This window comes from Loxodonta africana, chromosome 18 (assembly GCF_030014295.1).
Source record: "Loxodonta africana isolate mLoxAfr1 chromosome 18, mLoxAfr1.hap2, whole genome shotgun sequence".
Classification (NCBI taxonomy): Eukaryota; Metazoa; Chordata; class Mammalia; order Proboscidea; family Elephantidae; genus Loxodonta; species Loxodonta africana.
Genome location: NC_087359.1, coordinates 18,341,029 through 18,413,117, shown reverse-complemented (window position 1 = coordinate 18,413,117; position 72,089 = coordinate 18,341,029). Strand labels below are relative to the sequence as shown.

At 42.1% G+C, this 72,089-nt stretch overlaps 1 long non-coding RNA gene across 1 annotated transcript; it reads left to right on the top strand.

Annotated features, from left to right (window-relative positions):
- The first annotated feature begins 23,402 nt into the window (after nt 1-23,402).
- LOC135228078 (uncharacterized) lies at nt 23,403-68,436 on the top strand. Its single transcript, XR_010318307.1, has 2 exons — nt 23,403-24,406; nt 63,265-68,436. It is a non-coding gene; the product is annotated as an uncharacterized LOC135228078 (long non-coding RNA).
- The last annotated feature ends 3,653 nt before the right edge of the window (nt 68,437-72,089 follow it).

Sequence of the window (72,089 nt, the reverse complement as noted above, 5' to 3'; positions counted from 1 at the left end):
TGTGTGCTGTCAAGTTGATTCTGGCCATAGCAACCGTATAGAATAGAGTAGAACCGCCCCATGGTGTTTCCTAGGCTGTAGTCTTTACGGAAACAGGTCACCAGTTCTTTTATCCCCTGCGGAGCTGCTGGTGGATTTGAACCACCAGCCTTTTGGTTAGCAACCAAGCACTTAACCATTATACCACCAGTGCCCCTAAGTACATAAATGTATTTTTTTCTTAAAAATTTTTTATCATTTATTTTATTTTTGTTGTTGTTCAGACTATACACAGCAAAACACACCAATGCAACAGTTTCTACGTGCACAATTCAGTGACATTGATTACATCCGAGTTGTGTCGCCATCCTCACCCCCCTTTTCTGAGTTGTTCCTCCCCCATGAACATAAACTCACTGCCCCCTAAGGTTCCTATCTAATCTTTCAAGTTACTGTTGTGGATTTGATCCCATACACATAGTTCTTAAAAGAACATAATGCCCAAGGCAGGCATTCTTTTCTAGTTAAACTATTGTTTGGTTTTAAGAAGACTTCAGGGGATGTTTTTGGTTTAAGGTTTAAAGATTATCTCAGGGCAATCATTTCAGGGGTTCTTTCAGCCTCCATGGCTCCAGAAAGTCCAGAGTCCACAAGGATTTGAAATTATGTTCGCATTTTCCCCTTTCTGATCAAGATTCTTCTATAGAATCTTGGATTAAATTGTTCAGTAATGGTAGCCGGACACCATCCAGTTCTTCTGGTCTCATGGCAGAAGAGGCAGTTGTTCATGGAGGCGATAGGCCACACATCCATTTCCTCCTCCTTTTCCTGACTCTTTTCCTCTGTTGCTCCAGGCAAGTAGAGACCAATTGTTGTACCTGGGATGACTGCTTTCAAGCTTTTAAGACACTAGGCACTATTCAACAAACAAGGAGATAGGACAGAAGCAATAAGCATGTTATTAGGCCAATTAACTGGGACATCCCGTGAAACCATGACTCTAATCCTTCAAATCAAGGAAACAAATCCCTGATATGTTTGGTTGTCCTATGCATTTTTTACCACAATAAAATTAAAAATATATATATATAATCTATAGAAATAAATAGTATAACGATTATAAAGGTATTCAAATGTGAGGTATCATTTACTGTCTTTAAAAACCAAAACCTGTTGCCATCAAATCGGTTGCTACTCATGGTGACCCCATGTACTGCTACAAAGCGGAACTGCTCCATAGGAATTTCTTGGCTATAATCTTTTTCTTTCTTTCTTTTAAATAATTTTTATTGTGCTTTACATGAAAGTTTACAAATCAAGTCAGTCTCTCACACAAAAACCCATATATGTCTTGCTACACACTTTTTTTTTTTAATTACTCTCCCCTTAATGAGACAGCCTGCCCTCTCCCTCTACTCTCTCTTTTCATGTCCTTTTCACCAGCTTCTAAACCCCTCCACCCTCTCATCTCCCCTCCAGGCAGGAGATGCCAACATAGTCCCAAGTGTCCACCTGATCCAAGAAGCTCACTCCTCACCAGCATCCCTCTCCAACCCATTGTCCAGTCCAATCTATGTCTGAAGAGTTGGCTTCAGGAATGGTTCCTGTCCTGGGTCAACAGAAGGTCTGGGGGCCATGACCACCGGGGTCCTTCCAGTCTTAGACCATTAAGTCTGGTCTTTTTATAAGAATTTGGGGTCTGCATCCCACTGCTCTCCTGCTCCCTCAGGGGCTCTCTGTTGTGTTCCCTGTTAGGGCAGTCATCGATTGTAGCCGGGCACCATCTAGTTTTTCTGGTCTCAGGATGTTCTAGTCACTGGTTCATGTGGCCCTTTCTGTCTTTTCGGCTCGTAATCACCTTGTGTCCTTGGTGTTCTTCATTCTCCTTTGATCCAGGTGAGTTGAGACCAATTGATGCATCTTAGATGGCTGCTTGCTAGCGTTTAAGACCCCAGACGCCACTCTTCAAAGTGGGATGCAGAATGTTTCCTTAATACATTTGATTATGCCAATTGACTTAGATGTCCCCTGAAATCATGGTCCCCAGACCCCTGCCCCTGCTACGCTTGCTTTCGAAGCATTCAGTTTATTCAGGAAACTTCTTTGCTTTTGGTTTAGTCCAATTGTGTTGACCTCCCCTGTACTGTGTGCTGTCTTTCCCTTCACCTAAAGTAGTTCTTATCTACTATCTAATTAGTGAATACCCCTTTCCCACCCTCCCCCCCTCGTAACCACAAAAGAATGTTTTCTTGTCAGTTTAAACTATTTCTCCAGTTCTTATAATAGTGGTCTTACATAATATTTGTCCTTTTGCAACTGACTAATTTCACTCAGCATAATGCCTTCCAGGTTCCTCCATGTTATGAAATGTTTCACAGATTCGTAACTGTTCTTTATCAATGCGTAGTATTCCATTGTGTGAATATACCATAATTTATTTATCCATTCCTCCATTGATGGGCACCTTGGTTGCCCCCATGTTTTTGCTATTGCAAACAGTGCTGCAACACACATGGGTGTGCATATATCTGTTCGTATAAAGGTTCTTATTTCTCTAGGATACATTCCAAGGAGTGGGATTGCTGGATGGTATGGTAGTTCTATTTCTAGCTTTTTAAGGAAGCGCCAAATCGATTGCCAAAGTGGTTGTACCATTTTACATTCCCACCAGCAGTGTAGAAGTGTTCCAATCTCTCCATAGCCTCTCCAACATTTATTATTTTGTGTTTTTTGGATTAATGCCAGCCTTGTTGGAGTGAGATGAAATCTCATTATAGTTTTGATTTGCATTTCTCTAATGGCTAATGATCGTGAGCATTTCCTCATGTATCTGTTAGCTACCTGAATGTCTTCTTTAGTGAAGTGTCTATTCATATCTTTTGCCATTTTTTAAATTGGGTTGTCTTTTTGTAGTTGAGTTTTTGCAGTATTATGTAGATTTTAGAGATCAGGCGCTGATCAGAAATGTCATAGCTAAAAACTTTTTCCCAGTCTGTAGGTAGTCTTTTTACTCTTTTGGTGAAGTCTTTGGATGAGCATAAGTGTTTGATTTTTAGGAGCTCCCAGTTATCTAGTTTTTCTTCTACATTCTCTATAATATTTTCTATACTGTTTATGCCATGTATTAGGGCTCCTAACGTTGTCCCTATTTTACCTTCCATGATCTTTATCATTTTAGATTTTATATTTAGGTCTTTGATCCATTTTGAGTTCGTTTATGTGCATGGAGTGAGGTATGGGTCTTGTTTTATGTTTTTGCAGATGGATATCCAGTTATGCCAGCACCATTTGTTAAAAAGACTGTCTTTTCCCCGTTTAGCTGTTTTGGGGCCTTTGTCAAATATCAGCTGCTCATATGTGGATGGATTTATGTCTGGATTCTCAATTCTGTTCCATTGGTCCATGTATCTGTTGTTGTACCAGTACTAGGCTGTTTTGACTACTGTGGCGGTATAATAGGTTCTAAAATCAGGTAACGTAATGCCTCCTACCTTGTTCTTCTTTTTCAGTAATGCCTTATTTATCCAGGGCCTCTTTCCCTTCCGTATGAAATTGGTGATTTGTTTCTCCACCTCATTAAAAAGTGTTGTTGGAATTTGGATCAGAATTGCATTAAATCTATAGATTGCTTTTGGTAGGATAGATATTTTTATAATGTTAAGTCTTCCTATCCATGAGCAAGGTATGTTTTTCCATTTGTGTAGGTCTCTTTTCGTTTCTTGCTTGGCTGTAATCTTTATGGAAGCAGTTTGCCAGGCCTTTCTTCTGCAGAGCTGCTGAGTGTATTAGAACCAATCACAAACCACTTTTGCCATTCGCCACCCTTAGGCCAGTCTTTTTTCCTAAGGGGATACATCTCTACTCTTACTGAAAGGCAATAGGAAAATAGGATTCAATACAGAGGAGAATGCTTTACAAATCATCCATGGGATACAATTCTCCTTAGAATCATAGGGAAACACCTGAACTATCGCAGGGAAAAAAAAAGTTCACGGCAATTCGTCCCTGACATATCTATCCTACTCACCCCAACTTGTCCACAAACCCTAAAGAATAAACGAAATGATGTAAAATTACCATATGACATGAGAAAATTATGGAAGTGGCACTTTCCCTGGTACTCCCCGACAACATCACTAAAAGTGCCACAGAGAAAAGCTGACCCCAAGATCCTCAGGGATGAACCCCCTTTCTCATGGGCATTCAGAGACCCACAGTCTTGCAGCCATGAAACCGTTGCTCTGTTTTGGATCATTCCCAGCAGGGACGTGTGTGAGGAGGCCAGTGGGCAGGGCATGGGTGGTGACGGTGAGGCTTTCTCGGCCAACTTGCAGCAGCATCATTGAGTCCTGCTAACCGCAGGGTCCCCAGAAAAGATGGGGGGTAGTTGTGGGGCCTCTCAGCAGAACATCCCTTTCTCAGGCTGTAGATGGCCGTTTAGTGAACCCCCATCCATGCTTTGTGTTCCTCCCCTGAGCATGAAAGCTGAGGGGAGACAGTGGGGGGACCTCACCACATGTGGGTGCTGCCCAAGTGCAGCCAGGAAGCCGGGTACCCAGGGCTGAGAAATAGGAAGTAGGTCTGCATGATTGTGGGGGACAATAGGAAGAAAAGCTCGACAGTTGGGGGAGCACGTGCATTGAGCATCTACTGTTCGTCGGGTGCTTTTGAATTCACACAACTGGGAGTTTAGAAAGTGCAAGGTCCATGAGGCCAACAGGCTGAATAGGAATGAGAAGCATGGTGGAGGGGTAGCAGGGAAGGACTGATGGAGGGGAGGACAGAGTAGGCCTGGCTCCTCTTTCCAGGACCCTAGGTGAGACCAGCATGCAGGGCCTGACCCTGCTGGATCTGGCCTGGCCTGACTCTGTGCTTGTTTTCTGGGGACTCCCCATACCACCCTCCTGCCCATCTCCAGGGAAGGTAGCCCAGCCCAGCTGGACCCACCAGGGGACAAGAGAGCAGCCTGGGTCCCAGTGTGACTCACGGTTCCCAGGCCCCAGCCCACACCAGCTGGTTATGAAGGTCATAACATGCTCATCTCCTTGGTCCTGGGTGTGGCTGTAGTCAAGAGGGAGAGGAAGAGGAAGCTGCAGGCAGGCCAGGGGATGGGTAGCAAGACCAGCCAGAGGCCTGGGAGCCCCCACTGTACCCCCAGAGCACACACGAAACCTTCTGCCCACAAAGCTGCACCTCCTCCAGGAAGGCTCTGACCTCTCATCACAGGTGCCTGGGTCTGGAGGGAGGAGGACTCCCCAGTGTGCGGGGGCCTGTGGAGCTCAGCAGGGGAGTACCCAGCTGGGGCCTGCTCCTGGCTACACCTAGAGAGAGAAGGCCAACAGAGAAAGCCTTCCCCTGGAGCTGATACCCTGAATTTGGACTTCAAGCCTACTTTACTGTGAAGAAATAAATTTCTCTTTGTTAAAGCCATCCACTTGTGGTACTTTTGTTATAGCAGCACTAGATGACTAAGACAGGTGGTATCTCATTGCAGTTTTGATTTGCATCTCTCTAATTATTAATGATAGTGAGCATTTCTTCTTAAGTCTGTTAGCAGCCTAAATTTCTTAGTGAAGTGTTTGTTCATATCCTTTGCCCATTTTTTAATTGGATCGTCTTTTTATTGTTGAGATGTTGGAGTTCTTTTCTTTTAATAGAAATTTTAGTGATTAGGCCCCTGTCAGAAATGTCATATATATGTATGTATATATTTTATGTATATAGATATATGCTTCACTGGTTTACTGCTTTAGAGGACCCAGCTTAAGAGAACCCAGCTTAAGACATTTACCAACCATGATATCCTTCTCCAGAAACTGGTCCCTCCTGGCAACATGTCCAAAATACGTGAGACAGAGCCTTGCCGTCCTTACTTCTAAGAAGCATTCTGGTTGTACTTCTTCCAGTAGAGATTTGTTCATTCTTCTTGCAGTCCATGGTATATTCAAATTCTTTGCCAACACCATAATTCAAATGTGTCAATTCTTCTTCAGTCTTCCTTGATCATTGTCCAGCTTTCACATGCGTATGAGGTAATTGAAAATATCTTGGCTTGGGTTAGGCTCACCTTAGTCCTCAAAGTGACATCTTTGCTTTTTAACACTTTAAGGATGCTTTTTTTGCAGCAGATTTGCCTGATGCAACACAGCATTTGATTTTTTGACTGCTGTTTCCAAGGGCATTGATTGTGGATTCAAGTAAAATGAAATCCTCGACAACTTCTATCTTTCCTCTGTTGAACTAAACAAACCCATTTCCGTTGAGTCGACTCCAATTCATAGCAACCCTATGGGACAGGGTAGAACTGCCCTATAGTGTTTCCAAGGAGCTTGGTGGATTTGAACTGCTGGCCTTTTGGTTAGCAGCAGAACTCTTGATCACTATAGCCTCAGGTTTCTGTTTATCTAAATAGACAATAGATAAGTGGTAATTTTGGTTAAGGGTGAAACAGTACACAACACTGGGGAAGCCAGCACAACTGCTCCAAGGCAAGGTCATGGAAGCTCCATAGACATTTCCACAGTCCCTGAGGGACCAAATTACTGGTCTGAGGGCTGTGGGGACCATGGTCTTGGGGAACATCTAGCTCAATTGGCATAACATAGTTTATAAACAAAATGTTTTATATTCTACTTTGGTGAGTAGTACCTGCGTTCTTAAAAGCTTCTGAGCAGCCATCGAAGATACTCCACTGGTCTTGCCCCATCTGGAGCAAGGGAGAATGAAGAAAACCAGAGACCAAAGGTAAAGACTAGTCCAGATGACTGATGGACCACAAATACTACAGCCTCCACCAGACTGAGTCCAGTACAACTAGATGGTGCCCAGCTACCAAAACCAACTGCTCCAACAGGGATCACAATAGAGGGTCCCGAACAGAGCTGGAGAAAAATGTAGAACAAAGACCTAACTCACACACACAAAAAAAGGACCAGATTTACTGATCTGACAGAGACTGGAGAATCCCTGAGAGTATGGACCCCAGACACCCTTGTAGCTCAGTAATGATGAAGTCACTCCTGAGGTTCACTCTTCAGCCAAAGATTAAGCAGGCCCATAAAACCAAACGGGACTAAAGGGGCATACCAGCCCAGGAGGAAGGACTAGAACGCAAAAGGGAATAAGAAAGCTGGTAATAGAGAACCCAAGGTCGAGAAGGGGAGAATGCTGATATGTCATGGGGTTCGTAACCAATGTCACAAAACAATATGTGTACTAATGGTTTAATGAGAAGCTAGTTTGTTCTGTAAACCTTTATCTAAAGTACAATAAAAAAAACCCTTTTCTGCTTATCACAGTGTTACTTATTGGTCCACTTGCTAGGATTTTTGTTTGAGGTATAACCCATACTAAAGGCTCTGGTCTTTGATCTTCATCAGTAGGTCTTTAAGTCCTCTTCATTTTCAGTGAGCAAGGCTGTGTCACCTGCGTATCACAAGGTGTTAATGAGTCTTCCTCCAGTCTTGATGCTGCGTTCTTCTTCATATACTCTAGCTTCTCGGATTATTTGATCAGCATAATATCTTGTTACAGTTAATAATTCTTTATATTAAACTTTGTTGTTGTAGTTGTAGTTCAGGCGATTCCAACTCATGGCGACCCCACATGTGCACCGTAAAACTGTTCCATAGGATTTTTTTTAAAAAGTGCTTTAAGTGAAAGTTTACAAATCAAGTCAGTCTCTCACACAAAAACTTATATATACCTTGCTACATACTCCCAACTGCTCTCCCCAAATGAGACAGCCCACTCCCTCTCTCCACTCTCTATTTTCATATCCATTTCACCAGCTTCTAACCCCCTCCACCCTCTCATCTCCCCTCCAGGCAGGAGATGCCAACATAGTCTCAAGTGTCCACCTGATCCAAGAAGCTCACTCCTCACCAGCATCCCTCTCCAGCCCTTGTCCAGTCCAATCCTTGTTTGAAGAATTGGCTTTGGGAATAGTCCCTGTCCTGGGTCAACAGAAGGTCTGGGGGCCATGACCACCGGGGTCCTTCTAGCCTCAGTCAGACCATTAAGTCTGGTCTTTTTTATGAGAATTTGGGGTCTGCATCCCACTGCTCTCCTGCTCCCTCAGGGGTTCTCTGTTGTGTTCCCTGTCAGGGCAGTCATCGGTTGTAGCTGGGCACCATCTAGTTCTGGTCTCAGGATGATGTAGTCTCTGGCTTACGTGGCCCTTTCTGTCTCTTGGGCTCGTAATTACCTTGTGTTTTTGGTGTTCTTCATTCTCCTTTGGTCCGGTGGCTTGAGACCAATTGATGTATCTTAGATGGCCACTTGCTAGAGTTTAAGACCCCAGGCGCCACTCTCCAGAGTGGGATGCAGAATGTCTTCTTAATAGATTTTATTATGCCAATTGACTTAGCTGTCCCCTGAAACCGTGGTCCCCAAACCCTCGCCCTGCTACACTGGTCTTCGAAGCATTCAGTTCATTCAGGAAACTCCTTTGCTTTTGGTTTAGTCCAGTTGTGCTGACCTCCCCTGTGTTGTGTGTTGTCTTTCCCTTCACCTGAAGTAGTTCTTATCCACTAACTAATTAGTGAATACCTCTCTCCCACCCTCCCTCCCTCCCCCCTCTAGTAACCATCAAAGAATATTTTCTTCTCTGTTTGAACCATCTCTCCAGTTCTTATAATAGTGGTCTTATACAATATTTGTCCTTTTGCAACTGACTAATTTCACTCAGCGTAATGCCTTCCAGGTTCCTCCATGTTATGAAATGTTTCACAGATTCATTACTGTTCTATAGCTATGTGTAGTATTCCATTATGGGAATATAGCATAATTTATTTATCTATTCATCCATTGATGGGCACCTTGATTGCTTCCATCTTTTTGCTACTGTAAACAGTGTTGCAATGAACATAGGCATGCATATATCTGTTTGTGTAAAGGCTCTTATTTCTCTAGGATACATTCCAAGGAGTGGGATTGCTGGATGGTATGGTAGTTCTATTTCTAGCTTTGATTTCCAAAGTGGTTGTACCATTTGACATTCCCACCAGCAGTGTAGAAGTGTTCCAATCTCTCCATAGCCTCTCCAACATTTATTATTTTGTGTTTTTTGGATTAATGCCAGCCTTGTTGGAGTGAAATGGAATCTCATTGTAGTTTTGATTTGCATTTCTCTAATGGCTAATGATTGTGAGCATTTCCTCATGTATCTGTTAGCTACCTGAATGTCTTCTTTAGTGAAATGTCTATTCATATCTTTTGCACATTTTTTAATTGGGTTATTTGTCTTTTTGTAGTTGAGTTTTTGCAGTATCATGTAGATTTTAGAGATCAGGTGCTGATCGGAAATGTCACAGGTAAAAACTTCTCAGTCTGTAGGCAATCTTTTAACTCTTTGGATGAAGTCTTTGGATGAGCTTAGGTGTTTGATTTTTAGAAGCTCCCAGTTATCTAGTATATCGTTTGCATTGTTAGTAATGCTTAGTATATTGTTTATGTCATATATTAGGGCTCCTAACGTTGGCCCTAATTTTTCTTCCATGATCTTTATCATTTTAGATTTTATATTTAGGTCTTTGAGCCATTTTGAGCTCGTTTTTGTGCATGATGTGAGGTATGGGTCTTGTTTCATTTTTTTGCAGATGGATATCCAGTTATGCCAGCACCATGTGTTAAAAAGACTGTCTTTTCCCCAATTTAACTGTTTTGGGGCCTTTGTCAAATATCAGCTGCTCATATGTGGATGGATTTATGTCTGGATTCTCAATTCTGTTCCATTGGTCCATGTATCTGTTGTTGTGCCAGTACCAGGCTGTTTTGACTACTGTGGCGGTATAATAGGTTCTAAGACCAGGTAGAGTAAGGCCTCCCACTTTGTTCTTCCTTTTCAGTAATGCTTTACTTATCCAGGGCCTCTTTCCCTTCCATATGAAGTTGGTGATTTGTTTCTCCAACTCATTAAAGAATGTTGTTGGAATTTGGATCGGAATTGCATTAAATCTGTAGATTGCTTTTGGTAGGATAGATATTTTTATAATGTTAAGTCTTCCTATCCATGAGCAAGGTATGTTTTTCCATTTATGTAGGCCTCTTTTGGTTTCTTGCAGAAGTGTTTTGTAGTTTTCTTTGTATAAGTCTTTTACATCTCTGGTAAGATTTATTCCTAAGTATTTTATCTCTTTGGGGGCTACTGTAAATGGTATTAATTTAGTGGTTTCTTCTTCGATGTTCTTGTTGGTGTAGAGGAATCCAACTGATTTTTTATGTTCATCTTGTATCCTGAAGCTCTGCTGAACTTCCTATTAGTTTCAATAGCTTCTTGGATTGCATTGGTAAGTCTGCTGCAAAGGACCTCTTTAAAGTGTTGAAGAGCAGAGATGTTACCCTGAAGACTAAGGTGCGCCTGACCCAAGCCATGGTATTTTCAATCACATCATATGCATGTGAAAGCTGGGCAATGAATAAGGGAGACTGAAGAAGAACTGACACCTTTGAATTGTGGTGTTGGTGAAGAATATTGAATATACCACGGACTGCCAAAAGAACAAACAAGTCTTTCTTAGAAAAAGTACGACTAGAATGCTCCTTAGAAGCAAGGATGGCGACACTGTGTCTTACACACTTTGGACACGTTGTCATGAGGGATCAGTCTCTGGGGAAGGACATTATGCTTGGCAAAGTACAGGGTCAGTGGAAAAGAGAAAGACCCTTAACAAGGTGGATTGACATAGTGGCTGCAACAATGAGCTCAAGCATAACAACAATTGTAAGGATGGCACAGGACTGGGCAGTGTTTCGTTCTGTTGCACATAGGATAGCTATAAGTCAGAACTGACTCCACGGGACCTAACAAAAACAACGAGTTTTCTTGAAGATTCTTTAGGGTTTTCTGTGTATAAGATCACGTCATCTGCAAATAGAGGTACTTCTACTTCTTCCTTGCCAATCTGGGTGCCCTTTTATCTAGCCGAATTACTCTGGCTATGACCTCCAGCACAATGTTGAATAAGAGTGGTGATAAAGGGCATCCCTGTCTGGTCCCCGATCACAAGCGGAATGCTTTCAAGTTCTCTCCATTTAGGATGATGTTGGCTATGGGCTTTTTGTAAATGCCCTTTATTATGTGGAGGAATTTTCCTTCTATTCCTATTTTGCTGAGAGTTTTTCAGCCATCCTCCCGGCCTTGGGGAAGGAAAAAATTTGCATTTGGTGGAAAAGATAATTTGCTAGCTCCACTAACCAGGGGAGCTCAGGACAGAAACAGCTCCTGTCCAGGCATAAACCGCCCATGGACTTTGAGCACCTTTCCCTTCTGCATGGACCTGTGTGGACCTATTTCAGGAGAATAGGCCCTTGTTGGCAGACTCCAACCATTTCAGCTGTGCAGTGGATAGGTGGGTGTTTGATGGTTGACATTGCTTTGCCTATTAAACTAGGTCCCCACCTACCTATATCAGGGACCTAAGGACTGGTGGCTCCACTCAGGTCACCGAGCCACCTGCGACAGGGGTCCAAATATAACTGGTACCTCCCAGTCCTTACAATCAAAAGCTTTGGTTGCCCATGGTCTGTCTGCAGAACCCACCCAGCTGCACGATCTAGGGAACAGGGAAGCACTTTCTTCAGAAACACTCGGGGGCCAGTCCTTAGCCCCCTCCCTTGTTCAGAGAGTGACCCCCTGCTGTAATCAGATACCCGTATATATGCCAATCACCCCTGCCCCTCTAAGACTGTAGGACAGAGCCTGTACCACACACTTGATGAACAGCTACCTGGACACCTGAGCTGAAATCATACAAGAAAACTGAATGTACTCCTAGACTGATATATCTGATAACAGCTCTAGGCAGCTGGGGACAGGATGTCAGAGCTCCAAGGGTGAAAATAATCAAGCTAGCTCACTCAAGCAACCCATAGGGGTATACCAAAACAAAACAAAGTAAGAAGCAATGACACAGTAAGCAAGCATAAACTAATACAATAACTTATAGATGGCTAGGAGACAACAGTCAATATCAAATCACATAAAGAAACAGACCATGATCATCTCAATGGGCTCTCAAAACAAAGAATCCAGGGATCTTCTAGATGAAAGTGCATTCCTGGAGTTACCAGATGCAGAATACAAAAGTTTAATATACAGAACCCTTCAGGACATCAGGAAGGAAATGAGACAATACAGAGGACAAGAAAAGGAACGTATAGATAAAGCAATTGAAGAAATTACAAAGATTATTCAGGAACATAATGAAAAGTTTAATAAGCTGGAAAAATCCATAGACAGGCAGCAATCAGAAATTCAGAAGATAAACAATAAAATTACAGAAGTAGACAACTCGATAGAAAGTCAGAGGAGCAGAATTGAGGAGGTAAAAGTCAGAATTTCTGAACTCGAAGATAAATCACCTGGCACTAGTATATCTAAAGAAAAATCAGATAAAAGAATTTAAAAAAATGAAGAAACCTTAAGAATCATGTGGGACTCTATCAAGAGAAATAACCTACGAGTGATTGTAGTACCAGAACAGGGAGGGATAACAGAAAATACAGAGAGAATTGTTGAAGATTTGTTGGCAGAAAACTTCCTTCATATCATGAAAGATGAGAAGATATCTATCCAAGATGCTCATCGAACTCCACATAAGGTAGATGTGAAAAGAAAGCCACCAAGACATATTATAATCAAAGTTGCCACAACCAATGATAAGGAGAGAATTATAAGAGCAGTGAGGGATAAACAAAAAGTCACCTACAAAGGAGAGCCAATAAGGATAAGCCCGGACTACTCAGCAGACACCATGCAGGCAAGAAGGCAATGGGATGACATATTTGAAAAATTGAGGGAAAAAAATTGCCGGCTGAGAATCATATATGCAGCAAAACTGTCTTAAATATGAAGGTGAAATTAAAACATTTCCAGATAAACACATTTTAGGGAATTCATAAAAACCAAACCAAAACTACAGTAAATACTAAAGGGAGTCTTTTGGTTAGAAAATCAATAATATCAGGTATCATCCCAAGAGTAGATCACTAGGCAGAGCAACCAGAAGTCAACCCAGACAGGGAAATCCAAAAAAACAAAGCAAGATTAAAAAAAAAAAAAGGCCCAAAACAGGGTAACAATGATGTTATCATAAAAAAGAAGATAACATTAAAATAATAAAGAGGGACTAAGAATTGTAATCATACACCATCCATATGGAGAGGAAAATATGGCGATACAAAGAAATAAAAATTAATTTTAAATTTAGAAAAATAGGGGTATATAATAAGGCAACCACAAAGGAGACAAACTATCCTACTCATCAAAATAAAATACAAGGTTAAAATACAGACTCAGCAGAAACAAAATCAAGAACAATAAATATGAGGAAAGGACAATATATAAAGAAAATCTTCACAGCACATAAAATCAAGTGGGAAAAAGAAACTTGTAACAACAAAAAAAGACATCAAAATGATAGCACTAAATTCATACCTATCCATAATTACGATGAACGTAAATGGACTAAATGCACCAATAAAAAGACAGTGAGTGGCAGAATGGATTAAAAAACAAGATCCGTCTATATGCTCCCTACAAGAGACACACTTTAGACTCAGAGACACAAACAAACTAAAACTCAAAGGATGGAAAAAAATATACCGGGCAAACAACAATCAAAAAAGAGCAGGAGTGGCAATATTAATGTCTGACAAAATAGACTGTGAAGTTAAATCCATCATAAAGGATAAGGAAGGACACTATATAATGATTAAAGGGACAATATACCAAGAAGATACAACCACAAAAAATATTTACGTGCCCAATGACAGGGCTACAAGACACATAAAACAAACTCTACCAGCATTGAAAAGTGAGATAGACAGCTCCATAATAATAGTAGGAGACTTCAACACACCACTTTCGGTGAAGGACAGGACATCCAGAAAGAAGCTCAATAGGGGCACAGAAGATCTAAATGCCACAATCAACCAACTTGACCTCATAGACATATACAGAACACTCCACCCAACATCCTCTAGAATAGACCGACATATTAGATCATAAAGCAAGCCTCAGCAGAATCCAAAACATTGAAATATTACAAAGCATCTTCTCTGGCCATAAGGCCATAAAAGTGGAAATCAATAACAGAAAAACAGAGAAAAGAAATCAAATACTTGGAAACTGAACAATACCCTGCTCAAAAAAGACTGGATTATAGAAGACATTAAGGATGGAATAAAGAAATTCATAGACTCCAATGAGAATGGAAACATTTCCTATCAGAACTTTTGGGACAGCAAAAGCTGTGCTCAGAGGCCAATTTACATGAATACATGCTTTTTTTAATGCACACATCCAAAAAGAAGAAAGGGCAAAATCAAAGAATTATCCCTACAACTTGAACAAATAGAAAGAGAGCAACAAAAGAAACCCACAGGCACCAGAAGAAAACAAATAATAAAAATTAGAGCTGAACTAAATGAAATAGAAAACAGAAAAACAATTGAAAGAATTAACAAGACCAAAAGATGGTTTTTGAAAAAATCAACGAAATTGATAAACCACTGGCCAAACTGACAAAAGAAAAACAGGAGAGGAAGCAAATAACCCGAATAAGAAATGAGATGGGCGATATTACAACAGACCCAACTGGAATTAAAAGAATCATATCAGAATACTATGAAAAATTGTATTCTAGCAAATTTGAAAACTAGAAGAAATGGATGAATTCCTAGAAACACATTACCTACCTAAACTAACACAAACAGAGGTAGAACAACTAAATAGACCCATAACAAAAGAAGAGATTGAAAAGGTAATTTAAAAACTCCCAACAAAAAAAAAGCCTTGGTCTGGAGGGCTTCACTGCAGAGTTCTACCAAACTTTCGGAGAAGAGTTAACACCACTACTACTAAAGGTATTTCAGAGCATAGAAAAGGATGGAATACTACCAAACTCATTCTATGAAGCCACCATATACCAAAACCAGGTAAAGACACCACAAGAAAAGAAAATTATAGACCTATATATATATATATATATATATATATATTTTATATCCCTCATGAACTTAGATGCAAAAATCCTCAACAGAATTCTAGCCAATAGAATTCAACAACATATAAAAAAAAAAAAATTCACCATGACCAAGTGGGATTCGTACCAGGTATGCAGGGATGGTTCAACATTAGAAAAACAATTAATGTAATCCACCACATAAATAAGGCAAAAGATAAGAGTCTCATGATTTTATCAATTGATGCAGAAAAGGCATTTGACAAAGTTCAACACCGATTCATGATAAAAACTCTCAGCAAAATAGGAATAGAAGGAAAATTCCTCCACATAATAAAGGGCATTTATACAAAGCCAACAGCCAACATCACCCTGAATGGAGAGAGCCTGAAAACATTCCCACTGAGATGGGGAACCAGACAAGGATGCCCTTTATCACCGCTCTTATTCACCATTGTGTTGGAGGTCCTAGCCAGAGCAATTAGGCTAGATAAAGAAATAAAGGACATCCAGATTGGTAAGGAAGAAGTCAAAGTATCTCTATTTGCAGATGACATGATCTTATACACAGAAAGCCCTAAGGAATCCTCCAGAAAACTACTGAAACAAATAGAAGAGTTCAGCAGAGTATCCAGATACAAGATAAACATACAAAAATCAGTGGGATTCCTCTACACCAACAAAAAGAACATCGAAGAGGAAATCACCAAATCAATGCCATTTACAGTAGCCCCCAAGAAGATAAAATACTTAGGGATAAATCTTACCAGACATGTAAAAGACTTATACAAAGAAAACTACAGTACACTTCTGCAAGAAACCGAAAGAGACCTACATAAGTGGAAAAACATATTTTGCTCGTGGATAGGAAGACTTAACATTCTAAAAATGTCTCTTCTACCAAAAGCGATCTATACATTTAATGCAATTCCAATCCAAATCCCAACGATATTCTTTAATGAGATAGAAAAACAAATCACCAACTTCATATGGAAGGGAAAGAGGCCCTGGATAAATGAGGCATTACTGAAATAGAAGAAAGTGGGAGGCCTCATTTTACCTGATTTTAGAACCTGTTATACCGTCACAGTAGTCAAAACAGCTTGGCACTGGTACAACAACGGATACATAGAGCAATGGAACAGAATTGAGAATCCAGACATAAATCCATCCGCATATGAACAGTTGATATTTGACAAAGGCCCCAAAACAGTTAAATGGGGAAAAGACAGTCTTTTTAACAAATGGTGCTGGTATAGATGGATATCCATCTGCAAAAAAAAAAAAAAAACAATACCCAAACCTCACTCCATGGACAAAAACGAGCTCAAAATGGATCAAAGACCTGAATATAAAATCTAAAACGATAAAGATTATGGAAGAAAAAATACGGACAATGTTAGGAGCCTTAATACGTGGCATAAACAGTATACAAAACATTATTAAGAATGTAGAAGAAAAACTAGATAACTGGGAGCTCCTAAAAATCAAACACCTATGCTCATCCAAGGACTTCATCAAAAGAGTAAAAAGACTACCTACAGACTGGGAAAAAGTTTTTAGCTATGACATTTCCGATCAGTGCCTGATCTCTAAAATCTACATGATACTGCAAAAACTCAACTACAAAAAGACTAGTAGCCCTATTAAAAAATGGACAAAAGATATGAATAGACACTTCACTAAAGAAGACATTCAGGTAGCTAACAGATACATGAGGAAATGCTCATGATCATTAGCCATTAGAGAAATGCAGATCAAAACTATAATGAGATTTCATCTCACTCCAACAAGGCTGGCATTAATCCAAAAAACACAAAATAATAAATGTTGGAGAGGCTGTGGAGAGATTGGAACACTTCTGCACTGCTGGTGGAAACGTAAAATGGTACAACCACTTTGGCAATTGATTTGGCGCTTCCTTAAAAAGCTAGAAATAGAACTATCATACGATCCAGCAATTCCACTCCTCAGGATACAGCCTAGAGAAATAAGAGCTTTTGCACGAACAGATATATGCACACCCATGTTTATTGCAACATTGTTTACAATAGCAAAAACATGGAAGCAACCGAAGTGCCCATAAAAAGATAAATGGATAAATAAATTATGGTATATTCGCACGATGGAATACTATGCATCGATAAAGAACAGTTAGGAATCTGTGAAACATTTCATAACATGGAGGAACCTGGAAGGCATTATGCTGAGTGAAATTAGTCAGTTGCAAAAGGACAAATATTGTATAAGTTCACTATCATAAGAACTTGAGAAATAGTTTAAACTGAAAAGAAAACATTCTATTGTGGTTACAAGAGGAGGGAGGATGGGAGGGTGGGAGAGGGGTATTCGCTAATTAGTTGGTGGATAAGAACTACTTTAGGTGAGGGGAAAGACAGCGCACAATACAGGGGAGGTCAGCACAATTGGACTAAACCATAAGCAAAGAAGAGGGTTTGTCTCATGTATTTTGGACATGTTGCCAGGAGGGACAGTTTCTGGAGAAGGATATCATGGTTGGTAAATGTCTTAAGCTGGGTTCTCTAAAGCTAGGTTCTCTAGAGGAGTAAAACCAGTAAAGTGTTTATATATATATATATATACACACATAGATTCATTTCAAGAAAATGGCTTAGACAGTTGTGAAGGGTGGCAAGTCCCAAATCCATGGGTGAGGTATCCGGCAGTAGGCTTCTCCTGACTCACATGGTTGCAGGGACTGACGAACCCAAAATCAGCAGGTCAGGTGGTAGGCCGCTGATTCATGGGGCTGCAGGAACTGGCCAATGCCAAAATCTGCAGGTCAGACAGCAGGGTTCTGGCTCACATCCCAAGAACCAAAGGTGAGAGGATGATGAGTCAGATTTAGGATGGAGAGAGAGTGAGCTTTGCCAGAACATGCATATATGATGGATGCAGGCCACACCCCCAAGGAAACTCCCCTAGTAACTGATTGGCTGCTCACAACAGATCACCTCATGGACAGTGATTACATAATATCTGCCAAACCACTGATCATGGCCTAGCCAAGTTAACATTCAACCTTAAAAATCACAGGCCATCCCTTGTCAACTTTGCACCTGTGCACATTTCTTGAAACCATATGTAATTTCTAAATAAAGACAATTATAAAGTCATACTTGCGCCTAACATGATACAACACATGTACAACCAAAAACACAGTAGCTCTATTTATATCTTATATTTTGTAATAAGTGATGCAATAAGTGAGGGAAGAAAACAAAAATATTTCCTATATGTATATAAAGATGTTTACCTGTGTTTTTTTTTTAACTGAACTGTAGATGAAGGTTTATAGAACAAACTAGTTTCTCAACAAACAGTACAGACATTATTGTGTGACATTGGTTAACAACACCACAACATGTCAACACTCTCCCTTTTCAACCCTGTGTTCCCTGTTACTAGCTTTCGTGTTCCCTCCTGCCTTCCAGTCCCTGCCCCAGCGCTGGTGCACCCCTTTAGTCTTGTTTTGTTCCATGAGCCTGTTCAATCTTTGGCTGAAGGGTGAACCTCAGGAGTGACCTTATTACTGAGCTGAAGGGCTGTCTGGGGACCACATACTCAGAGTTTCTCCAGTCTCTGTCAGGCCAGCAAGTTTGGTCTTTCTTTTTGAGTTAGAATTTTGTTCCACATTTTTCTTCAGCTCTGCCCAGGGTATACCTGTGTTTTTTTTTGACTATGCAAATGCACTTAATTGTAAGGACCGTAACAAATTATGGATAACATTGTGAGGAATGGGAACTCTGAAACACTTAATTGTGCTATGGAGGAACTTGTACATAGATCAAGAGGAAGTCTTTCGAACAGAACAAGGGGATACTATGTGGTTTAAAGTCAGGAAAGGTGTGCGTCAGAGTTGTAGCCTTTCACAATACCTGTTCAATCTGTATGCTGAGCAAATAATCTGGAAAGCCAGACTATATGAAGAACAGAGCAACGGGATTGGAGGAAGACTCATTAACAAGCTGCGTTCTGCAGATGACAAAGCCTTGCTTGCTGAAATTGAAGAGGACTTGAATCACTTGCTGATGAAGATCAAAGACCACAGCCTTCAGTACAGATTACACCTCAACATAAAGAAAACAAAGATCCTCACAACTGGACCAGTAAGTAACACCATGATAAATGGAGAAAACATTGAAGTTGTCAAAGATTTCATTCTACTTGGATCCACAATCAACATTCATCGAAGCAGCAGTCAAGAAATCAAAAGATGCATCGCATCGGGCAAATCTACTGTAAAAGACCTGTTCGAAGTGCTGAAAAGCAAAGATGTTACCTTGAAGGCTAAGGTGTGCCTGACCAAAGCCATGGTATTTTCAATAGCCTCTTATGCATGCAAAAGCTATATGATGAATAAGGAAGGCCAAAAAAGAATTTACACCTTTGAATTGTGGTGTTGGCGAAGAATATTGAACATACCATGGACTGCCAAAAGAACAAACAGATCTGTCTTGGAAGAAGTACAACCAGAATGCTCCTTAGAAATAAGGATGGTGAGACTACATCTGACATACTTTCAACATGTTATCAGGAGGGCCAGTCCCTAGGGAATGACATGCTTGGTAAAGTAGAGGATCAGCGAAAAAGAGGAAGACCCTCAATGAGGTGGACTGACAGACACAGTGGCTGCAACAACAGCTGAAGCACAACAAGGATTGTGAGGATGGCACAGGACCAGGCAGTATTTCATTCTGTTGTACATAGAGTCACTATGAGTCAGAACCAATACGTGGCACCCAACAAGAACAACATGATATTAACTACTAACAGGTAAAGGACATGGGAAGAGCAGATATAGGGAGGACTCACTACCTCAGGGCTGATACAGGTCACCCAAGGAAAGCATAAACCTGATAGAGCATATCCTCCCTCTCCAACCCCATTTCTAAGATGCAGACATCATTGGAAAGGATGTGGTTCTAGGGGACTGAATAGCAGAGAAGTTCACTGAGGTATGGGGTGTGGTAGAACATACTAAGAAGCCACCCACAGGGGCACCAGCAAGACTTGCTGGGCTTCACTCAGAAGCCCCACAGGAGTGCTGCTGGACTCACCGGGAAATTGTCCATGGAGGTGATATCACTGCTACTCACTGGACTTGCACACCATTCAGTGTCCTACACCCTGGCAGGCCGAGGCAAGCCACAGAGGCAAGCCAGGTAAAGAACATCAGAACCAGGAGAGGAGCTTCTTTGTCCTCCACTGTCCCTGTAGTGCCCTCTACAGACTAAGCTTAACATCGCGCCAGCTGACAAAGGAGACATGTTTACAGGACCCAGCTCCAGTATCACAAAGCAGGGCCAAGAAGAGTGAATTAGGAGGTGAGGAGCTTAGAAGGTACCCCACGAACCCCAAAATATGGACAGGTAGGAATTGGCAGTTATAAAATCAGCACAATATCAGCATCTGTGAAGGAGGAAGCAGCAAAGCACCTGACAGATATAACCAACAGATACTTGCCCCGAAGCTCAGCAAGCCAATTCGAGAACAGCGGCTTCAACTCCAAGGAGTTTGCACCCTCCAATCATGAGGATCTGATCCCTATGACCTCCCAAAACTTGCCAGCTGTAGTTTCTTTTTATAACACCATACTAAGGAAAAAGCGCTGAGAATTGAATCTAAATCGAGTTGAACAGGGACAACAGAGACAAAGGAAAAAGAAGTCCACACAAAAGGGGTGAGCAGAGCCAGAAGATCTTGTAAAGTAAACTGCCTTATTGCTGAACACTTCAAGCAAACAACAACACAAAAACAACAAGAATGAAAAAGCTCTAGAAAAATATAAAAAGTATTCTAAATCACACCTGTCTTCTAAAAGTTCAGGAAAACTACACATAAAACCAACCAACAGAAAAAGATCACGGTCAGATCTCATTCGAAGTTATTATAAGAAGAAGAAGGAAAAGGAGAATAACATACCTACAGATAATAAAATCGTGTCAGAAAGTCATATCTACACTCAAAAAAAAAAAAAAAAGACTAAAATCTCCAACTTAATATTTCAAACCAATCTAAAAGTTAGTTTTAAAAGATATAAAATTTGAAAGAACATCATAAATCAGAATTAGAAAAACTCATCAATTAGCTGATAGAGTTCAGGAAAGAATATGAACAAAAGAAATGTCAGAAATAAAAACTAAGCAAGAAAGAACAGAGAGCTGATAAATTTAACAGATAATACATTCAGAGAAATATGAGATAAAAGGACAAACTTTATAAATAAAAAAAAAGAAAGAAAGATAAAAAGGAGTCAAGGAAAAGTAATAAACAAAAGATAAGCAAAGAAAACCCAAAAACTACATACAGTAGGTCTGACTTACCGACAACTTGCTTGCCCATTCATGTTATGTAAATTTGTCCTCACTTTGAAAAGATTGAACCAACCCCAACTCACAACAAATTCTTCATTACAGCCACCTTCACTTGCAGCAAGTGCACCTTATAAAAAGATCATTGAAAAGGCTTTGATTTTTTTGTTTCACTAAAAAACCTAAAAACCTGTTGCTATCAAGTCGATTCCAACTCATAGCAATCCTGAAAAAAAAAAATAACCATTGCTATCAAGTCGATTGCTACTCATAGGGAACCTACAGGGCACAGTTAAAACAAAACAAAACAAAACAAAAAACCTGGCCATCAAGTTGCTTTTAACTCATAGCAACCCTATAGGACAGAGTAGAACTGCCCCACAGGTGTCCAAGGAGCAGCTGGTGAATTCGAACTGCCAACGTTTTGGTTAGGCAAAATTTTACTTGAGTGTGATATTAATGATATGGTTTGATAATTTCTGCATTCTGTTGAATCAACTTTCTTTGGAATGGGCACAAACATGGATCTCTTCCAGTCAGTTGGCCAGGTAGCTGTCTTCCAAATTTCTTGGCATAGACAGGGGAGCACTTCCAGACTTATATCCCTTTGTTGAAACATGTCAACTGGTATTCCCTCAATTCCTGGAGCCTTGTTTTTTGTCAATGTCTGCAGTGAAGCTTAGACTTCTTCTTTCAGTACCATCGGTTCTTGATCATATGCTACCTCCTGAAATGGGTGAACGTCAATCAATTCCTTTTGGTACACTGACTCTGTGTATTCTTTTCATCTTCTTTTGATGCTTCCGACGTCGTTTAATATTTTCCCTGTAGAATCTGTCAGTATTACAACTCGAGGCTTGAATTTTTCTCTCAGTTCTTTTAGCTTTAGAAATGCTGTCTGTGTTTTTCCTTTTTGGTTTTCTAACTCTAGGTCGTTTCATGTTTCATTATAATACTTTACATTGTCTTCTCCAGTCACCCTTTGAAATCTACTATTTTCAGAAGATTTTACTTCTTTTACTTCATCATGTTTTCCATTGATGCTTTACATTGAAGAGCAAGTTGCAGAGTTTCTTCTGACATCCATTGTGGCCTTTTCTTTCTTTCCTGTCTTATTAATGAACTTTTCCTTTCTTCATGCATAATGTCCTTGATGTCATCCCATAACTCCCCTGATTTGGTCATTAGTGTTTAATGTGTCAAATCTATTTTTGAGATGGTCTCTAAATTCAGGTGGCGTATACTCAAAGTTATATTTTGGCTCTCCTGGACTTGTTTTAATTTAATTTATCTTCAACTTGAAATTGCATAGAAGCAATAGATGGTCTGTTCCACAGTTGGCCCCTGGCCTTTTTCTGACTGGTGATACTGAGCTCTTCCATCATCTCTTTCACAGGTGTAGTCAATTTGATTCCTGTGTATTCCACCTGGCGAAGTCCATGTGTATACTCGACATTTATGTTTTTGAAAAAAGGTATTTGCAATGAAGAAGCCATTGGTCTTGCAAAATTCTGTCATGTAATCTCTGGTATCATTTATATCACCAAAGCCTTATTCATGTGCTTATTGACCATTTATTTGTATATCTTCTTTGGAGAAATGTCTATTCAGGTCCTTTGCTTTTTTTTTTCTTTGCCCATTTTTAACTGGATTGTTTGTCTTTTCTTGTTGGTTGTTCCATAGATTAGATTTTATTATCATCATTTTATAGAGAGACCACAGGTCTTGCTCAAGGTCATGCAAGTCATAAGTGGACAAGCCACAGGAGGACCTAGCCTCCTGCTTCCCAGTCTAGTGCATTCTCCTTTTAAGTTTGACATTCATGACTGTAGGAATGCTTTTTGGATCATGGCTGGATTGAACACATTACAGTTATTAGACCAAGTAAACAACCTCATAAAATTCTCATACATTTTCATGTTCACCTAAAAAATGTGAAGATACAAAGGAAAAACCATACTAGCTTTACTTAATCAACCCCTTATCATAGAAATTCTTCCAGTGTCTACAACACTCTACCTTTGGAATCTTCCAGGAGGAAAACCAGCAACTCTTCTTCCTTTCCTAGAGCTCTCCCAGGGAAGGTGCTGATGTGGCCAGAAGGAAGGAGGAAAGTGGAAATTCCAAAAGGAGCATCAATGAGCCAGAAAGGAAGGACATTCTTGGACCTCATGGTTGAAACATTGTTCCCTATGGGTAGATGCTGTGAGTTTAAGAACTGCAAGCTCTCAGGGAATGCAATACAAGTTAAGATTCAAGTTTCCTAACCACATGTGGCCACTCTGTGCAAACCGAAGGCACTTACCACAAGGAATGTGTGTGTGTGTGTTTTTAGAGTTTGTATCCGAAAGAAGGTAGGTCCATGCAAGTTTGTAGGGTCCCTGCTTTGTGCCCGGCACTGAAATGGGTCCGGTGGGGGTTATATAGGAAGGAAGGCCACAACCTGACAAGTTGAGGACACATGTTCAAGACTAGAAACCATTCAGGAACTCTGGGGTCATAGTGCCAAGTGGTGGTTCAGGCCTAGAGCTGGGAGGCTCATGGGATTAGGGAAGCTTCCTGGGACACAGCCTCATTGTGGGTACCACCAAGGCCAGAGAAGGAGGCTTGGCCTTACTCCTCCCCACAGGGCTGCTCATCATGACCACAAGGAAGTGAGGGAGGAGCTACTGCTCAGCCAGAAGGGAGCCACCCCACCAGGCCATGTAGTCCTGGGGCGTGTGGGTGAAGGTGGACAGAGCAGGCCTGTGAGTATGGTGAGTAATGGGGGTGGGGGAGGTAACTTGACTGGAAATAGCTAGAGACCCTTGATTCAACTTGGATCAAATAGGAGAATACTCATTCCAAGTGGCATCTCTGTAGACTATGGGCTGCTCTGCCTCCTCCGTGTCCTCCATTTTCTAACCAGCTCTAGGAGAAAAAGGCTGAAGAAGGAAGGAGCACTGCAGCACAAAGAAAAGTAGAAGTGTGACTCTTGGAGATTTGGCCCCCTCCTCTTGGTGAGGACTGAAGCCTGTTGTCCAGCTGAGACCCAGGATATTTCAGATGACACCTGGCTTCAAGAAATGACCCAGAGGGACTGGGCCATGTGGCTGCCTTCAGCTCTGCTGCTTCTCTGGGTCCAAGGTGAGGGGGTATCCTGGACTGAAACTCTGTCTCCAGTGGGTGGGAGGCAGGGAAGGTGTGTGAAAGGAAAGGAGGCAAGGGAAGTGTCACGTGAGGCACCCAAACTCTGGACTCTGACAGAACCCTGTCCTCATCTGAAGGACTGCGACCCTGGGAGGGAAGGGGTGAAGGCCTGTGCCTCTTTCTGTACCCCTCTGATCTCGAATGGGCCTCATAGGGTGTGGGAGACAGGGACAGGTGTGGAGGAGGGTATTTGTGGGAGGTTCTCAGAGAAATCATTATGGAAAGAAGGAAGGTGGGAAGCAGGTTGCCCTCTGAGTGGGTGCAAGAGGATAGTTAAGGGCACCTGAGGGCATGCATTTTGCGGGGAGGAACCCTCCTCCCCATGGTTCTCCCTTTGCTGGGTGTGGAGGGACCATGGCGACTGGGGACAAGTGGGCTGTTGTGTCAGGTACACGGAGGTGTAGCTAGGGCAACACAGGGGCTGACTGGAGATTGAGCAGAGAGGAGCCCTGATATAGGTTTGGGTGGTGACAATCCCAAGGTGCGCCTGAAGACCAGGGGTTCATTGTCTCCAGGGAAGAGAGATGGGGCTGGATGAGAGTTGGAAGAGCAGTGGGAAGGAAGGGCAGAGAAGTGAAACAGTGGGGGAGAAGGGTGGAGCCTTTCTTTGGTGAGAACTCACAGGGTGGAGTCTTCCCAGGGATTCAGCTTCTGGGCCCTCAGCCAAGACAGTTTCCTCACACAGGCCCTACGCATTTCTTGTTAGGTTTATTTCCAGGATATCTACAATCTTTTTGGTTGTTTTTCTCATAAATTGGATGTTTTTTCTATTTTATTTGCTAATTCGTTGTCTATAGAAAACCAAATAATTTTTATGTGTTAATCTGGAAACCAAAGGAGGTGTCCATTCATGCCTACTTATAACGGGTTTTTAAAAACACCAGTAACAGGTGTTGGATGTCTTCTCAGTATCCATGGAGATGATTGTTTTTTTCTCCTGTGAACTAAGAAGGTGGTGAATTATATTAAGAGATTTGGTCAGACTTGATCTCTCCATATATTCTGCTGATTTTATGGAAAGAATTATAGAGATTTCTCTGTTTGTATATTTTCTGCAAATGTTTAAATAAAGTTGGGATTGTTCCTTGATAGTTTAGAAGAGTTAATTTGGGAAACTGTCTGAATTCTGCCAGTTTTTGGAGGGGAAGCTCTTGATAACATTCATCCTTACATGGTCTACCTAAAAAGAAACAAAAAAACAGAAACTATTCTGGGCCGATTTTGATAATTGATAATATTTTCCTAGAAAATCATTGGTTTCATCCAAGTTTACAACCTTATTTGTAGAGACTTGCAAATTACCCTGGTTATTTTTCTTTTAAATTGTGTATTCTTGTCACCTTTTTTTTTTTTTCCTTAACTTGTCTACCCACTGGTTTGTCTGTATTACCATTAGCTCCTTCCCAAAGAAAAATCAGGTGTTCAATGTTTATATTAATTCCACTGTTTTCCTGTTTTTTTTTTTTTTTAGTTCACCAATGTCTGCACTAGATTTATCCTGTCTTCCCTTCTGTGCCGGGCATCCTTGCCAACTTCTTGAGTTGAATGTTTAGTTTGTTTACCTTCCTGGTTTCTTGTTCAGTGATATATATGAGAGGAGACGTAGGGATCCTAACATAAAACATTAAGACAACAGGGAGCCTCCCAGTAGGAGGAGTTACAGAAATAGTGAAAATCCTAGCCCAAGAATGGCCTCCAGTCCCCCCTGTTCATGTTTAGTGAAATTGGGGAAGAGGATTGGTAAGTGTTGGGTGGGAGAAAGCACAGAAAGGCAAATGAGGAGGCTTGTAAATAAGTGTATTGTTCCAGGTAAGTGGGGAGATAACACTGAAGGTTTTCTGACATCCTTGCTATCTCTAAAGGATAAGGACACCTTCACAGGTGACATAGAATCCTTTGGGAGTCCTGGTGATATTTTTACCTTCAAAATTTCAAATGTAGGATGTGCTTTAAGGTGGGCTCATTTTTGTTGCTTGTACGATGAGAAAAGTGAATCAGGAGAGAGAGAAAGAGAGAGAGACCAACCAGAGAGAAGCCAGACACTGGAGACAGAACAGCAGACAAGAAGCCGTGGGCAGGGGCAGTGGGTCACCCAGATCAGGCAGAGGAGCCATAACTCGGCAAAGAAAGATGACAATTTACAGCCAAGCAGAGGTAGGGAACAGAGTTAGGACGTAGGGACCCGGAACAGCATCTTGGGTGACGGAGGGCTGGGGACTGACATTTCTTTATTAAACACTAAATGTATGTCAATTTAATAATTTATGTTATTCTAGAAAACCATACATGCATCCAAGTTTGTAAGTGTATTTGTAGAGAATTTTTGCAATATACTGTCTTGAATCTTTTGATTTTCTCTGTATTTCTGGTTATTTTCTCTTTCATTTCTAACTTTATGTGTTTGTGTTTTCTCTTCTTTTGGCCTGCCAGAGGGTTATCAATTTTTATTAGATTCTATCATGTGACATTCCTGCCTTTCTGGTCCAAAAACAATTGAACATCAGCAGTTTCATATGGTTCAACCTGGTACTATTTGGCAGGCATTTTACATCCATTATCTCATTTAACGCCCCCAAATGCCACACGAGGTGGGCACGATTTTCATCACTTTACAGTTAAGGTGTCTGAAGCCCAGAAAGGGTAAGGAAATTGCCCCTGGACACACAGCTGATATGAAATAGAGCTGAGACATAAACCCAGGTTCTTGGGATGCTGAAGTCAGGGTGTACCTTTGAACTTCACCTTGGAGAAGAATGACGCCTAGATTTCTGTAAAGGTCAAGCCCACCTCAGAGCTTGGAAGGCCTTCTCTGCATCCCTCTGCAGAGGATTTGGGCACCCAGGCCAGGAGAGGAGGTCCAGGGCCCCCAGGAGGGGGACCGATGGGCTGCTTTGGGCAGCCTTTGAGGAGAGTAAAGAGCCTCGGTGCTTTGCATGAGGGGCCCAAGGCTTTGAAGAAGCCCCGGATGAGGCAGGAACCTCACAGTGAAGTGTCTGTTGAGGGCCTCTATGTACCAGGCACTTCTAGGCACTGAAGATGTAACGAGGACAAGGCCCTACCTTCCTGGAGCTGATATTCAAGTGGTGCCGAAGTCTGTAAGGGAAGGAATTTAAAAACCTGAAAAAGCAAGTAAAATTATGAGTCAGAATCGATTTGATGGCAATGGGTTTGGTTTTTTGGTAACTCTAAGAGAAGAGACTAAGCCACCTTGGGACCTGATCACAGAATTACGAGGGTGGTGGGGAGCAGCACTCACAGCTGCTCAGGGTCACTTGCCCCTCATCTCAGGGCAGGGCTAGTGTCCTCTACCTTGGGTGGCCAGCATCAGCTTCACACACATCACCTTACTCTCTGTGCTTGACATCTGAGAGCTATTGGAGAAAACAGTGGACATAAATCTAGGAAGGACAAAGAGTGTTTTTCTGTAAGTCTACAAGAGCTGGGCAAATGAAAAATGAGACGAAGGCCATCACCAGCAAATATTCTGTGCACGTGAATGGTTTTTGTTGTGTCTCAGCTCTGCTGCTGGCTCATTGCGCATCTTATGGAGGACACTGGTGCTCTCTAGCCTGCATCTTTATCTGGATTAGGAGTGATGCAACCTTCCAGAGCTCTACAGCTTTGGAAACTGTGAAAAGTTCATTTAAATGTTTTGTCCTTGTGAATCTTCCACAAGTTTTATCAAGTGTATCCAGCATTTTTGTTAAATGGATTTGGCAACTTTATTTGTGCCCTGGTTTATATCCCTTGGTGGGAGCAGATGGGTGTCTGGTTTGTGAGATGCTAGGGGCTGTTGTGAAACCTGCGGTGGCCTTTCTGGTAAGAGCAGTGTGCTTAGAGGAGGGGCTTCTTATAGTTTTGGTGAGTTTGGAAATGGAAGGCCAATGGGAGGGAATTTGGAAATGGAATGAGTAAGGAAGATGAGAGAGGCAGCAGGAAAGGAGATTGGGGCGAAGGAAGGGACTACTATGATCAAAATCCTGGGGTTGGCAGCTTGCCAGAGGTGGACACCTAAGGTGTGTTGGGGAGGAGCTGATGTGGAGTGGGGGGAAGAAGCTTCAGGAAGACTGACCCCCAGGGCATTGCTGACCCAGGCCTGTCCGGGTGTGGAGCCTGGACTTGGCTTGTGTTTTCCAGGCTGCCTGATGCTGAGTGGCCCCAGCACTGTGACAGGCTATGTGGGAGAATCTCTGTGTGCACTGCTGATATGAGGAGAAATTCAAGGAAAGTGACAAATATTGGTGCACAGAACCAGTTTTCAGACCGTGTGACAAGATTGTGAAGACCAGAGGGTCAGAGAGAGAGCAGAGGAGGGGCTGAGTGTCCATCAGGGACCATCCTGCCTGGCTCAGCTTCACAGTGACCATAAGGAACCTCAGAGCAGAGGACGCAGGCACATATTGGTATGGGAACTACAGGACATGGTTAGATCTCACCTTCCCAGTGGTAATGTCTGTGTCCCCAGCTGAGCCCCACCCCCACACCAGCACCAGGACTGAACAAGCTCATATCAGAATGGCTGGGGCAGGTCTCAGATCAGAGACTTGGGGAAAACTATGAGTGTGTGTGCATGTGTGTGTGTGTATGTGCACATATGTGTGAGAGAGAGCACGCTAGAGAACCCACGAGCAATCTACCTTGCGCCAACTTTGCAGTCATCTCAGTGGGCCTGGGAGGTACTGAGGCAGGAGGGGTGGGGTGAGTGAGGAGTACCTGAGTTTGAATCCCCAGGTCAGCACGGTCCTTGCACCCTCTGCCCCACTGGAGCTGTGTGGGACAGGCCCATTCTGAATGGCTCCCTGTCATCTCCCTGGGCCTGGACGGCATGGGGCCTCTGGCATCTATTGTCAAGGAACAGAGGTCACACACACAGCCATCCAGACTTCCCAGTGTGGAGGGGACTTGGGGTGGCCCAGCCTCTGCCAAACCCCATGTCCTGATTGCTGCCTGATCCTCAAACACAGGCCCCACCCTTTCTCTAGACCATATCACCAGCCTCAAGCCACTTAATTTGGCCTTCACTTCCTGTGCTACCCATGCAAACCCCAGGTTCTTCTTACTTTGTACAAACTTTCCCTGTGAAGGCCTGGCCACCAGCCTGAGTATGGGTCCTGGTGCAACTGTAGCGACCATGGAGAAGGCTCAGTGGATCCCTGCCTCCTGTGGGGCTCTCTCTGCCTTGTGGGGTCCCATTCACAGCGCCTCCCTGATCCTCTCCTCAACCTGGGACCCTCCCTCAGCAGTGAAGTGCTCGTCCACTGGGAAGTCCATTCGGCAACCCCATTTTACAGGGCCACCTCTCTATCAGGTGCTGCCGTGCAAAGGAGTCTCAGGCACCATTCTGTGGCCAAGTAGGCAGAGTCAGGGACAGGGACCACTACAATACAGACAGACTGACACCCAAATTACTGTAGACTCCCGCAGCAAGGGGGTCAGGACTCAGGGGGTGATTCATTGCTATGACCTCGGGGAGGGCTCCCTGAGGAAGCTAATGTCTCTGCTCAGCCTTGCTGCAGGAGACAAGAGGGCTGAGAGCTGAGCCTGCAAAGGACAGAGAGTGAGAGCCCTCTGTGGTCAGCACCCCAGAAACTCAGACAGGGCCAGTGCTGGGCTCAGTGGGGACTTTAACCCTTGACATGCCAGATGTACAGTGTGGACACACGGCTGTGGACGCTGTCTGGCTGTGCTTGAAGGGGGCGAGACTGGGGTGGGTGAGAAGTTAGAGCTCTCAGTGATATCCTGCCTGTGTCAGCAGGATGGAATCAGGACTGTGGGGTCCCTGTGTCCTGCTGGAAATGCTCCTTTGGCCCAGGCTCCTTTGTCCTCCCCCTTCTTAAGTGAGTGTGATATGTGAAATCAAGTCACCAAGGTGGTGAGTGGCAGGAGGGTCAGAGAAGAGCTCCTGGGTCTGATGTGTGTTTTTAGCACCAGCACCAACGCCAAGCATACCTACAAGTTCGATGACTTCCACAACAACAACTGAAGGTCTAGATTTGGTGTTCACGATGCTGGCCACAGGGGGTGCAACCCATAGCATGAACAGCCGGGAGAACTCCAACCAGAGCCAGGGCCCAGAGTAAGGCCCCCCAGTCCCCGTGACCTGGAGGTGGGAATTCTTGGCCTGTGCCTCCTCCCCGCTGGTGGTCCAGACGTGGCCCAGTAGACAGCGGCACTTATAACCTCGCAGCTGGAACCTCTCGGGCCCCTCTGTCCCAGGCCGGGTTGGACGTCCAAGGCTGTGTTTCCCAGCTTGGGTAGCTGAAGCCATGCTAGACCTGCACTGAGCTTCCAGAGAGGATCTTTATAAATTCAATCTTTATTTGTCTTTGGGGGTTGGAAGAATTCTATATAAACTTAGAGATTTATTTTAATACATACATACGTGTTACTAACAATGTTGTTGTTGTTACGTGCCATTGAGTCGGTTCCGACTCATAGCGACACTATATACAATGGAACGAAACACTGCCCGGTCCTAAGCCATCCTTACAATCTTTGTTATGCTTGAGCTCGTTGTTGCAGCCACTGTGTCAATCCACCTCACTGAGGGTCTTCCTCTTTTCCACTGACCCTGTACTCTGCCGAGCATGATGTCCTTCTCCAGAGACTGATCCCTCCTGACAACATGTCCAAATAATGTAAGATGCAGTCTCACCATCCTTGCCTCTAAGGAGCATTCTGGCTGTACTTCTAAGACAGCTTTGCTCGTTCTTTTGGCAGTCCATAGTATACTCAATATTCTTTGCCAACACCACAATTCAAAGGCATCAATTCTTCTTTGGTCTTCCTTATTTGTTGTCCAGCTTTCATATGCATATGATGTGATTGAAAATACCACGGCTTGGGTCAGGCTCACCTTAGTCTTCAAGGTGACATCTCTGCTCTTCAACACTTTAAAGAAGTCCTTTGCAGCAGATTTACCCAATGCAATGCGTCGTTTGATTTCTCGACTGCTGCTTCCATGGCTGTTGATTGTGGATCCATGGAAAATGAAATCCTTGACAACTTCAATCTTTTCTCTGTTTATCATGATGTTGCTCATTGGTCCAGTTGTGAGGATTTTTGTTCTCTTTATGTTGAGGTGCAATCCATACTGAAGGCTGTGGGCTTTGATTTCATCAGTAAGTGTTTCAAGTCCTTTTCACTTTCAGCAAGTAAGGTTGTGTCATCTGCATAACACAGGTTGTTAATGAGTCTTCCTCCAATCCTGAAGCCCCATTCTTCTTCATATAGTCCAGCTTCTCATATTATTTGCTCAGCATACAGATTGAATAGGTATGGTGAAAGAATACAACCCTGACGCACGCCTTTCCTGGCTTTAAACCAATCAGTATTCCCTTGTTCTGTCCGAACAACCGCCTCTTGATCTATGTAAAGGTTCCTCATGAGCACAATTAAGTGTTCTGGAATTCCCATTCTTCTCATTGTTATCCATAGTTTGTTATGATCCACACAGTCGAATGCCTTTGCATAGTCAATAAAACACAGGGAAACATCCTTCTGGTATTCTCTGCTTTCAGCCAGGATCCATCTGACATCAGCAATGATATCCCTGGTTCCATGTCCTCTTCTGAAACCTGCCTGAATTTCTGGCAGTTCCCTGTCATTACATTGCTGCAGCCATTTTTGAATGATCTTCAACAAAATTTTGCTTGCGTGTGATATTAATGATATTGTTCTGTAATTTCCACATTTGGTTGGATCACCTTTCTTGGGAATAGGCATAAATATGGATGTCTTCCAGTCAGTTGGCCAGGAAGCTGTCTTCCATATTTCTTGGCATAGACGAGTGAGCACACCCAGCGCTCCATCTGTTTGTTGAAACATCTCAATTGATATTCCATCCATTCCTGCAGCCTTATTTTTTGCCAATGCCTTCAGAGCAGCTTGGACTTCTTCCTTCAGTACCATTGGTTCCTGATCATATGCCACCTCTTGAAATGGTTGAACATCGGCTAATTCTTTTTGGTATAATAACTCTGCTTATTCCTTCCATCTTCTTTTGATGCTTCCTGCATCATTTAATATTTTCCCCATGGAATCCTTCACTATTGCAACCCGAGGCTTGAATTTTTTCTTCAGTTCTTTCAGCTTGAGAAACCTGTTCTTCCCTTTTGGTTTTCTATCTCCAGCTCTTTGCGCATGTGATTATAACACTTTACTTTGTCTTCTCGAGAAGCCCTTTGAAATCTTCTGTTCAGTTCTTTTACTTCATCAATTCTTCCTTTTGCTTTAGCTGCTTGACATTCAAGAGCAAGTTTCAGAGTCTCCTCTGACATCCATCTTGATCTTTTCTTTCTTTCCTGTCTTTTCAATGACCTCTTGCTTTCTTCATGGATGATGTCCTTGATGTCATTCCACAACTCGTCTGATCTTTGGTCACTAGTGTTCAATGCATCAAGTCTATTCATCAGACGGTCTCTAAATTCAGGTGGGATATACTCAAGGTCATATTTTGGCTCTCGTGGACTTGCTTTGATTTTCTTTCAGTTTCAGCTTGAACTTGCATATGAGCAATTGATGGTCTGTTCCACGGCTGGCCCCTGGCCTTGTTCTGACTGATGATATTGAGCTTTTCCATTGTCTCTTTCCACAGATGTGGTCGATTTGATTTTCTGTGTGTTCCATTGGGTGAGGTCCATGTGTATAGACACCATTTATGCTGGTGAAAGAAGGTATTTGCAGTGAAGAAGTTGTTGGTCTTGCAAAATTCTATCATTCGATCTCTGGCATTGTTTCTATCACCAAGGCCATATTTTCCAACTACTGGTCCTTCTTCTTTGTTTCCAACTTTCACATTCCAATCGCCAGTAATTATTAATGCATCTTGATTGCATGTTTGATCAATTTCAGACTGCAGCAGCTGATAAAAATCTATTTCTTCATCTTTGGCCCTAGTGGTTGTTGCGTAAATTTGAATAATAGTCGTATTAACTGGTCTTCCTTGTAGGTGTATGGATATTATCCTATCACTGACAGCGTCGTACTTCAGGATAGATCTTGAAACATTCTTTTTGACGATGAATGCAACACCATTCCTCTTCAAGTTGTCATTCTCAGCCTAGTAGACTATATGATTGTCCAATTCAAAATGGCCAATACCAGTCCATTTGAGCTCACTAATGCCTAGGATATCAATGTGCATTCCATTTCATTTTTGACAATTTCCAATTTCCTAGATTCATACTTCGTACATTCCAGGTTCCGATTATTAATGGATGTTTGCAGCTGTTTCTTCTCATTTTGAGTCATGCACATCAGCAAATGAAGGTCCTGAAAGCTTTACTCCAACCACTTCATTAAGGTCGACTCTACTTTGAGGAGGCAACTCTTCCCCAGTCATCTTTTGAGTGCCTTCCAACCTGGGGGGCTCATCTTCCAGCACTATGTCAGACAATGTTCCACTGCTATTCACAAAGTTTTCACTGGCTAATGCTTTCAGAAGTAGACTGCCGGGTCCTTCTTCCTAGTCTGTCTTAGTCTGGAAGCTCAATAATATATACAAAAAAAAAAAAAAAGATGATCATCAGTGTGGTTTGTGGTAACTTAAATACGTCGTAAGTCAGGGACTACTTGTAGTATGTGTACTATATTTTTTGTGTGTGAAAAGGGAGAAAAAATGTAGATGTATATATGCTTGTATATAAAACGTCCCTGGGTGGTGCAATTCCACATCTAATTGTTTAGGTCCTACGAAGTGCAGGGGCTCTCCAGGCATAGGGGTACAGTGGCAAAGATGCAGGTCCCACCTGGACCCCTGAGTCTCCTTTCACTTCATCCCCAGAGCTGGGCCCTTCCTCAAGTCCTCAGGCCTAAGTTAATGGTCATGGACAGCAGTCCTTCTAGTGGGGCATCCTGTTCTTGGACCCATCCAGGGTTGTTCCTGGTGTGGATTATTGTGAACACAGGACCTGAGCTCATGGACAAGGGGAATAGGAGGCTCTAGGACTTCCCCCCAAGGGAGCACCTCACTGTTACCGTGTCCCCAAGTCCCCACTCAGCAGTGTTCACTTCCTACTCCTGGTCTTCCTGAAGGTGCCCTTGTTCTTGAGCATGCTCAGTGCTGTCCTCTCAGTAAACAGGCCTCAGAGGGGCCCTATGGGGACATGGGGCCAGCCCAACTATAAGAACCAGTAGCCCTGGTGTCCAGATGCCATGTCCATGGATTCAGACCCTCAGGTGGAATTGAAATGATCTCAGCAATAAACCCAGTGTTGCCATCCAGGTTTCTATCAGAAAACTCTGTAATCTTCTTTGAAACTTTCATGCAGTGTGTCATGCACATAAAGTAATATATCTAATAAATAAGTACACATATATATATAACCAAAACAAACCAAACCCAGTGCCATTTGAGTCGATTCGGACTCATAGTGACCCTAAAGGACAGCGTAGAACTGCCCCATAGAGTTTCCAAGGAGCGCCAACCGCCAACCCTTTGGTTAGCAGCCATAGCACTTAACCACTACACCACCAGGGTTTCCTTATATATATATATGTATATGTATATATGTGTGTGTATATATATATACACACACACACATAAAATTTTTTGGCTACATTTCTGACAGTGGACTAATCTCTAAAATTTATAGATAACTTCAACATCTCAACAATAAAAAGACAATTCAATTAAAAAATGGGCAAAGGATATGAACAAACACTTCACTAAGACATTCAGGCTGCTAACAAACATGAAAAAATGCTTGTGATCATTAGCAATTAGAGAGATGTAAATCAAAACGAGTAGGATACCACCTCACTCATAATTACTGGCAATAATTTTTTTTTTTTAAGTCAGAAAATAACAAATATTGGCAAGATTGTGGGGAGATTGGAAATCTCACACATTTTGGTTGGAATGTAAAATGGTACAACCACTATGGAAAATGGTATGGACGTCCTCAAAAAGCTAGAAATAGAAATACCATAAGATCCAGCAATCCCACTCCTAGGTATATACCTTAAGGAAACAGGAGCTGTGACACAGATAGACATATACACACCCATGTTCATTGCAGCATTATTCACAATAGCAAAAAGGTGGAAGCAGCATAAATGCCCATCAACAGATGAATGGATTAACAAACTGTGGTACATGCAATAGAATACTATACAACAATAAAGAATAATGTTGAATCCAAGAACCATCTCATAACATGGATGAATTTGGAGGACATTATGCTGAGTGAATTCAGTCACAAAAGGACAAATGTTATATGAGGCCGCTTTTATAAAATGACAATGAAAGGTTTAAACTCTTTCATTGTCATTTTATAATTTACACACAAGAAAATAACATTCTTTAATGGTTACCAGGGATGGGAGGGGGAGAGAGGGTAAATTATCAACTGGACAGAAGACAAATACTAATATTGCTGAAGAGAGGGGCAGTACGTAACGTAGGAGAAGCCAACCCTACATGACCAAGGCAAGACAGGACACTTAAAGGAAGGCAAGAATTAACATATTGGCTATGCAAAGGCATTCGACTGTGTGGATCATAACAAATTATGGATAACATTGGGAAGAATGGGAATTGAAGAACACTTAAATGTATATGTGCATTTATCGATATAAATTGACCTCTGAGCACTGCTTTTGCCGTGTCCCAGAGGTTTCGATAGGAAGTGTTTTCATTCTCATTGCAGTCTATGAATTTCTTTATTCCCTCCTTAATGTCTTCTATAATCCAGTCTTTTTTGAGCAGGGTATTGTTCAGTTTCCAAGTATTTGATTTCCCTGACTTTTCTGTTATTGATTTCTACTTTTATGGCCTTGTGGTCTGAGAAGATGCTTTGTAATATTTCAATGTTTTGGATTCTGCAAAGGTTTGTTTTATGACCTAATATGTAATCTATTCTAGAGAATGTTCCATGTGCACTAGAAGAAAAAGTATACTTTGCGGCTGTTGGGTGGAGTGTTCTGTATAAGTCTTTGAGGTCAAGTTGGTTGATTGTAGCAATTAGATCTTCCATGTCTCTATTGAGCTTCTTACTGGAAGTCCTATCCTTCTTCAAAAGTGGCATGTTGAAGTCTCCTGCTATAATTGTGGAGGTGTCTATCTCACTTTTCAGTTCTGTTAAAGTTTGTTTTATGCATCTTGCAGCCCTGTCATTGGGTAAATTATTTAATATGGTTATCTCTTCCTGGTAAATTGTCCCTTTAATCATTATGTAGTGTCCTTCTTTATCCTTTGTGGTGGATTTAACTTTAAAGTCTATTTTGTCAGAAATTAATATTGCCACTCCTGCTCTTTTTTGATTGTTGTTTGTTTGGTATATTTTTTTCCACCCTTTGAGTTTTAGTTTGTTTGTGTCTCTAAGCCTAAGGTGTGTCTCTCGTAGGCAGCATATAGATGGATCGTGTTTCTTTATCCAGTCTGAGACAGTCTCTTTATTGGTGCATTTAGTCCATTTACATTCAGCATAATTATAGATAAGTATGAGTTTAGTGCTGTCATTTTGATGCCTTTTTGTGTGTGTTGTTGACAATTTCATTTTTCCACTTACTTTTTTGTGCTGAGACGTTTTTCTTTGTAAATTGTGTGTTCCTCATTTTCATAGTAGTTGAATTCATGTTTGCTGAGTCGTTATGTTTTTCTTGGTTTTTATTTTGAATTATGGAATTGTTAGACCTCTTTGTGGTTACTTTAATGTTTTCCCATATTTTTCTAAGTAAAAACCTGACTTGTATCATCCTATATCGCCTTGTTTTCCTCTCCATGTGGAAGATCTATGCCTCCTGTATTTAGTCCTTCTTTTTGATTATTGTGATCTTTTACATAATGACTTCAATGATTCCCTGTTTTGAGCATTTTTTTTCTTTTTAAAATTAATCTTGATTTGTTTTTGTGATTTCCCTATTTGAGTTGATATCAGGATGTTCTGTTCTGTGACCTTGTGTTGTGTTGGCATCTGATATTACTGATTTTCTGACCAATTTCCTTTAGTAATTCTTGTAGCTTTGGTTTGGTTTTTGCGAATTCTCTAAGCTTGTGTTTATCTGTAAATGTTTTAATTTCACCTTCATATTTGAGGGAGAGTTTTGCTGGATATATGATCCTTGGCTGGCAGTTTTTCTCCTTCAGTGCTCTATATTTGTCATCCCATTGCCTTCTTGACTGCGTGGTTTCTGTCTAGTAGTCTGAACTTATTCTTATTGATTCTCCTTTGTAGGAGACTTTTCTTTTATCCCTGGCTGCCTTTAAAATTTTCTCTTCATCTTTGGTTTTGGCAAGTTTGATGATAATATGCCTTGATGATTTTCTTTTTCAATCAATCTCATATGGGGTTTGATGAGCATCTTGGATAGATATCCTTTCATCTTTCTTGATGCCAGGGAAGTTTTCTGCCAACAGAGCTTCAGCTATTCTCTCTGTATTTTCTGTTATCCCTCCCTGTTCTGGAACTCCAATCACACACAAGTTATTCTTGTTGATAGAGTCCCACATGATTCTTAGGGTTTCTTCATTTTGTTTTATTCTTTTATCTGATTTTTCTTCAACTATATTGGTGTCAATTGCCTTATCCTCCAGCTCCCCCACTCTGCATTCCAATTGCTCGATTCTGCTCCTATGACTTCCTATTGAGTTGTCTAATTCTGTAATTTTACTGTTAATCTTTTGGATTTCTGAATGCTGTCTCTCTATGGATTCTTGCAGCTTATTAATTTTTTCACTATGTTCTTGAATAATCTTTTTGATTTCTTCAACTGCTTTATCAGTGTGTTCCTTGGCTTTTTCTGTAGATTGCCTTATTTCATTTCTGAGGTCATCTCTGATGTCTTGAAGCATTCTGTATATTAGTTTTTTATATTCTGCATCTGGCAATTCCAGGATGGTATCTTCATTTGGGAAAGATTTTGATTCTTTAATTTGAGGAGTTGTAGAGGCAATCATGGTCTGCTTCTTTATGTGGTTTGATATTGACTGCTGTCTCCAAGCCATCTATAAGATATTGTAATGATTTATTTTATATTTGCTCACTGAGTCTTATCTTGTTTTGTTTTCTTTCAATATATGCAGATGGGCTACTAGATTGCAATCTCTTGATTGTTGTAGCCTTTGAATCACTTATGTCCTATTACCAGCTGGTTTGGGCTGTTACCAGATATATAAGCCTAAGAGTCCATTCACTATTCTTGAATAGGATCAGCTTAGGTGTTCTGATTTTGGGTCACCAAGTGTGTGGTGTAGACTGTCACCTATTAACTTAGGGGAGTAGTGGTGATAGTTGTGTGCACCAGATTCTAGTAGCAGCAGGGGGTCACACTCCATGGGGGACAGGTTGCTGACAGCCTTCCCCCACATGCCAGTGAGGTAGGTGTGTCTCTATTCCTAAAGCACTTTGGTGGGTGGGCTCTGCAGCTGTACCTTAGGCATCCAATGCATGTACCTCTAAAGACTGGTAGGTGTCAGTATCCTCAGACCCCTTTGGCAGGTGGCTAGGTGGTTTGAGTGGAGCTGCAGCCCTCAGTTCCTTGTTGTGGATGAGTGAGGGCTCTATTTAATAGGTAGAGATATCAGACCTGGAAAACTAGTCTTTCCAGTGATCTGCTAAAACAATTACAGTCAGATCTCTATCAGAATTGCCTTTGCTTGATAATAGGCACCTTGTTCCCTGTAGGGATGAAAGCCAAAGACTGTGGATCTCATATGCTTGGCTGGAGCTGGTTCTGTATTTTTATGTCAATTTCGGGAAGTCAGGGAAGTATTTTTTGTCCCTGGGTTTTTAGTAGCTGCTTCTCTCAGGCCAGGAGAATGGGTTAGGAAAAGAAAAAAACAAACAAACTGCAGAGCACTCTTCACTCCCTGGCCCAGGAAATTCCAATGTTAAGGAAGCCACCTGGGGCAGCAAGGGGAGGGATCAGATAGATAGGAGAGAGTAGCACCCAGCAATATAGACAAAGTTACTTATCTTGCTTGGCAATGACTGTTTTATCTGAGATTCCCAAGGGGCATGTAGCCTGCCTGCGCTGGCTGGGTCGAGATTGCCCCCAAGGGTCAGACCCTCGTCCCGTGCTTGTGCTGTCTCAGAAGCCGTGGTCAGCTCCTCTGCTCCCAGTCCAAAGCCCAGCGCTGAGGTTCCCTGGCTGGGACGCTGCACTCCAGGCTCCAAAACCAGTCGCTGCCTCCCAGTTACTTCTCCTCCTGCCAGCCATGTCATTGTGTTGCTGCATGCACTGGCTGGGCTTCCCCTGAGGTCACTTCAGGGGGCTAGGGCTGTGTCCCATGTTTGCTCAGGCTCAGGAAGCCATGCTCAGCTCCCCGTGCCCAGTTCAAAGCCTAGCGCCAAGGTTTTCTGACTGGGATGCTGGGTCCAGGCTCCGAAAACAGTCGCTCCTTCCCCGTGGTTGCTCATTCTCTCATTAGCCACGTCAGTGTGGCTGACTCTCTACCGAGGTTACCCCAGGGGCCTAGGGGTTAGGGCTGTGTCCCATGCCTGCCCCACCTCAGCAAGCCACAATCAGCCCCGCCACTCTGCACCAGGGAACTGTGAGGGCTCAAGGCTGTGGAGTCGGTCACTGGTTCCAGGGGCGGTCGCTGCTTCAGGGCGCAGCCTTTTGCTCCCTGGTCACTCAGATCAACTCTTTAGATCTGTGTTTGATGGTCAGGGTTTGTAGATTGTCATGTATGTGATCAATTCATTTGTTTTTCCGAGTCTTTGTTGCAAGCGGGATCCCAGGTAGCTTCTACCTAGTCAGCCATCTTGGCCCCACCTCCAATCCAGTCTTTTTAGAGCACTGTATTGTTCAGTTTCCAAGTGTTTGATTTCTTTTCCCTGCTTTTTCTGTTACTGATTTCCACTTTTATGGTCTTATGGTCAGAGAAGATGCTTTGTAATATTTCAATGTTTTGGATTCTGCTAAGGCTTCCTTTATGACCTAATAAAAAAAACCAGTGCTGTCGAGTCAATTCCAACTCATAGCAACCCTATAAGACAGAGTAGAAGTGCTCCATAGAGTTTCCAAGGAGCGCCTGGTGGATTTGAGCTGCCGACCTTTGGTTAGCAGCCGTAGCACTTAGCCACTACGCCACCAGGGTTTCCTATGACCTAATATGTGGTCTATTCTAGAGAATGTTCCATGTGCACTAGAAAAGAAGCTATACTTGGTTGCTTTTGGGTGGAGTGTTCTGTATATGTCTATGAGGTCAAGTTGGTTGATTGTGGCGTTTAGATCTTCCATGTCTTTATTGAGCTTCTTTCTGTATGCCCTGTCCTTCACCGAAAGTGGTGTGTTGAAGTCTCCTACTATTATTACGGAGCTGTCTATCTCACTTTTCAATGCTGATAGAGTTTGTTTTATGTATCTTGCAGCCCTGTCATTGGGTGCATAAATATTTAATATGGTTATATCTTCTTGGTGTACTGTCTCTTTAATCATTATATAGTGTCCTTCCTTATCCTTTATGACGGATTTAACTTCACAGTCTATTTTGTCAGAAATTAATAATGCCACTCCTGCTCTTTTTTGATTGTTGTTTGCTTGATATATTTTTTTCCATCCTTTGAGTTTTAGTTTGTTTGTGTCTTTAAGTCTAAGGCATGTCTCTTGTAGGCAGCATATAGATGGATCTTGTTTTTTAATCCATTCTGCCACTCTCTGTCTCTTTATTGGTGTATTTAGTCCATTTACATTCAGGGTAATTATGGATAGGTATGAATTTAGTGCTATCATTTTGATGTCTTTTTTTGTGTGTTGTTGACAGTTTTTTTTCCCACTTAATTTTAGGTGCTGAGTAGATTATCTTTATATATTGCCCTTTCCTCATATTTGTTGTTGTTGATTTTGTTTCTGCGGAGTCTCTATTTTTTTCTTGTATTTTATTTTGATGAGTAGGATAGTTTGTCTCCTTTGTGGTTACCTTATTATTTACTCCTATTTTTCTAAATTTAAACCTAACTTTTATTTCTTTGTATTGTTGTATCTTCCTCTCCATATGGAAGGTGTATGATTACATTTCATAGTCCCTCTTTATTATTCTAATGTTGTCTTCTTTTATATAATAACATTGCTGTTACCCTGTTTTGAGCTTTTTTTTTTTTTAATAATCTTGCTTTGTTTTTTTTTTTTTTTTCCCTGTCTGGGTTGACTTCTGGATGCTCTGCCCAGTGTTCTAGTTGGGTTGATACCTGATATTATTGATTTCTAACCAAAGAACCCCCTTTAGTATTTCATGTAGTTTTGGTTTGGTTTTTACAAATTCCCTCAACTTGTATTTATCTGGAAATGTCTTAATTTCACCTTCGTATTTAAGAGACAGTTTTGCTGGATATATGACTCTTGGCAGACATTTTTTTCCTTCAGTTTTTTAAATATGTCATCCCATTGCCTTCTTGCCTGCATGGTTTCTGCTTAGTAGTCTGAACTTATTCTTATAGACTTTCCTTTGTAGGTGGCTTTTCATTTATCCCTCGCTGCTCTTATAATTCTCTCTTTATCTTTGTTTTTGGCAAGTTTGATTATAATATGTCTTGGTGACTTTCTTTTCACATCTACCTTATGTGGAGTTCGACGAACATCTTGGATAGATATCTTCTCATCTTTCACGATATCAGGGAAGTTTTCTGCCAACAAATCTTCAACAATTCTCTCTGTATTTTCTGTTATCCCTCCCTGTTCTGGTACTGCAATCACTCGTAGGTTATTTCTCTTGATAGAGTCCCACATGATTCTTAAGGTTTCTTCATTTTTTTTTAATTCTTTTATCTGATTTTTCTTCAAATATATTAGTGCCAAGTGATTTGTCTGCGAGTTCAGAAATTCTGACTTTCACTTGCTCAATTCTGCTCCTCTGACTTTCTATTGAGTTGTCTACTTCTGTAATTTTATTGTTAATCTTCTGAATTTCTGATTGCTGTCTGTGTATGGATTTTTCTAGCTTATTAAACTCTTCATTAAGTTCCTGAATAATCTTCCTAATTTCTTCAATTGCTTTATCTGTGTGTTCCTTGGCTTGTTCTGCATATTGTCTCATTTCCTTCCTGATGTCTTGAAGTGCTCTGTATATTAAACTTTTGTATTCTGCCTCTGGTAATTCCAGGAATGTACTTTCATGTAGAAGATCCCTGTGTTCTTTGTTTTGAGAGCCTGTTGAGGTGATCATGGTCTGTTTCTTTATGTGACTTGATATTGACTGTTGTCTCTTAGCCATCAATAAGTTATTGTATTAGTTTATGCTTGTTTACTGTGTCATAGCTACTTGCTTTGTTTTGTTTTGGTATACCCCCATGGGTTGCCTGAGTGAGTTAGCTTGATTATTTTCACCTTTGGAGCTCTGATGTCCTGTCCCCAGATGGCTAGAGCTGTTATCAGGTATATCAGTCTAGGAGTCTATTCAGTTTTCTTGTATGAATTCAGCTCAGGTTTCTACGTAGCTTATCATCAAGAGTGTGCTACAGGCTCTGTCCTACAGTCTTAGAGGGGCAGGGGTGACTGGCGTATATACTGGTATCTGATTGCAGCAGGGGGTCATCCTCTGAACAAGGCAGGGGGCTGAGAACCGATCCCTGAGTGTTTCTGAGGAAAGCGTGTCCCTCTTCCTTAGAGCTTGCAGGTGGGTGGGTTCTGCAGAGGGACCATGGGCACCCAAAGTTTTTGGTTGTAAGGACTGGGAGGTACCAGTTATCTTTGGACCCCTGTCATGGGTGGCTGGGTGACCTCACTCAATCTACCAGTCCTTAGGTCCCTGATGTGGTTAGGTGAGGACCTTGTTTAACAGACGAAGCAATGTGAAACATCAAACACCCACCTCTCCACCACACAGCTGAAATGGTTGGAGTCTGCCAACAAGTGCCTATTCTCCCAAAATAGGCCCACACAGGTCCATGCTGAAGGGAAAGGTGCTCAAAGTCTGTGGACGGTTTATGCCTGGCCAGGAGCTGCTTCTGTCCTGAGCTCCCCTGGTTAGTAGAGCTAGTAAATTATCTTTTCCCCAAATGCAAATTTTTTCCTTCCCCAAGGCCGGGAGGATGGCTCTAGGAGCTCAACAGGGCCTATCTCAGACCCTGGGAATTCAGCCGTTGAAGCTGGTTTGCGGGTGGGGTGGCACGTTAAAATATACACAAGTATTTAGCTTTTGCTGTGAGGGCCGTTCTCCTCAGGTTCCGGAGGTGTGAGTAGGCTCTGCGGCTAGCTCCTTCTCCCTGAGGAAACTGTGGCTGAATGCTAGTAGCAGCCTGCCGCCACTGTGGCTCTGGGAATGGTGCCTGAGGGCTCCCTGTGCTTCAGGTCTGGTAACATCTCTCAGCTTCTGAACGGTCTCTTCCTCCCCCTGACCCTCAGTTCATTTTCTAAGCTTGGCTTTGGAGCTCAGGGCTTCCAGCTTGTCACAAATATACTCACTTCACTTGTTTTTGGGGGTCTTTGTTGTGAAGAGGGCCCACTGGAAGCATCTGTCTATTCTGCCATCTTGGCTCCGCCTCCTTGAGCTTGAATTTTGTTCATCATTTTTCACCAGTTCTGTCCAGGACCTTCTATTGTGATCCCTGTCAGAGCAGTCAATGTGGTAACTGGGCACCATCTAATTGTCCCGTGCTCAGTCTGGTGGAGGCCATGGTAGATGTGGTCCATTAGTCCTTCGGACCAATCTTTCCCTCATATCTTTAGTTTTCTTCATTCTTCCTTGCTCCCTAGGGGGTGCAACCAGTAGAGTATCCTAGATGGTCACTCACAGGCTTTTAGGGCCCCAGACACTACTCACCATAGTAGAATGTAGAATATTTTCTTTATAAACTATGTTATGCCAATTGAGCTAGATGTTAACATTTTTCATTTTCTGACTTTTTTAAAAAAATTATTGCCAGTAATTTGGAGTGAGGTGGTATCTTACTGTAGTTTTGATTTACATCTCTCTAATTGCTAATGATCACAAGCACTTCGTCATCTGTCAGCAGCCTGAATGTCTTAAGTGAAGTAGTGTACGTTCATATCCTTTGCCCATTTTAAAATTGGATTGAGATGTTGAAGTTTGCTATAAATTTTAGAGATTAATCCATTGTTGGAAATGTAGCCAAAAAATTTTCCCCAATCAGTAGGCTCTCTTTTGACTCGATAATATAAATTATTAAAAGACATTTAAGAAACTCACAAATATAGTTACACACCATGTTCATAGACAGGAAAATTCATTATTATAAAGATGAATTTGATATAGTTGCATTAAAAATCTCTAAAGTTTTTCTTTTTTGTTCTTAGAAACTTGACTGGCTAATTCAACATTTTATATGGAAGAGAAAAGGGCCCATATATATTTTTAATTTTTATCATGCTTTAAGTGAAAGTTTACAAATTAAGTCAGTCTCTCACACAAAAATTTATGTATACCTTACTATATACTCCTAGTTGCTTTCCCCCTAATGAGACAGCATACTCCTTCCCTCCACTCTCTATTTTTGTGTACATTTGGTCTGCTTCTGACCCCCTCTGCCCCTTCATCTCCCCTCCAGATAGGAGCTGTCCAATAGTCTCATGTGTCTACTTGATCCAAGAAGCTCACTCCTCACCAGTATCGTTTTCTATCCAGTCCAATCCCTGTCTGAAGGGATGGCGTTGGGAATGGTTCCTGTCTTGGGCTAACAGAAGGTCTGGGCACCGTGACCTCGGGGGTCCTTCTAGTCTCAGTCAGACCATTAAGTCTGGCCTTTTTATGAGAATTTGAGGTCTGCATCCCACTGCTCTCCTGCTCCTTCAGGGGTTCTCTGTTTTGATTCCTGCCAGGGCAGTCATCGGTTGTAGCCAGGCACCATCTAGTTCTTCTGGTATCAGGATTATGTGGTTTCTGGTTTATGTGGCTTCTGTCTCTTGGGCTCATAGTTACCTTGTGTCTTTGGTGTTCATTCTCCTTTGTGCCTGGTGGGTTGAGACTCATTGATGCATCTTAGATGGCTGCTTGGTTGCGTTTAAGACCCCAGATGCCACTCTCCAAAGTGGGATGCAGAACATTTTCTTAATAGATTTTATTATGCCAGTCGACTTAGATGTCCCCTGAAACCATGGTCCCCAAACCTCTGCCCCAGCTATGCTGGCCTTCGAAGCATTCAGTTTATTCAGGAAACTTCTTTGCTTTTGGTTTAGTTCAGTTGTGCTGAGCTCTCCTGTATTGTGTGTTGTCTTTCTCTTCACCTAAAATAGTTCCTATCTACTATCAAATTAGTGAAAACCCCTCTCCCTCACTCCCTTTGTCCCCCCTTCTCGTAACCACAAAAGAATGTTTTCTTCTCAGTTCAAACTATTTCTCAAGATCTTATAATAGTGGTCTTATACAATATTTGTCCCTTTGCAACTAATTTCGCTCAGCATAATGCCTTCCAGATTCCTCCATGTTATGAAATGTTTCATGGATTCACCATTGTTCTTTATTGATGCGTAGTATTCCATTGTATGAATATACCAGAATTTATTTATCCATTCACCTGTTAGTTGGCACCTTGGTTGTTTCCATTTTTTGCTATTGTGAACAGTGCTGCAATGAACATGGATGTGGATATACCTGTTCGTGTAAAGGTTCTTATTTCTCCAAGATATATTCCAAGGAGTGGGATTGCTGGGTCAGATAGTAGTTCTATTTCCAGCTTTTTAAAGAAGCGCCATATCGGTTTCCAAAGTGGTTGTACCACTTTACCTTCCCACCAGCAGTGTCTACGTGTTCCAGTCTCTCCACAACCTCTCCAACATTTATTATTTCGTGCTTTTTTGGGTCATTGCCAGCCTTGTTGGAGTGAGATGGAATATCATTGTAATTTCGATTTGCATTTCTCTAATGGCTAATGATCACGAGCATTTCCTCATGTGTCTGTTAACTACCTGAATGTCTTCTGAAGTGAAGTGCATTTGCCCATTTTTTAGTTGGCTTATTTGTAAAAGGGCCCATATTTGCATAGATATGCCTGATATAAAAGAAGAATATGGGGTGACATGACATACCAGGTATCAAGGCTTTTTAATAAAACTGTAGCTATTAAAACAACGTTGCCTTTTGTCAGGGATAAAGAAATAGACAAATGAAAGAGAATAGAGAACTCAGAAAAAGATCCACAGAAACACAGAAATCAATATCTGTCAGAAGTTTCAAAGCAGATCGTTGGGGAAAGAGGCAGTTGTCAATAACTGTGGGCAATGCTTATCTGTATGGAGGGAGGAAGATGGATTCCTAACTCAGGTTAGGAAAACAAACAATAATAAAAAAAAAAAGTAAACCTGATGCTTTCTTTCTTAAGCTGTAAGGTGGGCAAACAGGTGTTGAAGAATATTCTTTGTTAAAGGTATACTTATTTATTAGATATATTACTTTATGAGCGTGACACACTGCATGAAGAAAAGTTTCGAAGAAGATTAGAGAGTTTTCTGACAGAAACCTGGATGGCAACACAGGATTTATTGCTGAGATCATTCCAATTCCACCTGAAGGTCTGGATCTCTAGACAGGGCGTCCTGGACACCAGGGCTACTGATTCTCATAGTTGGGCTGATCCCATGTCCCTGTAGGGCCCCTCTGAGTCCTGTTCACCCAGAGGACAGCACTAAGCATGCTCAAGAACAGGGGCACCTTCAGGAAGACCAGGAGTAGGAAGTGGACGCTGCTGAACGGGGAGCTGTGGGGGACACGGTGACAGTGAGCTGCTTCCTCAAGTGGAAGCCCTGGAGCCTTCTGTTCCCCCTGTCCATGAGCCCAGGTCCTACGTCCACAATAATTCACACCAGGACCAACCCTGGATGGGTCCAAAGGCAAGACACCCCACTAGAAGGACTGCTGTCCATGATCATTAACTTAGGCCTAAGAATAGGAGGAAGGGCCCAGCTCTGGGGATTTGGTGAAGGGAGACTCAGGGGTCCAGGTGGGACCTGCATCTTTGCCACTGTACCCCAATGCCTGGAGAGCCTCTGCACTTAGTAGGACCTAAACAATTAGATGTGAAATTACACCACCCAGGGACATTTTATATACAAGCAAATATATATCTACATTGTTTTTCTCCGTTTTTCACACAAAAGCAAGTATTGTATACATGCTACTAGTAGTCCCCGACTTATGATGTATTTCAGTTACCACAAACCACACTAATGACCACCTTTTTTTTTTTTTGTACATCTTATTCTTAGTAACATGTATGTATGTGTGTATTAAAATATATCTCCAAGCTTATATAGAATGCTTCCAACCCCCAAAGACAAATAAAGATTGGATTTATAAAGATCCGCTCTAGAAGCCCAGTGCAGGTCCAGTGTGGGCTCAGCTACCCAAGCTGGGAGACACAGCCTGGGGCATTCAACTTGGCCTGTGGCAGAGGGAGCCCAGAGGTTCCAGCTGTAGGGATGTGAGTCCCACCCTCCAGCAGGCCATGCCTGGACCATGAATGGGGAGGAGGCCCAGGCTGAGAAAACCTACCTCCAAGTCACAGGGACTGGGGCACCTTACCCTGGGCCCTGGCTCTGGTTGGAGTTCTGGCAGCTTGTGATGTGGGTGGCACCCGCTGTGGCCAGTGTGGTGAACAGCACAGGTAGACCTTCAGTTGTTGTTGTGTAAGTCGTGGTACTTGTAGGTGTGCTTGACGTTGGTGCTGGTGCTAAAAACACACATCAGACCCAGGAGCTCTCCTCTGACCCTCCCTGCCACTCACCACCTTAGTGGCTTGATTTCATGCAGCATACTGACTTTGGAAGGGCCAGGAAAGAGAAACCTGGGCCAAGGGAGCATTTCTAGCAGGACACAGGATCCTGCTGACACAGGCAGGGCACCGCTGAGAGCTCTAACTTCTCTCCAGAGCCCTGTGTCTAGACTGTATCTGGCATGTCAAGGGTTAAAGTCCCCACTGAGCCCAGCACCTGCCCTGTCAAGCCCTGTCTGTGCCTCCCCTCTTCTCAGCTCTTAACTATCCCCAACGTGCTCTGAGTTTCTGGGGTGCTGGCCACAGGTGGCTCTCCTCTCTCCTTTGCAGGCTCAGCTCTTAGCCCCCTCCTGTCCTGCGTCAAGACTCAGCAGAGGTGTCAGGTCCCCCAGAGAGCCCTCCCCGAGCCCATAGCAATGAGTCACCCCCCTGAGGCCTGGCGCCCCTGCTGCGGAAGTCTGCAGTACTTTGGGCATTTGTCTATCTGAGGACATATTGCCTGTACTGCAATGGTCCCTGCCTCTGACTTTCTGCTCTACTCAGCCACAGAACGGTGTCTGATAAGTCTTTGAATGGCCGCACCTGGTAGAGAAGTGGTCCTGGAAAATGGGGCTGCCAAATGGACTTTCCAATGGACGAGTGGGTGGTGACGAGTACTTTACCGCTTTTTGAGGGGATCCCAGCTTGAGGAGAGGGACAGAAAGGCACAGTGAAGGGGACCCCAGGAGACAAAGAGAGCCCCACAGGAAGCAGGGATCTGCCAAGCCTTCTCTATGGTCTCTACAGCTCACCAGGACCCACACTCGGGCTGGCGGCCAGGCCCTTCACAGGGAAGGTTTGTACAAAGGCAGAGGAAACTGGGGTTTCCCTGGGCAGCCCAGCAAGTCCAGGCTAAACTAGGTGGCCTGAGGCCAGTAATATAGTCTGGGGAAAGTATGGGACCTGGGCTTGAGGATCAGACAATAATCAGGACATGCTGTTTAGCTGGGGCCGGGCCACCCCTATGTCCCCTCCACACTGGGAAACCTGGATGGCTGTCTGTATGTGACCCCTGTTCCCTGAGAATAGATGCCAGAAGCCCCATGTCTCCCAGGCCCAGGGAGATGACGGGGAGGCCACACAACTCCAGTGGGAGCAGAAGGTGCAAGGACCCCCACTATCCTGGGGGCTCAAACTCAGCCCTCCTCACTCACCCCACCCCACCTGCCTCAGTACCTCCCAGGTCCACTGAGATGGCTAAAAAGTCAGGGCCAGGCAGATTGCTCTTGAGATCTCTCTCTCTCTCTCACGTGCACGTGCACATGCACACACACACACACATGCATAAACACACACACACACACATGCATGCATAGTTTTGCCCAAGTCTCTGATCTGAGACCTGCCCCAGCCATTCTGACCTGAGCTTGTTCAGGTAGCCCTGGTGCTGGTGTGGAGGAGGGGCTCACCTGGAGACACAGCCACTGCCACCTGGAAGACCGGATCCAACAGTCTATTTCCAAACCACATTCTATCAATCCCACACCAGTATGCGCCTTCGCCCTCCGCTGTGACGTTCCTCACGGTCACTGTGAAGTTAAGCTGGGCCGGATGGTCAGTGATGGAAACTGGGTCCCTCCTCTCCTCTCTCTGTGACCCTCTGGTCTTCACAATCTTGTCACATGGTCTAGTAAGCGCCAGCTGTTCTCTGCACTAGTATTTGTCATTTTCCTTGAATTTCTCCTTGTACCGACACTGCACAGTTAAAGATTCTCCCACAATGCCTGTCACAGTGCTGGAGCCATTCAGAGTCACACAGCCTGGAAAACACAAGCCGAGTCTGAGCTCCACACCTGGGCAGGCCTGGGTCAGCAGTGCCCCAGGGGTCAGTCCTCCTGAAGCTTCTTCCTTCAACTCCACATCAGCCCCGCTCCAGCACATCTTGAGCATCCACCCCTGGCTCTCTGCCAACCCCAGGATTTGATCACAGTAGCCCCTTCCTCCAGATTCCAATCTCCTTTCCTGCTGCACCTCCCATCTTCCTCATTTATTCCATTTCCAACTCCCTCCCACTGGCCTTCCATTTCCAAACTCATCAGAACTATAAGAAGCCCCTCCTCTGAGCACCCTGCTTTCACCAGAAAGGCCGCCCCAGGTCTGACAATAGCACCTAGCATCTCACAGCCCACACACCTGTCTGCTCCCAGCAGGGGATATAAACCAGGGCACAAATAGGGTTGCCAAGTCCATTTGACAGTGATGCTGGATGCACTTGATAAAATTTGTGGATCAAAAAAAATTCATAAAGACAACACGTTTAAATGAATTTTTCACAGTTTCCAGAGCTGTAGAGCCCTGGAATGTTGCATCACTCCTAATCCAGATAAAGATGCAGGCTAGAGAGCACCAGTGTCCTGTGAAAGATGCCCAGTGAGCCAACAGCAGAGCTGGGACGCAACAAAAACCATTCACATGAGCAGGAGTTTTTCTGGTGACGGTCTTCATCTCATGTTTTTGTTTGCCCAGCTCTTGTGGACTTAAAAAACAAAAAAACAAGAAACTCATTTGTCCTTCCTAGATTTATGAACACGGTTTTTTCCAGTAGCTCTCAGATGTCAAGCACAGAGAGTAAGGTGATGTGTGTGAAGCTGATGCTGGCCACCCAGGTAGAGGACACTAGCCCTGCCCTGAGATGAGGGGCAAGTGCACCTGGGCAGCTGTGAGTGCTGCTCCCCACCACCCTTGTAATTCTGTGATCAGGTCCCAAGGTGGCTTAGTCTCTTCTATTACAGTTACCAAAAAACCAAACCCCTTGCTATCAAGTTGATTCTGACTCATAATTTTACTTGCTTTTTCAGGTCCTTAAATCCCTTCACTTGCAGACTTTGCTACCCCTTGAATATCAGCTCCAGGAGGGTAGGGCCTTGCCCTTTTTACATCTTCAATGCCTAGGAGTGCTTGACACATAGAAGCCCTCAATAAGTCCTTCACTGTGAGGTTCCTGCCCCATCCGGGGCTTCTCCAAAGCTTAGGGCCCATCCTTCAACCCATCGAGCCTCCATACTCTCCTCAACAGCTGCCCAGAGCTGCCCACAAGCTCCCTTCAGTCCTCCTTTTGGGGGCCCTGGACCTCCCCTCCTGGCCTGGATGCCCAGATGCTCAGCAGAGGGTGCAGAGAAGGCCTTCCCAGCTCTGAGGTGGGCGTGACCTTTACAGAAATCTAGCTGTGATTCTTTTCCAAGGCGAAGTTCAAAGGTACACCCTGACTTCAGCATCCCAAGAACCTGGGTTTATGTCTCAGCTCTATTTCATATCAGCTGTGTGTTCAGGGAAAATTTTCTTACCCTCTCTGGGCTTTAGATGCCTCATCCGTAAATTGATGAAAATTGTGCCCCCCTCATGTGGCATTTGGGGGCGTTAAATGAGATAATGGATGTAAAATGCCTGCCAAATAGTACCAGGTTGAACCATATGAAACTGCTGATGTTCAATTGTTTTTGGACCAGAAAGGCAGGAATGTCACATGATAGAATCTAATAAAAATTGATAACCCTCTGGCAGGCCAAAAGAAGAGAAAACACAAACACATAAAGTTAGAAATGAAAGAGAAAATAACCAGAAATACAGAGAAAATCAAAAGATTCAAGACAGTATATTGCAAAAATTCTCTACAAATACACTTACAAACTTGGATGCATGTATGGTTTTCTAGAATAACATAAATTATTAAATTGACATACATTTAGTGTTTAATAAAGAAATGTCAGTCCCCAGCCCTCCGTCACCCAAGATGCTGTTCCGGGTCCCTACGTCCTAACTCTGTTCCCTACCTCTGCTTGGCTGTAAATTGTCATCTTTCTTTGCCGAGTTATGGCTCCTCTGCCTGATCTGGGTGACCCACTGCCCCTGCCCACGGCTTCTTGTCTGCTGTTCTGCCTCCAGTGTCTGGCTTCTCTCTGGTTGGTCTCTCTCTCTTTCTCTCTCCTGATTCACTTTTCTTATCGTACAAGCAACACAAACAAGCCCCCCTTAAAGCACATCCTACATTTGAAATTTTGAGGGTAAAAGTATCACCAGGACTCCCAAAGGATTCTATGTCACCTGTGAAGGTGTCCTTATCCTTTAGAGATAGCAAGGATGTCAGAAAACCTTCAGTGTTATCTCCCCACTTACCTGGAACAATACACTTATTTACAAGCCTCCTCATTTGCCTTTCTGTGCTTTCTCCCACCCAGCACTTACCAATCCTCTTCCCCAATCTCACTAAACATGAACAGGGGGGACTGGAGGCCATTCTTGGGCTAGGATTTTCACTATTTCTGTAACTCCTCCTACTGGGAGGCTCCTCTGTCGTCTTAATGTTTTACATTAGGATCCCAACATCTCCTCTCACATCACTGAACAAGAAACCAGGAAGGTAAACAAGCTAAACATTCAACTCAAGAAGTTGGCAAGGATGCCCGGCACAGAAGGGAAAAAGACGGGGTAAATCTAGTGCAGACATTGGTGAACCAGGAAACAGGAAAACAGTGGAATTAATATAAACTTTGAAAAACTGATTTTTCTTTAGGAAGGAGCTAATGATAATACAGACAAACCAGTGGGGAACTAAGTTAAAAAAAAAAAAAAGAAGAAGACACAAATACACAATTCAAAAGGAGAATAACCAGGATAATTTGCAAGTCTCTGCAAATAAGATTGTAAACTTGGATGAAACTGATGATTTCCTAGGAAAATATAAATTATCAAAATCATCCCAGAATAGTTTTTTTTTTTTTATTGTAGACCAAATAAAAAAAAACTTTATCAAGAAATTATTCCCCCCACAAAAGGGACAAAACTAAGTTTCACAAACTAATTCTTTTAAACCTTCAAGGAACAAACAATCCAAACTTTACTTAAACATTTGCTGAGAATATAGAAACCCAGGAATTTCCTTAATTTTTTACATAAAATCATCATAATATATGGATACTAAAGTCTGACCAAATCTCTTAATATAATTCACCACCTTCTTTGTTCACAAGAGAAAAAAACAATCATTTCCATAGATACTGAGAAGGCACCCAACACCTGTTGCTGGTTTTTTTTTTTTAATTTCAAGCTTGTTTATTAAGGATCGTTACTGAGCAGGGAATAAAGTAGAATGTTAAGCACCCGAACTTTCTGTGTGAATACCTAATGAAGAGATGGTAATACTATAAACCTGTTTTAAGTTCTACTTGTATTACAGATTTGGTGTTAGAACTTTTTTAATAAATTTTTTAAATTACATGATTAAATAAAGTCAAAAATAATTATTTATTTTGGTACTCAATTCTGAAAATGGCCCTCAGGATGGTAGGAGCTTTCTTGGGAAGTAGTAGCATTAAGTTGTCTTACAGTCTGGCAGCAGCTGCCTACCCTGGGAAGTTGTATACAGCTGTCTTTAAGAATCTTTTAAAGATACAATTTTTTTAAATAGGTTGGCTTTTGAGGTTATTTAGGTCTCTGCTGAACTCTAAACAAAAATATCTTGAATTCCCTTTTACTTGAACATCATGTAGCTGCTCAAATCTGTAACAGTCACAAGAGTGTAGCATCTCCTGGTCTTGTCGGTGACAGTTCAGGGTCACCATACATAGTAAAGGTTTGTTGATGATGACCGTTGCTGGTGTTTTTAAGAATCCTTTGTAAATAGACGTAAATGGACACCTCCTTCAGACTTACTGGGAAACACTGGGCCCTTTCCCCTAACTCGGGGGCAAGGAAAGGATAAGCACTATCGCCACAGTCACAGGTGTCATCCTGGGGGACAGCTTTCTCAGTGAGAAGGAAATACAAGAAATAAATACAACAGAGGAACACAAACTCTCAGTGCTTGCAAAGCGCGTGAAAACCCAAGAAAATCAATGGAAAAACTGATAGTAGGAGGATGACTGTTTCCAAAGTAACACACAAAAATTAATTGATTTCATATAGACAACTGTGTAACAAATAAAAAAGAAAAACCCTCCAATTTATGAGAAAAACAGCCAAAAAGATTTTCAACATCCCAGGAGTAAACCTAACAAGAAATGCTCAGGGCCTGTGAGAGGAAAGCTGGCATGGCTGAGGGCCCAGAAGCTGAATCCTTGGGAAGGAAGACTCCACGCTGTGAGTTCTCACCAAAGAAAGGCTCCCCACTTCTCTCCCCACAGTTTCGTTTGTCTCGCCTTCCTTCTCACCACTCATTCATCTCCCCTCCATCACCATTTCTCCTCCTTGGAGACAATTGACCCCTGACCCTCAGGCACACCTTGGGGCTATCACCATCCAAGCCTATGTCAGGGCTCCTCCCTGCTCAGGCTCCAGTCAGCCCTGGGCTGTCCCAGCTACACCTCCGTGTCCATGACACCATGGCCCCCTCGTCCCCAGTCCCCACACTTCCTCCACACCCTGCAATGGGAGAATCATGGGGAGGGCGACTCCCCCAGAACACATGCCCCTCAGGTGCCCTCAGCTAGCCCTCTCCCATGCACTCAGAGGGCAATCTGACTCTCACCTTCCTTCTTCCCATGATGATTCTTCTGAGAACCTCTCACAAATACCCTCCTCCTCACCTGCCCCTGTACCCCATGGTCCACAAGACTCATCCAAAGTCGGGGGCTGCAGATGGTATAGTCATTCATTAGTAGAAAAAGCGCTGCCAGAGTCCAGATTTGGGGTGTCTCACAAGGCATTTCCCTTGCTTCTCTCCCCCTCACACACCCTTCTCTTCTCCCACCCTCCCAAGACAGAGTTTCAGTCCAGGATGTCCCCTCACCTGGCACCCAGAGAAGCAGCAGAGCTAAAGGCAGCCACGCAGCCCAGTCCAGCTGGGTCATTTCTCGAAGGCAGGTGTCACCTGAAGAAGCCGGGGTCCCAGCTGGGCGCCAGATTTCAGCCCTCCTCAAGAGGTGGAGGCCAAATCTCCAAGACTTACGCTTCTGCTTTTCTTTGTGCCATGGTGCTGCTTCTTTCTTCAGCCTTTTTCTTCTAGAGATGGTCAGAAAATAGAGGACACTGAAGGGGAACATCGTCCTGTGGCTGGCAGTGACACCACTTGGAATGAATATTCTACTATTTAATCTCTGTTGAATTGAGGGTCTCTAGCTATTTCCAGTCCAGGTATTTCCCCCTCCCCCCATTACTCACCATACTCACAGGCCAGCTCTGTCCACCGTCTCCCACATCCCCCCAGGACTACAGGACCTGGTGAAGTGGCTCCCTTCTGGTGTGACCAGTAACTCCTCCCTCACTTTCTTGTGGTCATGATGAGCAGCCCTGTGGGGAGAAGTAAGGCCGCATGGAGCTTCTCTGGCCCTTGGTGGTACCCACAACTAGGCTATGTTCCAGGAAGCTTCCCTAACTCCATGAGGCTCCCAGCTCTAGGCCTGAACCCCCACTTGGCACTATGACCCCAGAGTACCTGAATGGTTTCTAGTCTTGAACATGTGTCCTCAACTTGACAGAAGGTCCTCAGGTTGTGGCCTTCCTGTTTGCATACCCCCACCAGACCCAGCTCAGGGGTGGGCACAAAGCAGGGACCCCACAAACCTGTATGGTCCTGCCTTCTTTCAGATCTACATGGAGCTCAATTCTAAACACACAAATGCATTCCTTGTGGTAAGTGCCCTCAGCTTGCACTGAGTGGCCAAGGGAGGATAAGAAACCCAAGTCCTAACATGTAATATGTTCCCTGAGAGCTTGCAGTTCTTAAACTCCCAGTGTCTACCCATAGGAATCTCAGTTCCAGGTATGAAGTCCCAAGAATGTCCTTCTTTTCTGGCTCATTGATGGTCCTTTTGGAATTTTCACTTTCCTCCTTCCTTCTGGCCACATCAACACTGTCCCTGGGAGAGCTCTGTGAAAGGAAGGAGAGTTGCTGGTTTTCCTGCTGGAAGATCCCAAGGAAAGAGTGTGGTAGACACTGGAAGAATTTCTATAAAAAGGGGTTGATTAAGTAAAGCTAGTATGGTTTTTCCTTTGGGTCCTCACTTTTTTTGGTGATCATGAAAATGTACAAGAAGAGTTTTACGAGGTGATTTACTTGGTCTAATAATTGTAATGTGTCCCAGAAATGTATGCTTCGATCCAGCCATGATCCAAAAAGCGTTCCTACAATCTCAAATGTCTAAGTTAAGAGGAGAATGCACTAGCCTGGGAAACAAGAGGCTAGGTCTTCCTGTGGCTTGTCCACTTACCACCTACATGACCTTGAGCAAGACCTGTGGTCTCTCTATAAAATGCCAATAATAAAACCTAATCTATGGAACAACCAACAAGAAAAAGACAAACAGTCCACTTAAAAATGGGCAAAAAAGGGGGGGGTGCAAAGGACTTGAATAGATGTACAAATAAATGGTCAGTAAGCACATGAATATGACCTTGGTGATATAAATGATGCCTGAGATTACATGATAGAATTTTGCAAGACCAACAACTTCTCATTGCAAATACCTTTTTTCAACAACATAAATGGTGACTACACATGTGGACTTTGCCTGATGGAATACACTGGAATCAAATTGACTAAATCTGTGCAAGGGACGAGGGAGAAGCTCAATATCATCAGTCAGAATGAGGCCAGGGGCCAGCTGTGGAACAGACCATCAATTGCTCCTATGCAAGTTCATGTTGAAGCTTAATTAAATTAAAACAAGTCCAGAAGAGCCAAAGTACATCTTTGAGTATAACCCACCCGAATTTAGAGATCATCTCAAGAATAGATTAGATGCAGTTAGCACTAATGACCAAACCAGTTGAGTTCTGAGATGACATCAAGGACATCACACAAGAAGAAAGTAAAAGGTCATTAATGATACAGGAAAGAAAAAAAAAAAGATGAAAATGGACATCAGAAGGGACTCTGTAAGTTGCTCTTGAACATCAAGTAGCTAAACAAAATGAAGAAATGATGAAGTAAAAGAGCTGAATAGAAGATTTCAAAGGGTGGCTTGAGAAGACAAAGTAAAGTATTACAACAAAATGTACAAAGACCTACAGTTTTAAAACCAAAAGGGAAAAATACACTTGGCAATTCTCAAGCTAAATGAACTGAAGAAAAAATTCAAACTTTGAGTTGCAATACTGAGGGATTCTACAGGGAAAATGTTAAATGACATAGGAAGCATGAAAAGAAGATGGAAGGAATACACAGAGTCACTACACCAAAAAGAATTCGTTGACATTCATCCATTTCAGGAGGTAGCATATGACCAAGAACTGATGGTATTGAAGGAAGAAGTCTAAAATGCACTGCAGACATGGGAAAAACAGGGGCTCAGAAACTGACGAAATACCACCTGAGGTGTTTCAACAAACGGATGTAGCGCTGGAAGTGCTCACTCATCTATGCCAAGAATTTTGGAGACAGCTACCTGGCCAACTGATTGGAAGAGATCCATATTTTTGCCCATTCCAAAGAAAGTTGATCCAACAGAATGCAGGAATTATTGAACAATATCATTAATACCACACGCAAGTAAAATTTTGCTGAAGATCATTCCAAGGAGCTTGCAGCAGTACATTGACAGGAAACTGCCAGACATTAAAGCAAGATTCAGAAGAGGACAGTGAACGAGAAATATTGTTGCTGATGTCAGGTGAATCTTGGCTGAAGGCATGGAATACTAGAAAGATGTTTACCTGTATTTTATTGACTATGCAAAGGCACTCGACACTGTGGATCATAGCAAATAATGGATAACATTGGGAAGAATGTGAATTCCAGAGCACTTCATTGTGCTCATGTGGACCCTGTATATAGAAAAAAACCAACTGGCAATTGTTCAAACACAACAAGGGGATACTGTTGTTGTTGTTAGGTGCCGTCAAGTTGGTTCCGACTCATAGCTACTCTATGCACAACAGAACAAAACACTGCCCAGTCCTTCGCCACTCTCACAATCGTTGCTATCCTTGGGCGCACTGTTGTAGCCACTGTGTCAATGCATCTGTTGAGAGTCTTCCTCTTTTTCATTGACCCTCTACTTTATCAAGCATGATGTCCTTCTCCAGGGACTGATCCCTCCTGAAAATATGTCCAGAGTGTGTGAGACATAGTCTCATCATCCTTATTTCTAAGGAACATTCTGGCTGTACTTCTTCCAAAACAGACTTGTTCGTTCTTCTGGCAGTCCATGGTATATTTAATATTCTTCACCAATACCACAATTCAAAGGCGTCAATTCTTCTTTGGTCTTCCTTATTAATTGTCCAGCTTTCATATGCATATGAGGTGATTGAAAATATCATGGCTTGGGTCAGGTGTACCTTAGCCCTTAAGGTGACAATTTTTGCTTTTCAAAACTTTAAAGAGGTCTTTTGCAGCATATTTGCCCAGTGCAATGCATCTTTTGATTTCTTGACTGGTGCTTTCAAGGGTGTTGATCGTGGATCCAAGTAAAGTGAAATCCTTGACAACTTCAATCTTCTCTCTGTTTATCATGATGCTGCTTATTGGTCCAGTTGTGAGGATCTTTGTTCTCTTTATGTTGAGGTGTAATCTATACTGAAGGCTGTGGCCTTTGATCTTCATCAGTAAGTGCTTCAAGTCCTTTTCACTTTCAGCAAGCAAGGCTGTGTCATCTGCATATCTCAGGCTGTTAATGAGTCTTCCTCCAATCCTGATGCCCCGTTCTTCTTCATATAGTCCAGCTTCTCAGATTATTTGCTCAGTACGCAGATTGAATAAGTTTGGTGAAATGATACAACCTTGACGCACACCTTTCCTGACTTTAAACCATGCAGTATCCCCTTGTTCTGTTCAAACAACTGCCTGTTGATCCATGTACAGATTCCCCCTGAGCGCTATGAAGTGTTCTGGAATTCCCATTCTCCGAAATGCTACCCATAATTTGTTATGATCCACACAGTAAAATGCCTTAGCGTAGTCAATAGAACACAGGTAAACATTTTTCTGGTATTCTCTGCTTTCAGCCAGGATCCATCTGACAGCAGCAAAGATATCTCTGGTTCCATATCCTCTTCTGAACTTTGCTTTTATTTCTGGCGGTTCCCTGACGATATACTGCTGCAGCCACTTTTGAATGAGCCTCAGCAAAATTTTGCTTGCATGTGATATTAATGATATTGTTGGATAATTTCCACATTCAGTTGGATCACCTTCCTTAGGAAAGGTTGGCCAGATAGCTGTCTTACAAATTCCTTGGCATAGACGAGTGAGCACTTCCAGCGCTTCATCCATTTGTGGAAACATCTCATTTGGTATTCCATCAATTCCTGAAGCCTTGTTTTTCTCCAATGCCACCAGTGCAGCTTGGCTCCTTCCTTCAGTACCAGCAGTTCCTTGTCATATGCTACCTCCTGAAATGGCTGACCTTTGGCCAATTCTTTTTGGCATAGTGACTCTGTGTATTCCTTCCATCTTCTTTGTATGCTGCCGGAGTCATTTAATATTTTCCTTGTAGAATCCTTCAGTATTGGAACTGGAGGGTTGAATTTTTTCTTCAGTTCTTTTAGCTTGAGAAATGCCAAGCGTATTCTTCTCTTTTAGTTTCCTGTCTCCTGTTCTTTGCACAAATCATCATACTTTACTTTGCCTTCTCAAGATGCCCTTTAAAATCTTCTGTTCAGTTTTTTTTTACTTCTTCCTTTTTCTTTAGCTGCTTGACATTCAAGAGCAAGTTTCAGAGTCTCTTTTGACGCCCTTTTAGGTCTTTTCTTTCTCTCCTGTATTTTTAATGACCTCTTGTTTGTTCATGTATGATGTCCTTCCACAACTTGTCTAGTCTTCAGTCATTCATGTTCAGCGTGTCAAATCTATTCTTGAGACGGTCTCTAAATTCAGGTGGGATATACTCAAGGTTGTCCTTTGGCTCTCATGGACTTCTAATTTTCTTCAGTTTCAACTTGAACTTGCATACGAGTAATTGATGGTCTGAACTGCATTTGGCCCCTGGCCTTGTTCTGACTGATTGAGCCTTTCATCGTCTCTTCCCATAGGTATAGTTGACTTGATTCCTGTGTATTCCATCTGGCAAGGTCCATGAGTATATGGTAAAAAAGGTATTTACAGCGAGGAAGTCGTTTGTCTTGCAAAATTCAATCATGCGATCGCCAGCATCTTTTCTGTCACCAAGGCCAAGTTTTCCAACTACTGATCCTTCTTTTTTGTTTCCAACTCTCACATTCTAATCATCAGTGCATCCTGATGGCATGTTCGATCAATTTCAAACTTCAGAAATTGGGAAAAATCTTCAGTTTCTTCATCTTTGGCCTCAGTGGTTGGTGCATAAATTTGAATAATAGTCTTATTAACTGGTCTTACTTGTAGGTGTATAGATATTATCCTATCACTGACAGCATTGTGGAAACCCTGGTGACATAGTGGTTAAGTGCTACAGCTGCTAGCCAAAGGGTCGGCAGTTTGAATCTGCCAGGCACTCCTTGGAAACTCTGTCCTATAGGGTCGCTATGAGTTGGAATCGACTCGATGGCACTGGGTTGGGGGACAGCATTGTACTTCTGGATAGATCTTGAAATGTACTTTTTGACGTTGAATGCAACGCCATTCCCCTTCAATTGGTCATTCTCGGGATACTGCATGGCTTAAAATCAGAATAGTTGTGCATCAAGGTTATATCCTTTCACCATACTTATTCAATCTGTATGTTGAGCAAATAATCAGAGGTGAACTATATGAAGAAGCATGTGGCATCAGGGTTGGAGGAACACTCATTAACAACCTGTGATATCCAGATTATACAACCTTGCTTGCTGAAAGTAAAGAGAACTTGAAACATTTACTGATGTAGAGCAAAGACCATAGCCTTCAGTGTGGATTGCACCTCAAAGTAAAGAAAATCAAAGTTCTCACAACTGGACCAATAAGCAATGTCATGATAAACAGAGAAAACACTGAGGTTGCCAAGGATTTCATTTCACTTGGATCCACAATCAACACCCATGGAAACAGCAGTCAAGAAATCAAAGGGTGGATTCATTGGCCAAATCTGCTACAAAAGGTCTGTTGAAAGTGTTCAAAAGTGAAGGAGTCTCTCTGAGGGCTAAAGTGCACTTGACCCAAGTCATGGTATTTTCAATCACTTCTAATGCATGTGAAAGCTGGACAAGGATTAAAGAAGGCCAAATAAGAATTGATGTATTGATGAAGAATGTTTTATATACCATGAAGTGTCGGAAGAATTAATAAATCTGTCTTGGAAGAGGTATGGCCAGAATGCTCCTTAAAAGTGAGGAGGACGAGATTTCATCTCACCTACTCTGGACATGTTATCAGGAGGGACCAGTCCCTGGAGAAGGAAATCAAGCTTGGTAAAGTGGACAGTCAGCTATGGTGGGAAGATCCTCAACAAGATGGAGTGACACAGTGGCTACAACAATGGTTTCAAACATAGCAATGATTGTGAGGATGGCTCAGGACTAGGCAGTGTTTCATTCTGTTGTACATGGGATTGCGATGAGTCAGAAATTACTCGACAACACCTATCAACAACATAACAACAAGCACAGGAAATAATGCTCATCATCATTTGTCATCAGAGAAATGCAAATCAAAACCACAATACTACTTCACACCCACTAGCATGGCTCTGATCAGAAAAACACAAAATAGAAAGTGTTGATGAGTATGTGCAGAAATTGTAACCTTTGCATATCGATGGTGAGAATGTAAAATGGTGCAGCCCACTGTGAAAACAGTTCAGTGGCTCTTCAAAAAGTGAAACGTAGAATTGCCATATGACTCAGCAATTCCACTCCTGGGTATATACCCAAAAGACTTGCAAGCATAGTTCCAAACAGATACTTGTACACCAGCATTCACTGAAGCATTATTCACAATAACCAAAAGGTGTCCATCAACAGTTGAGTGGATAAACAAAATGTGGTATACACATAAAATGAAATATTAGCCATAAAAAGGAATGAAGTTCTGATACATGCTACAACATGGATGGACCTTAAAAACATTATGCTGAGTGAAACAATCAGACCCAAAAGGACAAATATTGTCTGATTCCATGTATATATGTGTCTAGAATAGACAAATGTATAAAGACAGAAAGTAGATTATTGGTTGTCAGGGACTAAGGGGAGGCAATAGGATTATTGCTTAAGGGGTGTAGTTTCTGTTTGGGGTGGTGAAAAGCTTTTGGAAATTGACAGTGGTGATGGCGGCCCAACATGGTGAGTGTAATTGATAGCACTGAATTGTACACTTAAAAATGGTTAAGATGCAACATGACAAATGTAACTAAGCCACTGAATTGTACACACGGAGAAAGTTGAAATGGGAAATGATTTGTTACATATGCATTTACCACAATAAAAAAATACAAAAATTGTCAAAATGACAAATTTTTTGTTACATATATTTTGCTCTTCTTGTTATTGCGTGCTGTTGAGTCAACTCTGACCCATGGCAACCCTATAGGACAGAGTAGATCTCCCCAATCAGGTTTCCTAGGCTGTAATCTTTATGGGGGCAGATTTCCAGGTCTTTTTTCCCCATCAGTGATGGTGGATTTGAACCACCAATCTTTTGGTTAGCAGCCAATCATGTAACCATTGCCCCACAAGGGCTCCTGTGTGTATGTGTGTGTGTGTGTGTATATATATTTAACAGTTTAAAATAATTTTTTTGTGTTGAGAGTATACACAGCAAAACATATACCAATTGAACACTGTCTACATGTACAATTCAGTGACATTGACTACATTCTTCAAGTTGTGCTACCATTCTTACCCTCCTTTTCAGAATTGTTCCTCCCCAATTAACATACAATCACTGCCCATTAAATTTTCTATCTAACCTTTTGAGTTGCTGTTGTCGATTTTATCCCTTAGAGGTAGACCTTAAAAGAGCATAATGGTCAAGGCAGACATTCTTTACTAGTTAAAGCTATTTTTTGTTTTAAAGAAGACATTAGGGAATATTTTTGGTTTAAGTCTTAAAGATTATCTCAGGGCGATAGTTTTGTTGATTCACTCAGCTTCCATAGCTCCTAAAAGTCTGGAGTGCATGAGAATTAGAAATTCTGTCCTACATTTTCCCCCTTTTTATCAAGATTCTCCTACAGAATCTTTGATCAAAATTTTCAGTAATGATAGTCAGGCACCATCCAGTTCTTCTGGTTATAGCAGAGGAGGTGGTTGTTCATGGAGGCCACATATTCATTTCCTTCTCTTGTTCCTGGTTCTTCTCTTCCTCTGTTGCTCCAGGTGAATGAAAACTGACTGTTGTAGCTTGGATGACCTCTTGGAAACTCAACAAACAAGGAGGTAGAACAGAAGCACTGAGCATGTCATTAGGCCAATTAACTGGGATGTCACATGAAACCATGACCCTAAACCTCCAAATCAAAAAAACAAATCCCATGAGGTATTTGGTTGTCCTATGTATATTTTACCACAATAAAATTTAAAAATAAAAATAAACCTATGCAAATAAATAGTATAGTGTTATAAAGCTATTCAAGTGTAAGAGATTATTTAGTGTCTTTAAAAACCAAACCCCCACAGGCAGGAACAAGATAGCAGAGTAGTCAGGCGTTTCCAGTGGTTCTCTCCTACAACAAAGATCCCCCCCAAAAAGCAAGAGAATCAATATGACAATCTAGGAGCCCTGAACATCAAAGGCAAAGTTGAGGAATCAGGCTGAGTGGCAGGGGGAGGGACAGAGAGTTTAGAAGCAGCGAGAAGCTGCCGGACCTGACCCGGTGTGAACCTGCACCCCGAAGGCTGGATCCAATGCTGTGAGTATGGTGAGGCAAGCAGTGGTATTTTGGATGCATTTTCTACATCAGGAGAGACTGAGCAGTGGAGATTCCACTCATGCCTCCAGAATCAGTGAAAAGCGGCACGCAATCAGCAGAAGATAAGTGCTTGCATCTAATCTACCATGTGGAGCAAAAAACACCCCTTTGGGAAAAAACTGTCTCCCATTTACCTGACTCTTCCCCCGTCTCTGCACTGGGTCCTGAGTCAGCTTCAGTGATAACATCTTTCCCTGGGCTGGAAATAGGACCTGTCAGGTGTCCTGAGCCCTTCTCCTGGCCTTGGAGAAGGCATAAATTAACAAACAGGGGAAAAAATAATCTGCCAGCTCCTGTAAGCCAGGAACTCAGGGCGGAAACAACTCCTTTGCCTAGGCACAGGCATAAGGGCTCCACAGATTTGAATGCTTTTCACCCCTGCACAGACCTGTCTGGGCCCATTTCAACAGCGTAGGCCTTCATTAGCACAGTAAAACAGGGCATATACCTGAAGTCTAATTACAGCTGTTTCAGCTATATGGTGGAGAGGCAGATTCATGACATTTGACACTGCTCTGTCTATTAAGCAGGGTCCTGACCTACCCACCTCAGGGGCCTGAGGACTTGTGGCCCCACCCTCACCACCTAGCCACCCATGAAAGGGGTCCAAGGATAAGTGGTGCCTCCCAGTCTTTACACACAACAGCACTGGTGCCCAAAGTCCAATTGCAAAACCCACCCACCTACATGAACTAGGGAAGAGGGACATGCTTTCCTCACACACTCTCAGGGGCAGTTGTCAGGCTTCTGCCTTGCTCAGTGCATGACCCCATACTGTAGCCAGATACCTGTGTCTACACCAATCACCCCTGCTCTTCTAAGACTGTAGGTGAGAATCTGCACCACACACTTGGTGACTGACCACCTGGACAACTGAGCTGAATCCATACAAGAAAAGTAAATGGACTCCTGGGCTCATATACCTAGTAGCAGCTCTAACCACCTGGTAACAGAATGTTAAAGCTTCAGAGGCGTCAATAATCAAACTAGCTCACTTGAGCAGCCTATATCAAAACAAAACAAAACAAGAAGTTAGGGCACAGTAAGCAAACATCAAATTAATAAATACAATAACTTATTGATGGCTTGGAGACAATAGCCAACATAAAATCACTTAAAGAGGCAGACCATGATGTTGTCAGCAAGCTCCCAAAACAAAGAATCAAGAAATCTTCCAGATGAAGAGAACTTGCTGGAATAACCAGAGGTAGAATACAAACAATTAATATACAGAACTCTCCAAGAGATCAGGGAGGAGATCAGGCAAAACACAGAACAAGCCAAGCAGCACACAGACAAAGCATTAGAGGAAATTAAGAAGATTAAAGGAGAGCATAATGCCAAAGTTAATAGGCTGCAAGAATCCATAGAGATAGCAAACAGGAATCCAAAAGATTAATAATAAAATTTCAGAATTACATAACTCAATGGAAAGTCACAGGAACAAAATTGAGGAAATGAAAGTCAGAATTAGTGAGATTGAAGATAAGCACCTGAAACCACATATATGAGGAAAAATCAGATAAAAGAATTTTAAAACATTGAAGAAACCCTAAGAATTATGTGGGACTCTATTAAGAGGAATAACCCATGAGTGATTGGAGTACCAGAACTGGGGGGGGGGAGGGGTGATAATAGAAAATTTTTGGAGAAAATGTCCCTGGTATCGTGAAAGATGAGAAGATATCTATCCAAGATGCTCAATGAATCCCACACAATGTAGATCCCAAAAGAAAGTCACCAAGACATATTATAATCAAACTTGCCGAAACCAAAAGATAAAGAGAGAATTTTAAGAGTGGCTAGGGATAAACGAAAAGTCACTACAAAGGAGAGTTAATAAGACTAAACTCTGACTACTCAGCAGAAACCATGCGGGTAAGAAGGCAATGGGGTGACATATATAAAGCCTTGAAGGAAAAAAGTTGCCAGCCAAGAATTATATATCCAGCAAAACTGTCTTTCGAATATGAAGGTGAAATTAGGACATTTCCAGATAATAGAAGTTTAGGGAATTCACAAAAACCAAGCTACAAGTACAAGAAATACTAAAGAAAGTCCTCCAGTTAGAAAATAAACAACATCAGATAACAACCCAAGACTAGAACACAGGACAGAACAACCAGATATCAACCCAGATAGGGAAATCACAAAAATAAATCAAATCTAAAATGCTCAAAACAGGGAAACAGAGACCGCATTATGTAAAAGATGACAACATTAAAACAAAAAAGAGGGATTAAAAAATGTAGTCATAGATCTTTCATATGGAGAAGAAGTCAAGGAGATATAAAGAAAGAAAAGATTGGTTTAAACTTAGAAAATATAGGTAAATATTAAGGTAACCACAAAGGAAACTAACAATCCTACACATCAAAATAAAAAACAAGAAAAACATAAAGACTCAGCAAATACAAAAACAACAATGAAAAAGAGGAAAAGAAAATATATAAAGAAAAATGACTCAGCACAGAAAAGGGCGGAAAAAAGAAACTCAACAACACACATGAAAAAGACATCACTAAACTCACCTATGTTTTTTTTAAACTCACCTATCAATAATTATGCTGAATGTAAATGGACTAAATGCACCAATAAAGAGACAGAGTGGCAGAATGGATTAGAAAAACACCATCTGTCTATATGCTGCCTACAAGAGACACACGTTAGATTTAAAGACACAAACTAAAACTCAAAGGATGGAAAAAATATATCAAGCAAACAACAAAAAAAAAGAACAGGAGTGGTGTCATGGGTTGAATTATGCCCCCTAAAAAGGTGTGTATCAATTTGGCTGGGCCATGATTTCCAGTATTCCGTGGTTGTCCTCCATTTTGTGATTGTAATTTTATGTTAAAGAGGATTAGAGTAGGATTGTAACACCCTTACCCAGGCCACATTCCTGATCCAAAGTAAAGGGAGTTTCCCTGGGGTGTGGCCTGCACCACCTTTTATCTCTCAAGAGATAGAAAGGAAAGGAAGCAAGCAGAGACTTGGGGACCTCATACCACCAAGAAAGCAGCACAGGGACCAGAGAGCATCCTTTGGACCTGGGGTCCCTGCACCTGAGGAGCTCCTTAACCAGGCGAAGATTGATGACAAGGAATCTTCCTCCAGAGCTGACAGAGAGAAAGCCGTCTTCTGAGCTGACACCCTGAATTTGGACTTGTAAACTACTGGACTGTGGGAGAATAAATTTCTCTTTGTTAAAGCAATCTACTTGTGATATTTCTGTTACAGCAGCACTACATGACTAAAATAAGTGGCAATATTAATTTCTGACAAAATAGACTTTAAAGTAAAATCTACCACAAAGGATAAGGAAGGACACTACATAACAATAAAAATGTCAATATACCAGGAGGATATAACCATAATAAATATTTATGCACCTAACAGTAGGGCTCCAAAATACAGAAAGCAAACTCTAACAGCATTGAAAAGAGAGATAGACAGCTCCACAATAATAGTAGGAGACTTCAACATACCACTTTTGGTGAAGGACAGAACATGCAGAAAGAAGCTCAATAAAGACACAGAAGATCTAAATGCCACAATCAACCAACATGACCTCATAGACATATACAGAACACGCCACCCAACAGCAGCCAACTGTGCTTTCTTTTCCAAAGCACTGGGAACATTCTCCAGAATAGACCACATATTAGGCCATAATGCAAGAGTTAACAAAATCCAAAATATCAGAATATTACAAAGCATCTTTTCTGACCATAAAGCCATAAAAGTGGAACTCAATAACAGAAAAACCAAAGAAAAAATCAACCACATGGAAACTGAACAACATCTTGCTCAAAAACTACCGGGTTATAGAAGAAATTAAGGATAGAGTAAAGAAATTCATAGAATCAAATGAGAATGAAAACACTTCCTACGAGAACCTTTGGGACATAGCAAAAGCAGAGCTCAGAGGTCAATTTGTAATGATAAATGCACACATTCAAAAAGAAGAAAGGGCCAAAGTCAACGAATTATCCCTACAACTCCAACAAATAGAAAGAGAGCAGCAAAAGCAGACCCTAGGCACCAGAAGAAAGCAATGATAAAAATTTGAGCAGAATTAAATGAAATAGAGAACAGAAAAACATTTGAAAGAGTTAACAAAACCAAAAGCTGGCTCTTTGAGAAGATCAACAAAATCGATAAACCATTGGCCAAACTGACAAAAGAAAAACAGGAGAGGAAGCAAATAACCCAAATAAGAGATGAGATGGGTGATATCACAACAGACCCAACTGAAATTAAAAGAATCATAACAGAATACTATGAAAAATTTTACTCTAACTAATGTGAAAACCTAGAGGAAATGGATAAATTTCTAGAAACACACTACTTACCTAAACTAACACAGAGGTAGAACAACTAAATAGACCTATAACAAAAGGAGAGATTGAAAAAGTAATTAAAAAACTCCCAACAACAACAACAACAACAACAAAAGCCCTGGCTCGGAAGGCTTCACTGGAGAATTAGACCAAACTTTCAGAGAAGAGTTAACACCACTACTCCTAAAGGTGTTTCAGAGCATAGAAAATGGTGGAATATTCCCAAGCTCATTCTATGACACCAGCATAATTACAGACCTATATCCCTCATGAACTTAGATGCAAAAATCCTCAACAGAATTGTAGCTAATAGAATTTGACAACATATCAAAAAAATAATTCACCATGACCAAGTGGGATTCATGCCAGGTATGCAGGGATGGTTCAACAGTAGAAAAATAATCAACCACAATCTGTCTATATGCTGCCTATGAGACATACCTTAGACTTAGAGACACAAACAAAACAAAATAAATAAATAAAACAAAAGACAAGAATCACATGATCTTATCAGCTGATGTGGAAAAGGCATTTGACAAAGTTCAACACCAACTCATGAAAAAAACTCTGCAAAATGTGAATAGAAGGAAAATTCCTCAACATAATAAAGGGCATTTATACAAAGCCAACAGCCAACATCATTCTAAATGGAGGGAGTCTGAAAGCATTCCCCTTGAGAACGAGAACCAGACAAGGATGCCATTTATCACCACTTTTATTCAACATTGTGCTGGAGGTCCTAATCAGAGCAATTAGGCTAGAAAAAGAAATTAAGTGTATCCAAATTGGTAAGGAAGAAGTAAAAGTATCTCTATTTGCAGATGATATGGTCTTATACACAGAAAACCCCAAAGAATCCACATGAAAATTACTGGAATGAATAGATTTCAGCAAAGGATCAGGATACAAGATAAACATACAAAAGTCAGTTGGATTCCTCTACACCAAAAAAGAGAACTTCAAAGAGGAAATCGCCAAATCAATACCATTTACAACAGCCCCCAAGAAGATAAAGTACTTAGGGATAAATCTAACCAGAGATGTAAAAGACGTGTACAAAGCAAACTACAAGAATACTCCAAGAAACCAAAAGAGACCTACATAAGTAGAAAAACATACCTTGCTCATGGATAGAAAGACTCAACATTGTGAAGATGTCTATTCTACCCAAAGTGATCTATAGCTACAATCCAATCCCGATCCCAATTCCAATGACATTTTTTAATGAGATGGAGAAACAAATCACCAACTTCATATGGAAAGGGAAGAGGCCCTGGATAAGTAATGCATTACTGAAAAGAAGAGCAAAGTGGGAGGACTCACACTACCTGATTTTAGAACCTATTATACCGCCACTCAAAACAGTCTGGTACTGGTACAACAGATACACAGATCAATGGAACAGAATTGAGAATCCAGATGTAAATTCATCTACTTATGAGCAACTGATATTCAGCAAAGGCCCAAAGTCCATTAATTGGAGAAAAGACAGTTTTTTTTAACAAACGGTGATGGCATAACTGGATATCCATCTGCAAAAAAATGAAACGACCCATACCTCACTCCATGCACAAAAACTAACTCAAAATGGATCAAAGACCTAAATATAAAATCTAAAATGAAAATGATCATGGAAAAAAAAGTAGGGACAACGTTAGGAGCCCTAATACATGGCACAAACAGTATACAAAACATTACTAACAATGTACAAATGCCAGAACAGAAACTAGATAACTGGGAGCTCCTAAAAATCAAACACTTATGCACATCAAAGATGTCACTAAAAGAATAAAGACAACCTACAGACTAGAAAAAAGTTTTGGCTACAACAAATCGATCAGTGTCTAATCTCTAAAATCTACAAGATACTGCAAAACCTCAAGAAAAAAAAGAAAAAGAAACCAATTAAAAAATGGGCAAAGGATATGAACAGGCACTTCACCAAAGAAGACATTCAGGTGGCTAACAGATACATGAGGAAATGCTCACAGTTATTATCCGTTAGAGAAATGCAAATCAAAACTACAATAAGATTCCATTTCACTCCAACAAGACTGACATTAATCCAAAAAAACACAAAATAATAAATGTTGGAGAGGTTGTGAAGGGACTGGAACACTTATACACTGCTGGTGGGAATGTAAAATGGTACAACCACTTTGGAAATCGATTTGGCACTTCCTTAAAAAACTAGAAATAGAACTACCATACTATCCAGCAATTCCACTTCTTGGAATACATCCCGAGAAATAAGAGCCCTCACAGGAATAGATATATGCACACCCATGTTCATTGCAGCACTGTTCACAATACCAAAAAGATGGAAACAACCAAGATGCCCATCAACAGATGAGTAGATAAATAAATTATGGTATATTCACACAATGGAATACTATGCAACAAGAAAGAACAACAATGAATCCGTGAAACATCTCATAACATGGATGAATCTGAAAGGTATTATGCTGAGTGAAATTAGTCAGTCACAAAAGGACAAATATTGTGTGAGACCACTACTATAAGAACTCAAGAAAAGGTTTAAACATAGAGGAAAATATTCTTTGATAGTTAAGAGGGTGGAGTGGGAGGGAGAGGAATATTCACTAATCAGATAGTAGACAAGAATTATTTTAGGTGAAGGGAAGGTCAACATACAATACAGGGGAAGTCAGCACAACTGGACTAACCCCAAAGCTAAGAAGTATCCTGAATACAAACACTTCAAGGGACAGAGTAGCAGGGGCGGAGGTATAGGGACCATGGTTTCAGGGAACATCTAGGTCAATTGGCATAACAAAATGTATTAAGAAAACATTCTGCATCCCACCTTGGTGAGTGGCATCTGGGGTCTTAAAAGCTAGCAAGCAGCCATCTAAGGTACATCAATTGGTCCCAACCCACCTGGAGCAAAGAAGAAAGAAGAACACCAAAAACACAAGGAAAATAGCAGCCCAAGAGACAGAAAGGGCCACATAAACCAGAGACTCCATCAGCCTGAGACCAGGAGAACTAGATGGTGCCTGGTACCACAAATGACCGCTCTGACAGGGAACACAGCAGACAGTCCCTGATGAAGCAGGAGAAGAATGGGATGCAGAACTCAAATTCTAGTAAAAAGACCAGACTTAATGGTCTGACTGAGACTGGAGGGACCCCAGAGTGAATGGCCCCCGGACTCTCTATTAGCCCAAAACTAAAACCATTCCCGAAGCCAACTCTTCAGACAAAGATCAGACTGGACTATAAGACATAAAATGATACTGGTAAGAAGTATGCTTCTTAGCTCGAGTAGACACATGAGACTATGTGGGCAGCTCCTGTCTGGAGGCGAGATGAGAAGGCAGAAAGGGATAGGAGCTGGTTGAATGGACATGGGAAATACAGGGTGGAAAGGAGAAGTGTGCTGTCACAGTACAGGAAGAGCAACTAGGGTCACATAACCACATGTGTATAAGTTTTTGTATGAGAAACTGACTTGAATTGTAAACTTTCGCTTAAAGTACCATTAAAAAAAAAAGAGAAAAAACAAAACAAAACCCTTGTTGCCATCAAGTTGATTCCTAATCACGGCCACCCCATGTGCTACAGAGTAGAACTGCTCCATAGGAATTTCCTGGCTATAAACTTTAAAGAAGCAGTTTGCCAGTCTTTTCTTTCACAGAGCTGCTGGCTGGATTCAAACCATCAACCTTTAAGTTAGCATCCAATCGATAACCGCTTGTGCCACCCTTAGGTCAGTCTTTTTTCTAAAGGGGTTATATCTCTACTATCTGCAGATGTCACCCGCAACAACACAGGACCCGTGGGCCCGGCCTTGGGCCTCCTTGCAAAGGGTTCTTATCTTCACTTCTGCTGTTCTTAGTATCCCTCTGTTTCTTTCCAGCAGTGA